At 40.3% G+C, this 72089-nt stretch overlaps 3 protein-coding genes across 3 annotated transcripts; 1 reads left to right on the top strand and 2 right to left on the bottom strand.

The window, feature by feature from the left end:
* The first annotated feature begins 3832 nt into the window (after positions 1–3832).
* LOC139477394 (NACHT, LRR and PYD domains-containing protein 13-like) lies at positions 3833–16129 on the top strand. The gene is made up of 5 exons (XM_071259957.1): positions 3833–3927; positions 8398–9120; positions 9622–9933; positions 11204–11345; positions 12213–16129. Exons 1-5 carry the CDS (start codon positions 3924–3926, stop codon positions 14413–14415), a joined length of 3384 nt encoding a protein of 1127 aa, XP_071116058.1. The 5' UTR covers positions 3833–3923; the 3' UTR covers positions 14416–16129.
* Positions 16130–34376: 18247 nt separating this feature from the next.
* LOC139477340 (sulfotransferase 1A1-like) lies at positions 34377–44121 on the bottom strand. The gene is made up of 6 exons (XM_071259893.1): positions 44113–44121; positions 38644–38806; positions 37966–38286; positions 37058–37161; positions 34794–34941; positions 34377–34489 (listed from the first exon to the last, which is right to left on the bottom strand). Exons 1-6 carry the CDS (start codon positions 44119–44121, stop codon positions 34377–34379), a joined length of 858 nt encoding a protein of 285 aa, XP_071115994.1.
* Positions 44122–60103: 15982 nt separating this feature from the next.
* LOC139477308 (uncharacterized) lies at positions 60104–68080 on the bottom strand. Its single transcript, XM_071259863.1, has 5 exons — positions 68020–68080; positions 63659–63865; positions 62320–62535; positions 60539–60670; positions 60104–60406 (listed from the first exon to the last, which is right to left on the bottom strand). Exons 1-5 carry the CDS (start codon positions 68078–68080, stop codon positions 60135–60137), a joined length of 888 nt encoding a protein of 295 aa, XP_071115964.1. The 3' UTR covers positions 60104–60134.
* Positions 68081–72089: the final 4009 nt, after the last annotated feature.

The raw sequence follows: 72089 nt of genomic DNA, 5'->3' as shown, positions 1-72089 counted from the left end.
ATTAAGTAACGCCGAGCAGGCCATGTCACAAAACCTGACCTTCCGATCCGATTTACCACAAACAAAAGAGACTGGGGACTTATTCTAACTCGCGCCTCCACGGGGACGGCCGTTTGAGGCTTTGGAGGGACAGTATATTATCCATTTCCATCACATCTTATTACCTAATCTGAAGAAAACATTGTATTGGCAGAACTGTACCACCTATCCCGATTGTGTCGCCTCTTGCGACCAGCAGTCGCATGCTGAGGATTTACTATAGATTCAAAATGTCAACGGCCAAAAATAATCAGTCTCGAATTTACTACGCAATACAAGTTATAGAACACCCACGAATGGAGTGAGTGAGTGAGTGAGTATGGTTTTACGCCGCTTTTAGCAATATTCCAGCAATATCACGCCGGGGACACCAGACATGGGCTTCACACATTGTACCCATGTCGGGAATCGAACCCGGGTCTTCGGCGTGACGAGCGAACGCTTTAACCACTAGGCTACCCGACCGCCCCCCCACGAATGGAAGGCTGCGCCTTGCAATGTCCACCAGGCATGACGGATGAACTATAGTTATATGACAAATGGCGCCGAAACAGATGACATGGGTTGTAAAAGGAAACACGGTGATGGCAGTTGTATGAGGTGAGGGTGGGGTGAAATGAGGTTTAACGTCGCGTTCAAGATTATTGCACTTATATAGTGACGTGCATGTACGTGTGTGTGTTTGTGTGGCTGCTTGTACTAGTCCGGACTGATGCCGATTTATAGTGCTAGCTCACTGAGATACCATGCCGCAGTTTAACATGGATACCCCACTGAGACACAGTATACTGACTCCGAGCCGACCAGTCCTTGTTTTAGCCCCTTAATGCCGAGCGCCAGACAACAAGTACCATCTTTTATCGTCTTTTGGTATGACGCGGCGGGGATCGAACCCCGGACCTTCAGCTCTCCGGGCGGACGCTCTACCACTAGACCACGGAGGCGGTCGGCAATTGTATGAATGGATCACTGAAAATAAGTGATGACAAAAGGTGTTCGCAAAAAGGGTAGGCTTGTCCTGCTCTTCCGGTAGCACCCGACACACACACAATTTTCATTAAAATAGTGAATTCAGTTGAGTTAGTGGTTGTGAAAACTCTATGTTAACGACAAAATATGGGTCCAAACAGGGAAGTAACATCTGAGACATGCCTACTCGAGGTGCACATTTGTCAGCACTTTGAACTGATCGATCTTCACTTCGTGCTGATAATGGAATGCTTGGCGTTAAATGCACATGACCCCAATTATAGGTTATCTCTTAAAAGTGAATGCCATTACACCTTGACGCTGACTTTTCTTTTCTTTTGAAGGGGATTGGGTAGCTAGGGGTCCTTTGCCATGTCCCTACACGTTTACAATGTGTGAAACACCTTGTTATGCAATGCATGAGTTAAAGTTGTTGTTGTTTTGCGCCGCGCTAAACTATATTCCAGCTATTCTACAGAAGCCAGAAAATAATCGAATGTTGGCCAGAGAAACCAGTGATTGATATTATGACAACATCCAACGCCGTCGGGGTGCGATGACATGTAATCAGCCAAGTCACAGACCACCCGATTCATTAAGTCGCGGTGGTATAGGTCTTCAGCAACCCATTCTTGAGGTAACAGGCGACTATGCTTGTTGCAAGAAGTGACTAACGGGATCGATCGGTCAGGCTCGCTGACTTGGTTGATGCATGTCATCGATTCCAATTGCCTGGATCGATGCTCATGGCGTCAATCACTGGATTGTCTGGTCCAGACTCGATTATTTACAGACTGCTGTCATATAGCTGGAATATTGCTGAGTGCGGCGTTAAACAACCAACAAACATACAAATGTTAAGTTGCATCGTACGACAAATGGAGGCTGCTGGGAACTATGCTACTCGAAATTCCACGGGGTGGCGAACAGGAGTCAGTCAGGATGGAAAACGGAATAAACTTTTCATTTCATACACAATGAAGCAATTATATAAACATATGGCTAACGATGTTCAGCCACAAAGCAGGTTTTATTAGGTTATGTAGTCAACAAACATACGTATGTTTCACAAGGACGTCAGGCATTACAAGGCAAACATAAGCAGGTGCTTGGTGATACAAACGAGGCCATTGTTGGCTCAGCCATTAACTATATGAGTTGGGTTGGCGACAAGGCTTGTGATGAACGTTGTCCCCTTGAGAGGGTCAACGAGCTGCCATGTCTAGCTACGTATGAGCAAATATATTGAACATAACTTGAGCGATTGTTTGCAGTGGAATTATAGAGGTTGTAAACTCTCCTTGTGCCATTCTGATAAGATCCTTTCGAGGTTTAAAAATCACTTTTCGAATACATGTGAATTATGAAACTACAAGATAACGCTAAGTTAAGTTGAAATTTATATTTCTCTTTTTCAGGGAGTAAATGCGTGCATAGCTTTCCTGAACACGGTAATCCCCCATTTTCAACTTTTTGTCAATCAATTAAATATACATCGTTATACGAACTGGAGTGTGTGCTGCATGCAATCGGGTTAGTTCAAAACTGTTGTTAAATGGGTTTGGATCCCTGTAATCTTGAGGACTCTGCACTGCGTATGAAGAATCTTGATAAGTAGCGTTTCCTTCAAGACGACAATAGTGAAAAATATTTATCTCAACAACTTCGATTTAGTTATTTTTCTCCGCAGTCTCCTACTCGGTTAACTCTTTCGGTTCCAAATGAAATTCGCGGGCATGGAATTCTCACTAACGCCCGAAAAACTGAAAACGAATGATGTTTATTTCCAAAGACAATTTTAGTGTTTAAGTGTTTGGATAGAGCATAGAAGGAATGTTCATTCCAACCCTTCCGTTGGCTTAGTGGCCGTTTCTTTGCCAAGAGCAGAAATCGAAGAATGTTCCAGATGTGGCTTCCCATGGACTTTTCTGTGTAGGGTAATTTGTATAGTGACTGTATTTGTCTAGCATCGTCTCTATAGTGTCAGTATTTTTCTTTCCTAGGATAGTCTGTATCGTGTCTGTATGTAGTCTAGGATAGTCTGCATCCTGTCTGTATGCTGTCTTGGATATTCTGTGTCTATATGTTGTCTAAGATTTATTGTCTCGACTTTATTATGCCAGCGCCCTCTGCAGATTTGATCCACCAGCGAAACAATACCATATGACGTCAGCCTAGAAACAGGCAATAGCAACTCTCCGTGATCTATCATCTGTACACGCAATGTTGTTGAATAAGCCCATAATTGTTACGAGTTTCTCTTCACGGGCGAGTAATACATAACTCAAATACTTTTCAAAACATCTGAAACCAAACTCATCCACTCTGAAGGAAATGATAGTTTGGAGACTGAACCAAGTCTATATTGACGTCGTTAGCGATACGTGTTTGATACCAAAGTTTCCAAGACAAAGGTTCAATCGCTGGAAATCTTTATTCGATTTCCACCCTCGGACAAAAGCACGCGTGCATGAATATAACACTGCTTACAGTCGAGTCTCACTGCAAAGTTATGATTTACACACAGTGTAAATAGTCGTAAATTGGAGACGCCTCCTTTACACCATATTACCTCTGCAAGCACGGATCACGTTCTCTAAACATTAACGCGGCTTTATACGTCTTTTCTTACAAGTGTTATCAAGCTTTTTGAAACTACTTAAACCGCCATTTTATGGTAACGAATTTGTGACCACCATATTTCATAGAGTATTTGCTTTGGACACAAGGCGAGTCCGCTTTTCATATCAGGGAGGTTTTGTTGGGCGGTTAAAGCGAGACACAATCACGTCAATAATACGGGCATTTGAGGCCGCCCCCTCATAGCGTTCAGGTGTGCGGTCGATTGGGGTAGATTACCTCGTCTTCCTTGCGTTAACTCGTCACTGTGAATTGTATCACCGCTATACAGAATCATGGGTGAGTAATTTGTTTTGTAACAAACTGCCGCTAATCACATAATGTTTAATTTAATTCACGCTTAATCGTGTAGTGGATGGAATGACGGTTATAACGAAACATTGATACCATGGATTACCATTAATAATTCAGATTTGTGTGCTACTGTTTTGGTTGAATAAGAGTATGGCTTTATTTCTGTGAACGGGTCTTTAACAGGTATTCATGTTATTACTGTAAATGTCTTTGGTAACATTTAACACAATAACAAACGATTAGTCATGTCTTGATTGTGCCAGTATTGAACCCCCCGGGGTTTATTCGTGAATATTTAAGGGTATAGTAATATATCAAATTTTCAGAAATATGACTGAAACAAAATTGATATGTTTCAGAGAAGAGTTTGTTGGCAAGTTGTATATTAGTACTCAAATGGTAGAAATATTGTGAGAGATCAGCATATGGCTTTTGAATGCAGTTTGATTTTGAATCATATATACAGCCTCTCTGCAACTTTTGATATCTGTTGAGTGTAAGATGAGTTGAGTGTAACGCCGCTTTGAGAGTGTGGGTGGTATGGTTTACCCCGATTTTAGCAATATTCCAGCAATATCACCGTGGAGATACCAGAACAGGGCTAACGCCGCCTTGATCAGTTATCAGTTATCGTTAAAAAGTATATCGTATTCGACGTAATAAGCGCCCCGCTCTAATAAGCGCCACGGCGATATTTGCTAATATATTGGCTAGTGAACAATCCCAATTAGCACCCTTCCGATTGATCAATGTATACAGGACTTAATTACGGGCAGTTAAATTCTAGAAACATATATTTGTCGTGTATAATACGCACAGACTTTTCATTTGTATCATTTCAGGCTGTCAGCATAAACCACGAAATTTACGATCTCTCAACTCTTTCACCAAAATTATATTCCAATAAGAGCCCCCTATTTTTAATTTTGAGAGCGCCCTGGGCGCTTATTACGTCGAATACGGTATCACATTTCATTTAAAAACGTGTTAATGCTACCATTTACTATTCATACATGCAGTAATAGCATAACACTTTCAGTCTCTCCTCGGATGCTTACAATACATGTTAATGTAATACGATATCGAGTTCTGTGAACGTACAGGCTTAATGCACGACGCAGCGCAGCTAACATGGAATTTTGTCTGACCATGCATAAGCATAATAGTATTGTTCGTTGTCCTATGTGTAACTGTTAACGTGTTTATGTATGGAAGTCGGGTTGGGCAACAAATCACGCTGTGGCCGACCCATCACCCCAGTGTTTTCATGTTGCCAGGGCCACACAGTACAGAGCTTAAGCAACTGATATCTGTTTCAAGTGCCGCCCCATAGGGTTGGTGTTCTCCACGTATGTTGTCGTCCATATCTTCACAGCCGTGTGCTTTCTCTGATTCATGTGCACCAATACCGTACAGCCTTCATCGCACATCGCGGTCCCTTTAACATCATTATCTCACCATATCCTCTATAGTGGAACCTAAGTCGTCCACGGAAATGACTGGTAATTAATTTCAAGCACATGTTCAGCAAACCATGCTTGTCGTAAAAGGCGACAATGCTTGTCGTAAGAGGCGACTAACGGGATCGGGTGGTCAGGCTCGTTGACCTGGTTGATGCATGTCATCGTATCCCAATTGCGTAGCTCGATGCTCATCTCATCTCATCTATCTGGAATATTGCTAAGCGCGGCGTGAAACAACAAACAAACAAACAAATCTGAAGACAAGTTTTTAGTCACGATAGTTATACTATCATCGTGTTTTTGTCCCATCTCAACCACAAAATGACACAAAGTAATTTACTGTTAAACATCATTACCTCTTGGGACTATCAAATGTGTGTCGAGATATGGAAATTTCGACATATACTGAGTATCGATATTAGGCCAGTGTGTCGGTTAAGATTCAATAACTCTCTAAAGTTAAAAGATATTTAGAGATAATGGAATTCGATTTGTCATTTTTCTGTATTTTTCATTGTCTGCCCCACCGCCACTATTGACTCCGTGGTAACGACAAAAGAACAACCCAAACTTAACCAAAACATATCTTAAGTTCCCCATGCTGCCATACAGTGGTAATGGGTCATTACCGCATCTGGCTTATTGTTTGACATCACGCACAGCTGTATCGTCGTAAATTATGGACTTGACACAATCATAGTGACACCAATTATTGGATTTGTTTGTAGTAAACCAACAGCACGACTATTTGTTGTTCTGTTTATCGCCGCACTCAGCAATTTTTCTGCTTTATGACGGCGGACTGTAAAAATTCGAGTAAGACCAGACAAACTAATGATCGATATTATGACAATGTCCCACGCCGTCTTGTACGAAGACACCCAATCAACCTAGCCAACGATCATGACCCTCTGATCAAATCCGTCGCTTCTCACGACTATCGTAAGTTATTTGGAAAAGCTACAGTATCCCGAGAACCCTCGGCAACAACTGAATTATCTCTGCCCCTCTCGCCCACAGACACCCTTCACCCCATGTTTCAAGTCCTGCACTAACAATTGATTACCTTACCAGCCAGACCTCCTTCAACCAATACCCCTCCAATCACTTTACAATATAAATGAGTCACAGAGCTCATCCACTACCCTCAACCCTGGAACTCCACTTGTCTGTGTGAAATATGAGACGGGTATCCAGACATCGCCTTAACGTCGACCCTTTCTATAATACCTATGAGTGAAGACTGATCTCCGAGACAAGGTATTTCACAGATACGTCATCCGACGTCCCATACGCGGATTATGTGGCGTTCCGCGTGTTACAATATACTCTGCACAGTCGTGAGCCTGGGACACATGAGCTCGTAGTCTTCATGGCAGCATTACACTGTCCTCTCACTCACGTTATCAGTGTATCTATATATGGAACTCTACTTTATATATAGGAAGGAGGACTTCGTGTTGTTTGTCACTGAAGGGTCATGGTGGCCAAGATAAAGTGTTATGATATTAAGGCTCTATTCACAGTTAAAATAGCCAGAGGTATACCGCATCAATATTCAGTTTGTAATTGAAAACACTATTCTGTAGCCCCTAGGTGTGCAGATGTAAATATGCATTCCACTGAATTATTATCATAATCGAGGAAAGCATAGCCTGCAGACATGAAGTTTTAGTAGTTTCTAGGACATAATGAAATAGCAATTGATAGTTCTGATTATGTTTCGTAATGGTTGGTTGGTTGGTTTGTTGTTTAACGCCGCACTCAGTACTATTCCAGCTATATCACCGCGGTAAATAGACAGACAATCAGTGACAATCCAGTGATTAATACCATGAGCATCGATCCACGCAATCGGGATCGATGACATGCATCAACCAAGTCAGCGTGCATGACCACCCGATCCCGTTAGTCGCCTCTTACGACAAGCATATCATCACAGAGTGATACTGATTCAAAGACAATACTCATGATATAGTCGGAAGCTTACAATGGAATCTGCTTCAAGAAGAAATTTCTGATGATCATGGAAAAGATTTTGTCGCTTTTATTTATACAATTCCCAGCTTCCCTTACCTTAACCCCAACATTCATATGATCGAGTATATGCTCACAGGGTTCTTCTCAAGTTTAGACCTCTGTAGGACAAACATTAATCGTACTGTTGCCCTTGAGGGATGTTCGTAAATGCACACACACACATCATTACATTGTATCGGGATTGCCTCACATATTCCAAGCTGGAAGAATAACATGTTACTTGACATTTACAATCAACATGCATGATTGCCACTCTGTCAGTTCCCACCAGGGTAATACAGTGTAAATAATGAACTTCTGTGGTTTCGTGGAATAAATGATGAAATGACGGCCGATAGTGTATATATCCCCGGGCCATAGAAATGAGATCATTTCTAACCGCGATGTTGCTGAGTAGCTGCGTGTGTTGGTAATAGACATTTTGTTGTTAATTGGATTATACTTCGACAAGTTGATATGAGCTCATAGTACCGTATTCTTCCCAGAATAACTCACTCGTTTAACAATGTAAACGACGCAAACATTATCTATTATTTCGAGAAATCGAGAAATACATTAGCTCAGCTTATTGCAACAATGCGTGAAAAGACAATCGTTGCAAGAACTGAGGAGTTAATAATTAGATACTTTGACAATGATTTGGAAAATTCATCAGAAGTCGTTCCATGACGCCATGACTGACGCTTCATCATGAGCACAGGTATAGTGCTGACAAATCTGGGTTTCGAACATTAGGATTCTGGCATACCCGAGGGACGTAACTCCGCAAATTCAATTAGGCGACCACCCGTGTCAAGTTTTAGAACAACTTTGGACAACCAGCTGGACATGAATATATTTATAATGAAATCTTTCAGTCTCAGGGAAATGCTTCGAATGCTGCAATGCTAACTCACTATGAATTAAAACAAAACACATTAACTCACTCCCAGATGTGTGATTATATCTGCAGCTACAGAGGCCAGTATGGATGCTTCCGCCAAGAGTGCCCACTATCTGCTCACAGCCAATGAGAGGGAATACCTGGCCAAGCTGTGTTGGCTGCTACACGACGCTGGCACACATGCATTGCGTGTGACGTTCGACACCATTCACCCACCGCTCGTCCTCAAGGAACATCTTAGCCAAACCCATGTCAAGACAATGCTTACAAAACTGCACCAACAGAAGGCCCTGACCGACAAACACTGGAAGACACTGTATCCCATAAAGAAGAGAGGCGTTACCTCACAAAGGTATGACAGTCGGCTTCTAGCCATTCTTCTGCAGACAGTATGTCATCTTTGTCCCCCCTACCCCCATGGATGGAACGCTTTACCCCTTGGAACAGACAGCAGTCTGAGTGCAGATGTGGTACGGCTGTCCATCCTGTTCCAGCAGATCGGGAGTCTGGGCGGCGTCAGGGACGAGGAGTATCCAGTGCTGTGGAAACAGATCGGGGAGGTCCTGTTACGACTTGGAGGCCCTCCAGCTAGAATAAAGATCCAGAGAATTGATAACGAGAGTGTTCCTCCAGATCTTCAGAACCATTACATACAGCTGATTAAAGATATATGGACACTGGATGAGAAGGGGATGTTCAGTGCAAACCTGGAGGCTCTTTCACGTCACAGTCAGACATCATCAAAATCTCCTAAGAAAAAAGGTTCGCGGGTGAAGAAAAAGGAAGATGAAGGTAGCGTAAACAGATATGATGTTCCTACTTAAAGTAATATACTAGTTATAGAAAGAAAGTCCACTTCTTGAAACTATGATAACTACAATATTTTAGGCAGTCATTTTCTCGATACATTTGCTATGTCCCTGGAATCGCCTTAAATTGTAAGGGATTAACCATTTCATATTCGCGAATTTTGTATTGCGACGAGAGATTGTTTCAGCTGCATCTTCAGAACCAGATATCTTTTAATCAATCCTAGCCTTAATTTATAAAAAAATAACATCTTGGAACAATATATTTTTTCGAGGGTAAAATTGCTATTGTTTCAACAGTTTAATGCATAATTTAGGTTTTAAAGCATTTTCTGGAAGAATTATTTTTTTCGATAAAATCCCAGGCCCCCGAATATCAAATGTTCCGTCCCTAAGTTGATCGTATAACGAAAAAGGTACTTGTTGTACTTAATGTTTGGAGATACATGTTTGACAACAATCTCTCTCAATCTATCATATGCAGGTATACCCCCTGAAGACAAGCATGTCATTATGAAAGTGTACAAGACTCTTGTCGACAGCATAATTGCCGAGGACATCATGGACCGTCTGCAGCAAGGGCAGATAATAAAGATCAGTGACAGACAAGAGATTATGGCTCTCAGCAAAAACCAGGAGAGAATGCAGCTGATTCTTGACAAGATCCTGGCTTCCAGAGTGAACTATGCCTTTAAACTGCTCTGTGATGCTCTGAAATTCAAATACCCGAAGGAATATGAAATGGTTATGAAGACGAGGAAGGCCACTTATAAACAAGGCATTGTTGAGACTGTCGGTAAGGCTTTACTTTATGGTAATTATGAGTGAGTGAATAGGTTAGGTTTGGTTTTTAACAGTAATCCAGTTATATCACGGTGTGGCAGCTTGATGTGGGGGATAGCCCGAAGTGATGGACGTCATGGGCGTTTAACACTTGTGTGAAACCCATGAACGTGGGTATGGTGCTGACAAGCTTAGAAAAACACAATCAGGGCGAATGTGAGATTCGAATCACGCGATCATATGTGACCCACCAGGAGTAAAGGGACCTTATGGTTGCTAGGATATAAGTGTTCTATGAGGTCATAAGGCTTTTGACGTCAGTGAACATACTCATGCGTGATGTCATGTATCTCTGTAATAAATATGAATTGAAGCTTGTGAATAATATTTTTGTGTTCAGAGGATGCTGTAAAAAATGTGTTTTTTCACCCATCAGGTCCCTTCTCTTATTGTTGGTCACATATGATTCTTGCACGCCTACAGGGTGAAATTACACGGGCCAACCGGGCCAACACTCGGTAACAGTGAATCTGTATAAGCATCCACATACACGTAAAATAGAGTTTTAAAGAGTGAGTGAGTTGTGTTTAAGGCCGCTTTTAACATTATTCCAGTTCTATCACGGCGTGAAAGCTTAATGTGGGATGAAAGCCCGAAGTGATGCAGGTCTCAGGCGTTTACCACTTTGTGAAACCCACGAGCACGGACATGGTGCTGATAAACCTAGAAACATATTCGGGGCAAACCGGGATTCAAACTCACAAACATAGGTGTCGGGCGTGCCCAAAGGGACGTTACTCTGCACATCGAATCGCGGCGCCTTAGACGACTAGGCCACCCGTGCCCCCAGTTTTAAAGAAGCTTAAAGTATATGTATTGCTATTCCAGCTTTTGTTGCACTATGAAATGGCCATGCATTATGAATCACACAACATATGGTGCATCTAACTGATACAATGACATTGAATTGTCTACTCATCTACTGATGTTACTTATACAATACATTATCCAAGTCTGTATCCAACATTACTTCACTCAATCACTATTATTGCAGCAGATATGCGTGATAATAATATCTGTGCTTCTTGCTAGCTACACTGTGGTTATCAACAAGAAACTATTGTGGACCTTTAACACAATGTATTTGTGACATAGGTACATGTATTACGTTTAATATATCATGGTTACAATATTCATATCTAGCTCATCCGAGGCAGTTAACCTTTCTAATACTCCTTTCTAGATGTGAAGCCTAATAAATAATGACAGTATTGATGTTGTAGACCTGGTGAGCGTGTGCCAGGAGGCTCTCTCTGCCATGTACAAACTGGCCTTCTCCCGCTGTACACCATTGCCATGGATGGAGTCACTGCATATGAGTGTCCGGGACTTCTATACTCCGGTTGATATTGTCGACAGTGATGGGTGAGTGTCCTCTCACGTTGAAGAATTCACACTTTCTATTGTTGGTATGACCATGGCTAAATGTTTCTCGAAAACACTTTACGAAATATTAATATACATAAAGCGACAAAACCCTTTCCATAGCCAATAGAAATCTCTGCATAAAGCAGAGTCGATTGTACGATTCCGACTATATCATGAACATGTGTTTATGACTCACTATCAAATAGTAATGATACCAGGTGTTGGGTGTTACCTGCCCAACCGGTGGCACCCGTTAAAAACACATGCAAAGACAATTTAATTGCACACCAGTGACCTAAAAAACAACAACACGTGAACATGGTACAAGTCAAAATAGGGAATTGCATCGGACATATTTTTTTCTCACTGATGCGTCCAATTTGGAACGGCCTACCATAAAAAATCCTTTTGAAAGCTTTACTGGGGCCTTGAATGTTGTAACCTTGATCAAACAAGAAACCCTACAAAATAGAGCCTGGATAAACATCCTAAATTTTACCGTTGGGAAAATTGTTTTCAATGTCCATTGTAGCCCTTTATTCATTAAAGGTTTGTCATGAGTGAATAATTCCTATATGTTCTCAGTAAAAAATGAAGTGTTTATTATTTCAGAAGAATATTTGTTTGTTTGTCTGTTGTATAACGCCACACTCGGCAATATTCTAACTACATGACGGAGTTCTGTAAATAAAGAGCCTGGACCAGGCAATCCAGTGACTGACATCATGAGCAACGATCTACGTAATTTGGATATCACCTTCGTTGATGATAATTAGTTTTGAATGTGGCACTAATACGCTTCCATACCATGTAAGTAAGAATGCTAATTATAGAAGTGACCATAACTGTGTTTTCAATCTACAGGAAGAAACAACACTTGAGTGATATATTTCCCACCCAGAACAAATCGGGAAAGGGAAAAAGAATTGTTCTAGAAGGAGCTCCTGGGATTGGGCAGACAACTCTTGCAACGATGCTTACACACATGTGGGCCAACCAGAAGAACTACTTCAAGGTAAAATACGAATTTCTGGTTCACATTGATGCGCATGCAATTGGGGAAGATTTCCAAGACTCAGTCTACAAACAGGTCCTGCCAGAGAACACAAAACTGTCAGTCCAGGAGTTTTGGTCTTTGCTTGAAGCTAACGCAAGGGATGTTGTGTTCCTGATTGACGGATTTGATGAGGATGTGCCAAGTCCTGATCTTAAACAAATAATTCAAGGGTCAAAGATGAAGCTCTCTTCCGTGGTTCTGTTTGTTCATCCTGAAATCCACGTCCATCGATATGTTACTGCAGATGCCAAACTGTTCAACATTGGCTTGAACTCTGGTAATGTCTCAAGGTGTCTGAAGACGTATGGATACTTAATGGAAATGACTGCGGAGCAATGTGATGAACTACTGGAGATGGCACAAAACAAGGAATGGACATTCAGACATTTGCTATCCTCACCTTTCATTTGCCTAGCCACTATTATGGTGTATAAAATTTGCAAGGAACGCGATATTGTCAGCATATCTACCACAACGGAATTGTTTGAACTCTTTGGTGAGGCTATGGCGAAAGATTTCTGTGGAAGACAAAATATTGATGTTGTTGGAACGGAGTTTCCTGATGAAGTTCTGAAAACCATTGGTCAGTTGCAACAACTTGCCTTTGCTGCTGTTTGTGGCAAAAGGAGGATCTTCACAGATGGCCAGTTGATCCACGAAAGCCAAAACATCCTGATGACCAAATTTGGCGTCCTTGTCAAAAATGGACTCAACAATTGTTGGAAAATGACATGTTCTCTGCTGGCAGATTTCCTCACCGCTCGGTACCTGGCAGACATGCCAATGGGGGATCTAAGCGAGATCATTGCAGAGCAGAAACTACTCAGTCGAGTATCTTATGCCAATATGATCTCTTTCCTGTGTGGCTTGTTCAGGAACGACCATGACACTCCAACTCTAGGGAATATCTTCACAGAATTAAAAACCCACAACATAAAACAAACAAGAGCGTTGAACAGAACAGGGCATGGAAAACCAGTTGATGGGGAAACGTCCACTACAAGTCACCTGACATCTGGTTATGTGACTGACTACTATCATAGTCTTCAAGGTCTTTCGGAGAGCGAGTGTCGAGACGATGTTTTGACACAAGTTGTGGAATCCATGCCAAGCCATTTGATCATCCGGAGAGATGGAACAATCCCTCACACATGTGTACACGGTCTCAGTGCTGTTCTTATTAATGAATCGGTGAACATCACACACATTGAAATCAACCTTCTTCCAGTGTACATGTTGCAACCAGATATCTACTTAACACTTGCAGAAACAATCGGAAACAGTCCTCATGTAAGACGATTAAGGGTATTGTGGTATGGGCTTGAATTGATGGCAAAGTTCCTCTCAATCGCAACTCGTAATGCACAAAGTCTACAGTCGTTGCAGATTGAAGACTGCTCAAAGAAGGTATGTACGCAGGTGACAGCAGAAACGTGGGCTGACCTCCAACAGTTTTGCAGCAAGCTGGAAAACATAAAGAAATTCATTTTCCTGAACTGCAAGATGGCGTCTGTTGTCTGCCATGTTCTTCATCATCTGCCTGAGACACTGGAGGAGATTGACTTTGCCGGGTGCGCCATGAACCCAATCTGTGCCGGCGAGGTTGCCACAAAGATTGAGCACTCCAAAAAGCTTAAGAGGCTGAATCTGAGCAGCACAAGGCTAGAGAGCTCTGACATCAAGGCTCTAACAAAAGGTGTAAAACTGGGCGAATCCTTGGAGGAGCTGAATCTTGGTGGCACGCGTCTCGACAGATCAGGTGTGGTGGCCCTGGCGGAGTCCATCCGTATGTCAAACACTCTCCAGTGTCTGGATCTCAGCAACTCGGAGCTGACAACTGAGCTGTGTAGGATATTAGCAGGAGGTATTGCAGATTCACGAACATTGACCAAACTGGTGGTTTCGTATGCAAGGATGACTTCAGAGGGTCGCCTTTTCATCTCACAGGCCAAGGAATCTGCGTTACAGATTGTCGGGTTGAAAACATTAAAATATATCAGCCCTGTGTAACTTCAACGCTTGACATTTCAATCATTTGCTTGGTTAATGAATGGCTACAGGTTTGGAGATTCCTGAAACCTCATCAAGAACCTTAAGACAGTGTAACGTCATGGTCCTGGAATATCCATTAACAAAACTACTCAGTAATATTGACAATCCACATGTCTCGAACGACTGATTACGTAATGAATTGCCATTATTCCATGTTGTAAATTAAAGCTCAGAAGGCCATGAAGTAAACTCAAACCTCAGAAAACTTTAAAGCCATGTGACAGTATTTGGTATTTTATCAAAATGTCTCCTTTCCATGTAATGTCTTCTGGGTACATGCAAAGATTATCTTTTATATGTTTCATTGTTAATTGTCTATTATGATGCCACTTGGTGCCAGTTTACCATCATTGCCTCATTACAGGGAATCCTCCCTTCCACTGGAAGCAGTTCATAAGTTTGATGTGCCATAAACATCTTACTTCTTACTTTGGGGTCGCTATATGGCCGAAATAATGCCGATACGGCCGTTAAATGTGAAACTCACTCTCTCTAAAGGTTGTGATTGGAGCAGGAGAAGGGCGGGGATATATGTACAAGTTGCCAACTGAAAAAAAAAGAATTTCAGGGAATTTACAGTTTCAGTTTCAGCCAATATAATCCAATATATGTTTATACGAGATCACCACCATAGGCACAGCGAGATGAAACAGAAGAAAGATCGTTGAAAAACCTTTGGTGCGTTGGTATGGCTCTACACCTTGTTGTTATTTACGTTGGTAACGTGTGCATTGGAACACTAAGTTGTATTCTTTCTGTATTAAAATGTCAGCATTTTAACAATTACGTTGTGGAGCGGATGTGGGTATGTCTAAAAATTAAGGAATACATGTAGTTCTTTTATAGAAACATATAACTTTTGAACTGCTTACACACAGCATGACAAAACCATAGTCTATATGTAGCTAGCAACATATTCTTTGTTTCTCTGGCCGCACAGCGGTTTTCTTAATGTGTACGTTAGATTTCAGCAGATCTTATGATTTCAACCGAGAAGAATAATTTCATGTTAACACCAGAATTGAAAAAGAACCATAATCAATATTACGAATTTAATAAGGATGTCAACCCGTCACGTATATTTTTGTTAAAAGTGATGAGAAAAGGGTACTTTAAGGTACTGTGCGAAACTGATCAAAACGGAAACAGGGATACCATGCATAACAAAGAAAACTCTGTTCCTCCATATTAGGAGCGAGTGGTTAAAGCGTTCGCTCGTCACGCCGAAAACCCAGGTTCGATTCCCAACATGGGTACAATGTGTGAAGCCCTTTGCTGGTGTTCCCCGCCGTGATATTGCTGGAATATTGCTAAAAGCGGCTTGAAACCATACTCACTTTCTCATTTCTCCATATTAGCTATTTTGCGATCAAAGGATACACAGTTATGTTATTATAAGCACATTTGGAGTAAAACGATATGATTCTATTTTTGACTTAGACTGAATTTGAACAAAGACCCAATTTGAGACGTTAATAGTCTTTACAATACATGTATAATTCCTGGCAACACAAAATTGAAGAACCTGTTTCAAAGGATGTGCATAATGTACAACGTCCGTCCAATAATGTATTTATTATTATTTACATTAGTTAGTTATATATTTTTTATCAATGTATATGTTTACATCTGTTCTTATGTTAACGGATAAAATCTACTATTATTTTCCTAATTTCGTTTTCTTGTTTCGATGCAATAATTATGAGCCTCGGCGTGTTTTAGATGAATAAGAAAGTTAGAGACATCATTCGAAGTTCATCCATAACCCATGAATACAGTGGCCACTATGAGGCGTAATTGTTATGTTTAACCAACGAATGATGGCCTTGTCCCAGCACAAAGGAAATTGAATGTCTGAATTTCCACTATGGAGAGTTGGATATAGTATGCATTTTCATGTATACCATTGTCTGCAGACGAACAGGCGGCCTATCGTAGATATCCCCCGTGGGTAATTCCAGGTTACAATAGGTCCCAAGGAACCCAGTATGCTGTCGTTGGAGAGACCTGGTGGACTGGATGTTTAGCCTCGATGTCTTAGTTGATGGCGTGTTATCGTGCAACGACGGCTTGGCTCGTTATTCGCAATATTGATCACTGGATTGTCTGGTCCAAACTCGATTATTTACAGACCGTCGTCATATAGCTGGAATATTGCGGAGTGCGGCGTTAAACAACATTCAAACAAACAAAATATAATATATAGTCATGAGTAAAAAACACCCACATCGATTGGGATTTCTTGGAGGTTGAATATTTAATATTACGGAAGTGAAGGATTTCCTAATATTTTTGAAAAAATACACACGTATCCTCACAGTAGATCACCTGGGTTTGTAGTTTGCAATTTAAAATATCAAGACAGATAGACAAGTTGAAACACACACACACGCGCGCACGCACGCACGAACGCACGCACGCACGCACGCACGCACGCACGCACGCACGCACGCACGCACGCACGCACGCACGCACGCACGCACGCACAGTAGAAGGCATAAATAGGTTCCGAACCTCCTGAACAAAGATGGGTGTCATCATTGTAGTTTCAGATTCAGTAGTGAAATGACATTTGGGGAGATAGTGTGTGCAGTGCAAAAAAAGCATTTTGAAAGTGTCTTAGAGCAAACAAGTTCAAAAGGTCCAACTGTAACATATGCAAAATACAACACCACTGAAACACTGGTGTTGAGTCCCGCTACTATCTGAACACACAATCCACAACACACAAACCCACAACACACAAACCCACAACACACAACCCACAAACCCACAACACACAAACCCACAACACACAACCCACAAACCCACAACCCACAAACCCACAACACACAAACCCACAACACACAACCCACAAACCCACAACACACAAACCCACAACCCACAAACCCACAACACACAAACCCACAACCCACAAACCCACAACACACAAACCCACAACCCACAACACACAAACCCACAACACACAACACACAAACCCACAACCCACAACACACAAACCCACAACACACAAACCCACAACACACAAACCCACAACCCACAACACACAAACCCACAACACACAACACACAAACCCACAACCCACAAACCCACAACACACAAACCCACAACCCACAACACACAAACCCACAACACACAACACACAAACCCACAACACACAACCCACAAACCCACAACACACAAACCCACAACCCACAACACACAAACCCACAACACACAACCCACAAACCCACAACACACAAACCCACAACACACAACCCACAAACCCACAACACACAAACCCACAACACACAACACACAAACCCACAACACACAACCCACAAACCCACAACACACAAACCCACAACACACAAACACACAAACCCACAACCCACAACCCACAACCCACAAACCCACAACACACAACCCACAAACCCACAACACACAAACCCACAACCCACAAACCCACAACACACAAACCCACAACCCACAAACCCACAACACACAAACCCACAACCCACAAACCCACAACACACAAACCCACAACCCACAACACACAAACCCACAACACACAACACACAAACCCACAACACACAACACACAAACCCTCAACACACAACACACAAACCCACAACACACAACACACAAACCCACAACACACAACCCACAAACCCACAACACACAAACCCACAACACACAAACACACAAACCCACAACCCACAACCCACAAACCCACAACACACAAACCCACAACCCACAAACCCACAACACACAAACCCACAACCCACAAACCCACAACACACAAACCCACAACCCACAACCCACAAACCCACAACACACAACACACAAACCCACAACACACAACCCACAACCCACAACCCACAAACCCACAACACACAAACCCACAACACACAAACCCACAACACACAACACACAAACACACAACACTCAAACACAATACACATTTCACTACATCTGAACACAAACTATGAATGGCCAAACATAGTTTTTCAATATGCCTTGGTGTCATCCTTGCTCTGAAGTGCAGTTTCAGCTTCACTGGTCCAGAGGTTGCTTTGATGATGTTTACGACGGATGGACAAGCAGGTCACAACATAACCTCGCTTGACTTTCAGTGAGGGGAGCTAAAACGTATAAAGGTCTACCTTATTTTGTGGTACTTATATTTGACAGGAACAAGTGAAGTCAGTGAGTGAATGTTGTTGAACACTCAGTCAGCAATATTTTAACTTAACTGTCGGGCAAAAGGAAACATAAACTTGAAAATTGTCTTTGACCCAACCATTACAAATATTATCAAAACGTTACCAGGCTGACACCCTTTACAGAAACACGTCAAACGTAAGGTCCAAAATACTAAGATGATATCCGTATCATAATCATCACGATAGAATATTCATTTCTTGTTTGTTTTATTTTAGCCACCATCAAACATGGGTGTATACTTCCTTTTGCCCGGCAATGTATTTAACGGCGTCCTGAAATAACAGCCTGCACAAAGCAGACACGTGGTTGATTAAACAAATATGGTGACAATACCAATTCCACAATCATAAGAAATGTCCGTTGTACAAGTCCGACTGCGTCATGTAGGTGTGCTGATGAATCAGTATTAACTAGTGATGTCATGTTTTCAAGAGGTGACTCTCCTGCCCCACCAGAAGCACCCATCATGTTTCCTGCAATCAGCAGTTAAAACCACGCATTCATCAGATGAAGGGGCGAGAGGTACCTCTTGTTTATTTTACAGGGTTGAGTGCCATATGCGTACAGGAATCGTAAGATCGTGGGATCGAATCCGAGATTCTATGTTTGTCAGCACATACCCGTTCCCGTAGTATGGATGAGTGATCGTGTTGGCCAACATGACTCCTGAGATCTTCTAGGGCTTAAGTCCTTCCTCCAACTGAAGAACATGCAAAACACGTGGTGTCGCTTTAGACAGGCGACTTTGTTCATAAAATGCCTCTGTTCACCCAGCAGTGGATGGGTACCCGGTAGGATGTGATAGTAATGTGACTGTTAACGCCTCACAGGTTGAGCTGAGCATGAAAATCGAGTGCACACCGGGAAATTGACCTAGCACCCTGAACAATCACTTGCTGAATGGGATTTAACGCATTATAATAAAAGCAACAAATTCCTTTTCCACATTCATAAGAAATCACTGCCAAAAGGAGAGTTGATTGTACAATTCCGACTAAATCTAAGCATGTGTTAGTGAATCACTATCAAATAGTGATGATCGCAGGTGTTCGCGAAAAGGTGAGTTTAGGACTTCCACGTTTACACGGATCATCGTAACATCCAAGAGAACATCATCACAGACTTCACGTGTCATCAAGTTAGACATGGGGCGGTCGGGTAGTCTAGTGGTTAAAGCTTTCGCTCGTCACGCCGAAGACCCGGATTCGATTCCCGACATTGGCACAATATGTGAAGCCCATTTCTGGTGTCCCCCGCCGCGATTGAATATTGCTAAAAGCGGCGTAAAACTCACTCGCAAGTTATACATATCCTTATATACCCGCTTGTGTTATTCTTTGACGTTTTAAGAACGCTTGCTTCCGTCAGGTTTCCGGGAAGGTATGTTTGTGACCGTCTGGTTAAGCCATTTATTTATTATCTGTGTCAAGATAAGCCTTTTGTTTTAATCTCCCAACCTTATACAATATTTGAAATGACAAAAAAAAAAAATAAACCAGGTATTTACTGTTATGTAGCGGTACAGATTGGTGTGAGTATATTATTAGTGATTGTCAAGGGCAGCGAGTGATTGAAGGGCTAGTAAAATGTCGAGTGCTGCACTTAACAATATTCCAGATATATGACGGCGGTCTGTAAATAATCGAGTATGGATCAGACAATCCAGTGATTGATATCATGAGCATCGATCCACGCAATTGGGATCGATGACATGCATCAACCAAGTCAGCGAGCCTGACCACCCGATCCCGTTAGTCGCCTCTTACGACAAGCTTAGTCGCTTTTTATGGCAAGCATGGGTTCCTGAAGACCTATTTTACCCCGGATCTTCACGGGTTCAAAGCCTGTCGTAAATCCCTCTTGTGGCAGGTGTTCTTCACGATTAATGGCATCCTATCCTGCATAGCAACGCTATGTAAGCTCGCCCGAAATGGACTCACACATGTTAAATGGTCCTCTCGGGATAGCCAAGTGCCAATAATGACTATATATACCTCAAACCTGTTGAAGTTTTAATGATAGTCTCTCACACATCGAAATTCCATCGTAAGATTTCAATCAGATGGCTGCTTCGACAAGAATGGTTACGCCTGATTTGACACAAAAAAATAATAAATATTATTAACAAACAGGAGACATACCCATAAATCACAGGAGAATTAATTTTGACACACTGATCATTTAAGAACACAGTTACTTACAATGCAAAGAAGACGAAATGGTTATAAAAACGACAAAAAACATTGCCATAAATCTCTTCTGAGTCCATTGAACGATTCTGACTATGTCATAAGCATGCGTGTACGAGAAGACTGTATCCCAAAATAGGATGACGTCAACTTTACAATCGTCAACTTTCCCTAATGTCGAGCAATATTCCTGCAGCTCTCGTCTTTGACGTTTATATTTGGCAACTTTTGGGGTACAATTAAGCATGCCATCGAGATTTCAAAGAGCGTCATACGACTCGTGCTCAGAAGTATTTGACCAAGGTTACATCATTCAAATGTTTTATGGTAGACCTGTGGAGGACATTTCCAAATCTGACGCATCAGTGACAAACATGATGTCCGATAAGATTCCATATTTTGAGTTGTACTATATGTTCCTCTTATTTTCTTCGGATGAACAATGGGGCACGGGTAGCCCAGTCGTCTAAGGCGCCGCGATTCGCTGTGCAGAGTTGCGTCCCTTGGGCACGCCAGAAACCTATGATTGTGGGTTCGAATCCCAGTTCGACCCGATTATGTTTCTAGGTTTGTCAGCACCATACCCGTGCTCGTGGGTTTCACCGAAGTGGTAAACGTCTGAGACCTGCATAACTTCGGGCGTTCCTCCCACTTTAAGCTGACACGCCGCGATATAACTGGAATAGTGTTAAAAGCGTCGTTAAACCCAACTCACTCACTCACTCGGATGAACAATGGACTTGCCTTTGCATGTGTTTGTGACGGGTGCCACCGGATTCATTAACGTTCATGTTCTAGTCGGAATGAGACGATGGACTGCTTTAGGAAGATATTTCTTCTGAATATGGAATAGGCTTTGTCGCTTTTAGTTTGTTGTTTCTTTAAACGCTAAAGTGAAGATTCCAGCTATATGACGGCGGACTCTATATGATAGGGTCCCATATTATGATGGACATCACGACTATAGAAAATATACATATTCACCATTACACAGATGGATATTAATTATTGAGATCATACTTATGAACTGACTTGACATGGTTCTAAATTTATGTGTCAGCAAAAACCTCGACAGAAATAAGGCGATTGAGCAATGGTATCCAGACACAGATCAGCTGTCAGCAGTGAAGAAGCAAGGGTGGATTCACCCAGTATCAGTTGTGCATACTTGTTTCCTCCCTGTGTCAGGATGACCTGGCTGTTTTATCTGTGTATAGCGTCACAACGGTATTCGGGCTGATAGTAGTGAACGAAGCAACAATAGAACCCAAGTGCAGATATCCGTGCAGCTACGTTGTCGTGGCAGGTAAGATTTCCACGAATGTGTGTCGTGTGAGTGTCAATCGAGCTGTGTGTAACCTACACGAGTGTGTTCATACAGTGACTTTCTAATGTCCCCGTCAGTGTTGTTGTAAGAGGCGCACGAGTTGTCAGAGCCACTGATTTGGTTGATGCATGTCTATATATCCCAACTGTATAGATCGATTCTCATAATGTCAATCACTGGATTGTCTGATCCAGACTAGATTATTTACAGACCGCCGACATATACCTGGAATATTGGTGATTGCGGCGTTAAACAAACAAACAAACAAACAAACAAACAAACGAAGCCTAGAACAGAAACAAAATTGCAGATGAGGTGCGGGATAGAGCTGACTGACCATACATGTGTCGATATATATATATGTGTATGGGGACTGATCGTGTGACGGCTCCAAGATGCAGTCTGGCCATGTCTGTCCAATTACAATTATGTAGGTGTATATCTATAAGTCACGAATTAAATTGTTGTGGCCCCAAAGATGGCATCCAGATATCCCAGACCAACCATCTCTGGATGCAAGACTCGGCCTGGTTTCATTTGACAAGACTACCATGTCGGCACCGACACTACTTTTCCAGGAGTCACACCTTTACCCTGTTTGCAACTCGAGCATCTATACACAGAAATAGAGGTTATCACGCTTGTGTGTTTGGGGATGGTAAATATCCTGCATTAGGAATAAAGATTGTATTTAGCGAGCCTCGGCGAGCTAAATACATAGTGTTTATTCCTAATCCAGGATATTTACCATCCCCAAACACACAAGCGTGATAACCTTTTTATCATACAATGTCATTCTTTAATTCTGTGCTTTAAAATCGCTTTCCCTCTCTCACAAACATTCCCGAAATATTGCGAGTTTTCCTGGAATGCGCGCATTAATATTTATTACGTCACAGGGTAAGTGACAGTGTGACAGTGACAGTACCCAATATAGTTCCAACTGAAATCTGTTTCTTATACAGTGGCGAAGCAAAATATACGCAAAACAACAGTTGTTTTTAATTGTCTTTCGCGGCAATCCATCAGTCTGTCCAGTAGAGTAACGACCCTTTGTCAAAGGGAAGCTACTCTAACCCTAGTCTATGAGACGTCACGGCCACGGCCAGAAGTTGTTGACAGTCGGTCTGTCCTGTCATAACGTTAAGAAGTGTAGTCAGAAATACACACAGCGACAAAACGAAACAAAGGTAACGATTCAAACATATTTCGGCCAAATCCAACTATTTTTATTTGTGGAGAAGGTTTTAAGCCGCAGAGGTCTACAAGCCCAGATATGGCTACTGATCCCGCTTGGCTAGGCCTCGTGCCCTGGCAAAATTGTTTCGAAATTTATATCTCCAAAGTTGCCCAAACTTATAAAATGCCTTAGCAACGTCACAGTTAGACACTGATTTTCAGTATATTAGACTGTTCTTTTGATAATGATAGCAATTATCCCTGTAGTTTATCCAGATTCCCGATGGTTAATTCTGACTCGATCGCCGAATGACGAGGGTGACGCCATGTTTGTTTATAAACAGTGAAAGTAGTCCTACTTGACCTTTGATATTTGCATCTCTATCCGCATATGACCCCAACGGATATCGTTTTTATCCGTTGGCTTTATCCTGCCGAGAAACCTATCCATTATATGATAAATCTTATTATTATTATTTTAATTGAATGGGTAGAATAATATTGCCAATGACAAATGTCTGCCTTGACAATAATAGTTATAAAAACGACAAAACCCTTTCCATATTAATAAGGCGACACTGTTTTTATTTCATGGTTACCGGATTTCAAACTCATTTCAAAAGTGAGGTAAGCCAATTTTTAAAAAAAAGGCCCCTCAGATTTTTTATACTTGAATTTTGTCCTTAAAAGCTCGGTAGGTATATAAAAAAAACCATTCTGGAGTAACAAAAGTAAAATACTCAATCTTTCAAGAACATTTTATTCCCTGGCAATCAGCTTGTGCACAAATGGCAACATAACAATATGGATGACGATTAACTCTTTCAACACCAGTCAACCAGGAGATGATTACTGCTGTGACACCGAGTTCCCAGGGACTGGTTGTAAATTTTAACATCTTTCAACTGCCTCTAGATCTACATGTTTGGCAATACAATATTTGAAAGGTCTAATTAATCCTATTGTTTATGAATATGAAAGTTATGTGTATCACATTTAAAAAATTCATTTAAAACTTAATTAAGTTCGTTCTAAAAGAAAATAATGTAAGCTAACACATTCATAACGTCCATATTAAGGACCAAGGAAGCGAAAATTTAACGATTTTCGGCAAATATAAGATTTTATAAAATCCACTTGCCTATTTCTTTTTTAGTTTCATTGTTTACGTAATCGGAAAATTACAACTAACATCTGTCATCACCCATACCCCGATAATAGTACCGCTCAGTAACATGAGGAAATAACTCCGTTTTCGGAGCTTCGTATGAATAACACGTACGTCGAAGGCTGCTATGTCGCTATCTTTAAAAAAAGTTATATTGTTTCACCGACATAATGATAACACGGAAGTAACACGCACTGGAGTCTTTTCGTAGCTGTGACATGTAAAACTTGGTGTCTAGAGACGCTTTCCTGCTCAAATATAATACAAGGTTTGTGATTGGTCAAATTTAAGCATGTGACCTAAGGCAGCCAATCAAATTACAGCAACGGTACCATCCTCGTGTATGATAAGTTTTAGATTTTGACGAAGGGTTTTGGTTAAATCATGTTATTCTGAACGTTTTAAGCAGGAAATCGCGATTTATATTAAACATATGGAACTTCATGGATGTATAGTGCAAGGTTACGAGCTGTGACAAAGATTTCTTATGCACATGTTTTGGCATTAAACATCGTGTGCGAGCCGAGAAATAGAGGCGACGAAAGCCGTAAGACAAGTATGACCTTAATAACTTTAACATACCTGCCATGAACCTCCAAGAAGCCAGCTCTCATGTTTTCCTTCTTCCTTTACAAAATGCAGTTATATATGTGAAACATGAATGAATCCAGGCGCTGAACTGACACATAACGAAATGCTGATCACCATCATACAGAATATTAAGCAAATTTTATTGTGGAATTTGAGTCGAATTGTCAAATACAATAAAATGATAATAATGTTTTGACTTTCGCCTAGTGGCTAAAGCGTTCGCCCTTCACGACAAAGACCCGGGTTCGATTCCCGACATGATCAATGTACATGGTACAATGTGTGAAGCCCATTTGTGGTGTCCCCTGTCGTGATATTGCTGGAATATTGCTAAAAGCGGTGTAAAACCTCACTCACTCACTCACTTTTGCCAAAGTCCGTCCTCTAGCACTGTACTTAACTCTACCGATCTTGTCAATATCCTATCAACAAAAAATCATGTTCTACGTGTCCCAAGCTAAAATTGATGTCGTCTTAATAAAAACAGAACTGCACAACTCAGTGAAGGATACACAACCTCCGCGCCAAGTCTTGGACATGTTGATCAGAACATCTGTACAAGTTCGCGGATTTTTGCTCAGTAAAAGGCCTCAAAGCCTTAAAGTTGTCAGTGATCCGTTAATTCAATTCGTTACCCAAGCTAGCATTCCATATACTTTGTAATTGCATACATAATTTGATCTTCCATACAATACAGAGGTGTTCAGGTGATGGAAATATCCCAATAGCGTGTATCGATGCTTATGATGTCAATCCCTGGATTGTCTGCTCCAGACTCTGTGGAGTGAAATAAGTCCAAGCTGTTGTGACGTAACATGTGTTCATAAATGTGATCGTTGTCTGCTTGGTTGTGTTCATCTGGGCAAGGTCACCCGCTACTGTCAATATTGGCCCACGTCTGTCTGCTGAATTGTGTTCATCTGGCCAAGGTCACCCGCTACTGTCAATATTGGCCCACGTCTGTCTACTGAATTGTGATCATCTGGGCATGGTCACCCGCTACTGTCGATATTGGCCCACGTCTGTCAGTCACCCGCTACTGTCAATATTGGCCCACGTCTGTCTGCTGAATTGTGTTCATCTGGCCAAGGTCACCCGTTACTGTCAATATTGGCCCACGTCTGTCTGCTGAAGTGTGTTCATCTGGCCAAGGTCACCCGTTACTGTCAATATTGGCCCACGTCTGTCTGCTGAATTGTGTTCATCTGGCCAAGGTCACCCGCTACTGTCAATATTGGCCCACGTCTGTCTGCTGAATTGTGTTCATCTGGCCAAGGTCACCCGCTACTGTCAATATTGGCCCACGTCTGTCTGCTGAATTGTGTTCATCTGGGCAAAGTCACCCGCTACTGTCAATATTGGCCCACGTCTGTCTGCTGAATTGTGTTCATCTGGCCAAGGTCACCCGCTACTGTCAATATTGGCCCACGTCTGTCTGCTGAATTGTGTTCATCTGGCCAAGGTCACCCGCTACTGTCAATATTGGCCCACGTCTGTCTGCTGAATTGTGTTCATCTGGGCAAAGTCACCCGCTACTGTCAATATTGGCCCACGTCTGTCTGCTGAATTGTGTTCATCTGGGCAAGGTCACCCGCTACTGTTAATATTGGCCCACGTCTGTCTGCTGAATTGTGTTCATCTGGGCAAAGTCACCCGCTTCTGTATATATATATATATATATATATATATATATATATATATATATATATATATAGAGAGAGAGAGAGAGAGAGAGAGAGAGAGAGAGACAAAAATGAGGTAAATGTTCACTCGGTGTACATGTAATATATAATATGTACATCATTCAGAAAGAAAGGCGGGTGGGTGTATATCTTAGATATATTATACACATCATTCAGAAAGAAAGGCGGGTGTGTGTATAACTCAGGCAAATTATATACATAATTCAGAAAGAAAGGCGGTTTAGTGTATATCTTAGATATATTATACACATTATTCAGAAAGAAAGGCGGCCGTGTGTATATCTCAGATATATTGTGTACACCATTCAGAAAGAAAGGCGGGTGTGAAAAGACCCATTGCATTCAGATTCTGTTGACAAGTTTGAAATGTTATTTACTATTATCTACCAATAGGTAATATTATGATAGTATATTACTTTTAAAACTTATGAGCAGAATCTGAATGCAATGGGTCAATACTGCTGATTTTAAGATGTTTGTGACTATGTTATTACTCATGGTAACCCCTCGACCAGAAGTGGGATAACGCCTTTAAAATCTACAATTAATGGAATGTTAAGATTTTCGTCTGGCTTTTATAGTAAATAGCATTTCCAACTTGTGAGCAGAACGTGAATGCAATGAGTCAATACTGCTAAGTTTAAGATATATTTAACGATATTATTGCTCACTGGGCCAGAAATAGCATTTAAGTAATGCTTTCAAGAATTAATTGAATCTTGTGAGTTTTTGTTTGCTTGTGATTGTCATTCACATTTCACACCTGTGAGAAACATGTACTTTGATAATTAGCTTGGTACATAAAACTGCATAGTTTAAAAAAAGCTTCGCCCCCTTCACAACTGTAATAATTTATCATCATAAGAAACCACAGAAAAATATATATCACTTACCTTGAGAGTTTCATCTTTTAAAAACAAATCTTATCTCAGAACCTTCAGCCACTTGGCCTCCAACTGCAAGGATCAGACGGTCACTATGATCAAGTGGTGAATGGAGGATAACTCTTACTGATGCTTTGTCCCACAAATATCAATGTCAACGATGACAGGGCATGGAATAACAATTTCAATTCTCTATTAGTAATGGGGTTTATAATTATATGTTTTTGTCTTATCTAGGTAATGTTGAAGCCTCCTAAACTTGACAATCATATTAAATATTAATATTTAGATCCCATGTATACTGAAGACACTTTGCTGACAAAAGGGTAGACATTGAATAATTGTTTCCACTAAAGTCTAACATGAAAGTGACAATAATATTTAAGAAATGTGCATTTGGAATAACATTTTCTTAGTAAAGTACAGATTCTAATACGTTTTTGGGTTGAATCCCATCCGGGATTCGAACCCACAATGGGATTCAACCCCACACTGCCAGAGTGAGGCACCTAATCGCCAGCAGACAAAGTCAGCGAACTAACGCACTCAGAAACCGAGGCTTCCAAAAAAAGGGAAAGTACTTGAATCTATACTTTACTTCATGAATACATAGATGCATGTGACACATAATTTTCTATGGTGTTTATCCCAGTCCTGGTCGCTACGCGCGTTCTCCCTCTCATTATTTCTGAGTCAAAGGGACAAAATAGATTTCCATATTGAAAAGAATTCGAAGCATCCGCTGAAACAGAGTCCATTGTTCGACTCTGACTACATTATGAGCATGTGATTATGAATCACCATCAAACAGTTAGGAAAAGGTGAGCGTATCCCGCCTAACAGGTGGCTCCCGTCCCAGGAGGTAGCGTCGACATTTATACTTGGACGTTAATGCTTGTGAAATGCATAAAGTAGCTGATTATTGTAAATTAAAAATATTTAAATAAATTAAAAGGCAAATACATGTATGACATTAACAACCTTTCCTTGCCTAGCCTGGACCACCAGCTGTCATTTTTTCCTTTATCAAGATTCCTTTTCAAACGTGCAGTTGTTAAAGTATATGCCGAAGGTGAATGGATAGGAGCCGTTGAAATAAATACACACACGCACGCACGCACGCACGCACGCACGCACGCACACACATACATACATACATACATACATACATACATACATACATACATACATACACAAACGCAAAAAGTGTAAGCACCCCCTCCCCTACCCCTGCCACTCACATAATGTACATAAGAAAGTATCACTCTCTTACCCAGAGTTCCATGCGGCCGGGGGCACGGGTGGCCCAGTCGTCTAAGGCGCCGCGATTCGCTGTGCAGAGTTGCGACCCTTGGTCACGCCAGTTACCAATGATTGTGGCTTCGAATCCCGGTTCGCCCCAATTATGTTTCTAGGTTTGTCAGCACCATACCCGGGCTCGTGGGTTTCACCGAAGTGGTAAACGTCAGAGACCTGCATCACTTCGGACTTTCCTCCCAAAATTAAGCTGACACGCCGTGATATAACTGGAATACTGTTAAAAGCGGCGTTAAACCCAACTCACTCACTCACCCACTCCATGCGGCCGGTAGCCAGCCAGCATAGCACATCTGCCACAGGCCAACGCCAAGTGACGATTCTTCACATCTTTCACAGTCCATTCAAGATATTGCATATGCTTTTCATCCGTTTCATGTTTGACAAGTCCACACATTTTCATAAACAAATGTCAACGAATGGTTACGCTTCATTCAGAAAGTATCCTAATACGTGAAAATCTACTTGCTTTTGTGTAGTTATCCTTTGTTTACATTGGTTGTGCGGCTCCACGTGCTGTCATCGCAGCCCAACGGAGAGCTAGCGATACGGTCACTTTGATGTGTAAATATATATTGTCATTCAACTCGCTATATCTATATAATTATGCAAATAAATATGTAAAGCGCCCCCAAATACATGCATTAGTCCGTTCTGTTCTGATTTTGAAAAAGCGCATTTGTTTACAAACAAGGGAAAAGTCCGGTCACGTGATATGCAACTTCGCCTGTGGCAGAGGTGTTATGCTGAGTCACCACTGCGCCATCTCGATTATCTGCCGAAACAAATTCCATTGGGCGTAAAAGGCAAAACAAATGTGAAAATTATGTATATGAAAAAGAAAATCAGTGGTGGCATGGTTTTCGCGAAAAGGGTATGCAGATTCTGCTGCTTGTAAGTAAAGTGTGTGCAGCGTCAGGTTGCACACAATACTATGCTGATTCACTATGACACATATATCAAGATCATACTGAGGAACGTACTTGAGACATGGTTGAAAATAACATATAGATCTACGGCATATCCAGCAATACAGTCCAGTAGACAACAATATCCAGGGATGGAGCTGGCTACCAGGCTTGCTGATGGCGGTGAACGAGCCAACAGTAGAATCACAGGCACGAATACCAAGATAGATACCTGGTAAGCTCTCTGTCGTGAAGGAGGTCACAGCTGTGACGAAACATGAGTACATAATTGTGTTTGTTGTGTGGGACGATCCAGCGGTGTTTGACCCACGTGTGTGCATGCGGGAGCTTTTCAGTGCTGTTGATGTGCAATGTGGGTGTTTTTTTCTACTTTAGTGTTGCACTCAACCAAACATTTTCCCAGATACTTCTACTGTGACATGCAACCAAACATTTACCCACATATTTCTTGTCAGACGCAACCAAACATTTTCCCAGATACTTCAACTGTGACATGCAACCAAACATTTACCCACATATTTCTTGTCAGACGCAACCAAACATTTTCCCAGATACTTCAACTGTGACATGCAACCAAACATTTTCCCACATACTTCTAAGGTGGCGTGCAACCAAACATTTTCCCACATACCTCTACAGTGACGTGCGACCAAACATTTTCCCAGTTACTTCAAGTGTGACATGCAAAAAACATTTTCCCACAAACGTCTACAGTAACATGCAACCTAACTTACTTCTACAGTGACATGCATCCAAACGTTTCCCATATACTACTACAATGACATGCAACAAAACATGGCCCCAAATACTTCTACAGTGACGTGCAGCCAACTATTTTTCAATATTTTTTCTACAGTGACGCGCAACCAACATTTTCCCAGATACTTCTACAGTGACGTGCAACCAAACATTTTCCCAGATACTTCTACAATGACATGCAACCAAACATTTTCTCACATACCTCTATGGTGACGCGCAACCAAACATTTTCCCACATACTTCAGCCAAACATGGCCCCATATACTTCTACAATGACATGCAGCCAAACATGGCCCCATATACTTCTACAATGACATGCAGCCAAACATGGCCCCATATACTTCTACAATGACATGCAGCCAAACATGGCCCCATATACTTCTACTGTGACATGCATCAAAACATTATTCCATATACTTCTACAGTGACGTGCAGCCAAACATGGCCCCATATACTTCTACAATGACATGCAGCCAAACATTATTCCATATACTTCTACAGTGACGTGCAACCAAACATTATTCCATATACTTCTACAGTGATGTGCAACCAAACATTTACCCATATTCTTCTACAGTGACATTTTATCAAACATTTCCCAACATACTTCTATAGTGACTTGCAACCAAACATGTTCCCATATACCTCTACAGTGACGTGCAACCAAACATTTACCAATATTCTTTTACAGTGACATGTTACAAAACATTTGCCGATATTCCTCTACAGTGACATGTTACCAAACTTATGCCCACATACTTCTACAGTGATTTGCAACCAAACACGTTCCTTTTTACCTCTACAGTGACGTGCAACCAAACATTTACCCATATTCTTCTAAAGTGACATGTTACCAAACATTTGCCCATATACATGTACTTCTACAGTGATGTGCAACCAACAATTACCCAAAATACTTCTACAGCGTCATGAACCAAACATTATTCCATATACGTCTACACTGACATTATAACTTAAAAAATATAATCAGGTAATAAACTGCCATTCCACGAACACGTATGCCTAGTCACGTTCAGCAGTATCTAGAGATACTGTTAAAAATAAAGGACTAAATATTGAAACATGTTCAGTTTTAATCACTGGGTGGATGTAAACAAAAACATAAAAATCAAAAACAATATCATCCAGTCACATCTTGTGGTTTCTTCATTCATGCCCCGTGTTCTTAGTTTGATTTCGCGTATCCAGATACGAGAACAAGCAAGTGATATTCCGAAATGTATATGAGTAGATGTTATACTATCTATTTTAACAGTTCATGTACCAATGAATGGAAACTCGTACTAGTATGCATTGCTATCATGGAACAGCTTGTGAAATATACCAAGGAAAAGGGTAACACATAATGTGGTGTATATGTTATTAAAAAAACAAACATCATATTTTGTCATTCGTCTGATCAATGTTTAATGATAAATGATCGAGAAAACTCACACCTGGTAACAGGAGAAAGAGAGACACGCCCTAAAAGAGGGGTGGTGTAACAGCTCAATTAACAATATCAATATCGGACGTGACCACCATTTGCGTTGATACAGGCGAGGCAACGGCGGCCCATTGAAGACACCAGATGATCGAAAACAGCCTGGTTTTGTTGCTCAAATGTCAACCAAAGATTCGTCCATTTGAGCTAGCGTTATTGACTGGTTCTGGTCCTGTCATAGGCGTCGGACTATCCCATCCCAGCCATATTCTCGAGAAACATGGCAGTACGGTAATGTTATTGTGCCTAAAACAGTTGCTTGCAACACATGCAACATTTGGTTGGGCATGCCCAGCCTGCTGCAAGGTGACGTTACGTCCTTGCATTTGCAAAAAGGGTTGAACATGACTTCAACGATGAGTCCTGGATGTGTATGCCATTCAAATTGCCATTAACAGTCATGAGTTCTGTTTTTACCATGAGTGGTGATGCAACCTTATACCATTACACTTCCGACTGTTTGACGCTCTGCAGCATTTCTGCCTGCTTTTGCCTCATATTCTCTGATACATTATATCTAGTTTTTTTCTGTCTGCTCAAACATTTGATTACCATTCCCACAACTTATGGCACCTCAGTAACAACACCAGAGATGCCTTCAGTTGTTTTAATCAGGATTTATCCGTGACATGAATTTATTTTGTAGAATTGGGCCGAGGCCAGCTGGTAATCTATTACCCGAATTGGATCATAGTAATAAAAGGCTAGTTACCGATTGTAAAATGTTATTTTGATTATTCATAATGTCAAGATCAAAGGTAGTTTCACACATTCAACAATGCATGCAACGTTGTTACTTTTGTAGTATTAAAATAAATATCAGAAACAGAATATGTATAACGGCTATGAATCACAAGATAGATTTACGTGGTATAAACATACAGCCAGTGAAAACCGTTGTCACCGCTGCGCCGGTAGCTTTAGGCCACGACTCAAAACAGGTTTGTTTTTGAAGCCGATTATTGAACATTTGATTTCAACACTATCAAAATGCTTTCTATGAACATTATCAGTTTTTCTCTTACGGAAAAATGTATTTGGGAAAATTGACATTTGCAACAAAAACACAATCAGTTTTTTCACTTAACATGCCATTTAAAATCATCGTAGAATGTTTAGAGCAAGTTTATATCAAACAGAATAAAAATGACACGTAATGTATTTATACATAAAAAAACCCCAAAGATATATCAACAAAAACAAAAGACTTATGTGAGATCGTGTCTGAAACAAATTAAAACAAATATGCCTGGTCTTCTATTACTTGCAGACTCAAAAACATCTTGTGATACAGTTTCAAATAAATAAAAAGACAAAACCCTTTCCATATCCAATAGAAATCTCCTCATAAAGCAGAGTCGATTCACAATTCCGACTATATCATGAGCGTGTGTTTATGAATCATTATCAAATAGTAATGATACCAAAACAATATACCATTTTGACACATAAGATACGAGAAGTTAAAAAACATGCGGGATATGTGTATTTTAGCCGAATAGATAAAATTGAATACATAAATAATGCTTCATCTTGTGTCATACAAATTGGACACACATCCACTTTATTCTATAAAGAAAGAACATGCAAACACAGAGACCCACTTTCACTTTATTTGTTCCTGCTAGTTGCGGACAAGTTAGGAATGACGATTTGCGATAATAATGTAAAAAGGGTATCAAACTGAAAAATGAACATATAATAGATTAGTACTTAGATGATATGATCAGATTATAAGAAATATTTCTAAATAGGACAGATGGAAGTGTAAGTGAAGATATTGACTCCCTCAATGACTTTTGTAAAATGTCTGGATTAAAAATGAATATTGATAAGAGAAAGGCAATGTGAAAAGGCTCAAAGACAGCTCAAAGGCTGTAACATAAAATTGTGTCGGGATCTGAAACTGAACTGGCACTGTGGGGACTTCGAAATATTGGGAATAACTCTTAATTCTAACTTAAATAATCTGTGGGCAATCAATACCAAAAAAAGAGATTTGAAATAATAAAATATTGGTGAATTGAACTAAATGAAATTTAACATTGATAGTTAAAATTACTGTTGAGAAAACCTTGGTCCTGTCAACCTTATATATAGATATATGTTCTTCTCTTCCAAACCCTCCAACGAGAGGCTACTGAACTGAATAAAGAACAGAAGTCACAGTGTGTATTTGAACTGAAGGTGACAGTCGGTCATCTTCTCCTGGTAGAGCTGATCAAACCACTCGTTCTGGGCAACAGTGAACCAGTTCTTCCAGTCACCAACTCCGCCTGAAACAGACATAAGTGTGTACGTTGTCATACTTACAAGCAAAAATTGAATCCATACCAGCCGTGCCACTTGGATCAGTACGAAGGGAATCCCTCCTGGTTGCTTTTTAACATTTTATGCAGAACAGAAAATGTTATGTGGATTTTTAATGAGCATCAGAAATAAACGCAAATGTGATCGACTTCGTCTCAAATTAGAGTAACAAACTCTTATCACAAGTATTGTCGGATAAAGTCCAACTTCTAGCCTAAAAGGTACCGCGAGACGATACATCTATTTGACATCTATAAAACCCATCCTTACCCTTTCTAAACACGGCGATTTGTCTTGCCGTGTTCTTAAGAGTTCTCATGGCTGTCATTGTTGTGTTGTCGCAGACTCTGGAAAGGAAGGCATCCGTTCTCTCTACACCCAGGAACTCACATATCCTCCTCATTTCTCGCGTCTGATCCTGAAGTAACTTAAAGTTCAATAAACCAACCTCCAATATCTTCTCATTACACATACGACATTACAACAGACTTATCACTTACCTCACCCTAAACTTGGCTTGCTCGTTTAGTGCATCAACTTGTTTCCCTTTCTGACAAACCTGAATAAATGTGTCCACGTGTTGCCCCGACATACCTGCTTAGGGTTTGTATGTGTTGTCCGCTCATACCATGGTTAAATGTGTTCACGTATTGCCTCGACAAACCTGGTTAAATGCGTCCAGGTGTTATCCCGACATGCCTTCTTAATGTATCCACGTGTTGACCCTACATAACGGCTTCGTGTATGAGTGTTAACCGTGTCCACCTCTTGCCCCGACATACTTTCCTAATTAATTCCTAGTTTTTTCTACGACAAACCTACAATTATGTGTTGCCCTGACACACCTGCTTAGTGTTTGTATGTGCTGCCCCGACATACCTGCTTAATGTGTCCACGTGTTGCCCCGACATACTTGCTTAATGTGTCCACGTGTTGCCCCGCCATACCTGCTTAATGCATCCACGTGTTGCCCCACCATATCTGCTTAATGTGTCCACGTGTTGCCCCACCATATCTGCTTAATGTGTCCACGTGTTGCCCTACCATACCTGCTTAATGTGTCCACGTGTTGCCCCACCATACCTGCTTAATGTGTCCACGTGTTGCCCCACCATATCTGCTTAATGTGTCCACGTGTTGCCCTACCATACCTGCTTAATGTGTCCACGTGTTGCCCTACCATACCTGCTTAATGTGTCCACGTGTTGCCCCACCATACCTGCTTAATGTGTCCACGTGTTGCCCCACCATATCTGCTTAATGTGTCCACGTGTTGCCCTACCATACCTGCTTAATGTGTCCACATGTTGCCCCACCATACCTGCCTAATGTATCCACGTGTTGCCCGCTATACCTGCCTAGTGTATCCACGTGTTGCCCCACCATACCTGCCTAATGTGTCCACGTGTTGCCCGCTATACCTGCCTAATGTGTCCACGTGTTACCCCACCATATCTGCTTAATGTGTCCACGTGTTGCCCTCCCATACCTGCTTAATGTGTCCACGTCTTGCCCCTCCATACCTGCTTAATGTGTCCACGTGTTGCCCCACCATATCTGCTTAATGTATCCACGTGTTGCCCTACCATACCTGCTTAATGTGTCCACGTGTTGCCCCACCATACCTGCTTAATGTGTCCACATGTTGCCCCACCATACCTGCCTAATGTATCCACGTGTTGCCCGCTATACCTGCCTAATGTATCCACGTGTTGCCCCACCATACCTGCCTAATGTGTCCACGTGTTGCCCGCTATACCTGCCTAATGTGTCCACGTGTTACCCCACCATATCTGCTTAATGTGTCCACGTGTTGCCCTCCCATACCTGCTTAATGTGTCCACGTGTTGCCCCTCCATACCTGCTTAATGTGTCCACATGTTGCCCCACCATATCTGCTTAATGTATCCACGTGTTGCCCTACCATACCTGCTAAATGTGTCCACGTGTTGCCCCACCATACCTGCTTAATGTGTCCACGTGTTGCCCTACCATACCTGCCTAATGTATCCACGTGTTGCCCGCTATACCTGCCTTATGTGTCCACGTGCTGCCCTACCATACCTGCCTAATGTATCCACGTGTTGCCCGCTATACCTGCCTAATGTGTCCACGTGTTGCCCCACCATACCTGCCTAATGTGTCCACGTGTTGCCCGCTATACCTGCTTAATGTATCCACGTGTTGTCCCGCCATCCCTCCCATTTTTTTGCTGCAGCAATAATGCGCCCTGGGTTGATCTTTTACTTGTTCAATGCGAACTGCTGAGTATCTCAATGACGTTCTGGTTAGAATTGATCCACAGGACCTATGCATGTCGCAAAACGCGACCTAAATGAATCGGACAGCCACGCTCGGTGAATTGGTTGACTGCATAGCGGCGTTGAGCGTTGCTAATATTTTTTTACGACTGTCTTTTAAGGTCCAGACTTTATTTACAGGACGCCATCATATAGTTGGATTACTGATGAAAGTGGTATTCTAAAATTAAGCAACTAACAAACAAATGTTTATCCAAGTGATGCCCTTCTCACCTGTTTAACGTCTTCGTAGAAGAGAGTCAGAACAGGCAGATCAGGATTGGTCTTCTTCACCTGCTCCCAGTCAATAACATAGTCCATCCATGATCCGTACATAACTGTAACAGAAGGGTATATGTTGGTACAGGCTTGGGTCAAACATGACGGTGACAGTTAAGGTACCAAGATAACTTTAAAGTTACTACTACTACTACTTTAAAGTTCAATCAGACATAATAATGAAAACATGCTTACAGTTACGTGTTAAAAGAAGTACGTCCTTAAAGAATGTTCTTTATGGTATCATATACAATAAAGTATAAAAGTCAGTAAGTGAGTTGCGTTTAACAGTATTCTAGTTATATCGCGGCTTGTCAGCTTATTGTGGGAGGAAATCCGGAAGTGATGCAGGTCTCAGACGTTACCACTTCGGTGAAACCCACGAGCACGGGTATGGTGCTGACAAACCTAGAAACATAATCGGGGCGAACCTGGATTCGAACCCACAATTATAGGTTTCTGGCGTGTCAATTTTGGGTAAGATGGAAGAAGATTAAGATTAAGAAACAGATTACAAGAAGAAGGATTGTAAGAGGAATGGTCAACAGAAGAAGATCTACAAGCATGTTTGTAATTATTAAGGATTATTGGAAGTACTCGTATGTACTATTAGGAGTACAAGACGAAGGGTTATAAGAAAGAAGGGCGATGTTGTTATGACATATCACAGGAAGGAGTATGCTTGTAGGATCGATCATAGGAAGAAGACATTCAAGCATAGACACTAGTATCAAATTCTGGAGGATTGAACAAACCTGTTTTCTCATAAAAAGGACGACGAAGAATGATCACAGGAAAAGGGATGTTATTGAAGTATGCGTTTTGTTTCTACATGGATGATAACAGACAGAACGAGTGCTTACACTTTCCCTGGAAAAGAGGATTCAAGAAGTTCTTCCACTGCCCTTTGTATCTTACAAGTGGAAGCTTTTTCAAGAAATTATAGAAGGAAACTGCTACATCCTTTGGATTTCGTAGAACAGTAATGACTTTTATTTTCTTGTTGAGAACGTCTTCTGGCAGATGCTTCATCAGCAAATGGGAGCAGAGGATCCTGGGAGACTGGAGGTCGGCATAACCCTCCTCTGGACAAAATTCCATGAAGGTCTGGCTCATCGTGACGTCATCTTCAATTATCTCCCCTGTGAGGAGTTCCCGTGTTATTTCAAACAGCCAGTGGGTTCCTATGAAGAGGAATCCCACATGAAAAAATGCATGAAAACACTCACATGAATGATAAGGACCCTTTTTAAAACATTAGAGAAACCAGCACAACGTTTACAAATAGGTATATGAGAGAATGAATGATGAACGTTCACATATATACGATTTTTAACAAATACATGCTGACAAGTTTCCAAGAATGTTTGTTCTGGCCATTGAACATGAGTAAGTGTTTTACCCAAGCTGAGCGTCTAGTGAGATGCAGGAAATGACATGATAGAAAACACATTATGGGTCAGGCTCGTAGTTAGATTTTCTTTAAAGTTTCGAAAAGTGTCAATCATCGACATACTGTGCATGGTGTGTTATAATGTTACCTGATTTAGAATACGTGCAGAGCATGATGTCATCGTTGCGTATTTTAACAGATCGTACACCCTGGATGCCTGGTCCGTCGGGGAAGTTGGGCATGAGGACGCCGTTGTCGTTTAACGACGTGAGGGTGTCACCGCCGTCGTCCGGAACGTCCACTACGTGTGCCTGAAGTGACAGAGAGGCTGTTGAAGTGTAAAGTGTGTCTGGTGTACATTGTGCACGCATCGAAAGACATCAGACAACATAAAGTGCCATTTAGTGCAAAAGCGCAAAGTGTTACCCCTGACTGACAGAATGCGCTGCTGTTTTCTGACGGAGGAAATGCTATGGAAATATATAGTTTTCCTTGACGTTTTCACTCGTAAACATCTGTCATGTTTTATTTGAAGACTGAGCAAATGATGCTATTCTAAACTAAAAATCTCATCAAAACGTACCATTTAAAAATATTCAGTAGTAAATACCCGTTCTGTAATGAAGGTAACAGGGTAACGTTTGAGCTTGGCTCCGTCTTTACTTGTCCCCCGTTGTCACAGCGTATATTAAACCGGGAACCAGACGACAGCGAGAAGTTGGACGGTCGCATATATCATTTATATCATATCAAAGGAGAGTTATAGCCCTTTGGAACAAAACCATCGCCCATTATAAAACAACAACAACAACAACAACAATCTATAATGTCATAGTGCAAAGCACTTCAATGTTATAGTGCAAAGTACTTTAATACTTTTATTTAAAACTTTTAAAATACCTAATTGTTTCAATGTTTCCAAAGTACACCGAAATTCTATCCCCTTGCTATAAAGCAAACATTCGGCATATCGCATCTCATCATAAGCACCCTCCGGGCAGGACCCTTAATCCCCGGCGCTCTCTATAAATGTCTATTAACACCTCCAAGGCCGTCGACGATGAACAATCCCCATCCGACTTCCTGCCAAGAGGCAAGCGACAGAGCGGGTCTCCACACCAGGAACATAATATCCCCTCGGTCCCGGTATGCGTTCTGTCAGGTGATTACCATTACTTGTAACATTTCCACCTATTTCAACCCATCAACAATAAACATGGCTGCTGTCATCTTTAACTTCACCCCTGAGTTTTGTCTTCAGCCATTACCCTGAGCTACGATCCAAGTGCAAAAACATTGCTCTTGGACTATAATAACAAGTAGAGATTGCTGCAGTGCATCAACTGTTCCCCGCCATATACTGTTTTATGCGGAGGAAGGAAGTGTAATCAATGGGAGGAGAGGATTGGTGTAAAGTTCAAATTGGTTGTTGTTAATGTAGTTGTCTTTGGAAAGCACAATAAAAGAAACAGTGTCGTTAAATGGTCCGCACAAGGCAAATCAAGGCAAGAAAACACAAAACTGGCCTGTCAGGCAGAACTTTGTACATACCTTCTATTAGTACCAATAATATAAAAAATAATTGATTACAAGTCATATATAGATAACACAACAAATGTCATTCTTAACCATGCTTTGGCAAGCAAATATCAATCTTTCTGGTACAAAACGTTGGCTGGGTTAAATAAACTAAACTTTTGAAATAGTAAACTCAATTAAATTTAATTAGTCCACTGTAAATAAACTTTAGTCCAGATAAGTTCACGCATTCATTAAGGGATTCCCATTTGTCCAACAGCAAGATAAGAACATACAGGTTGGTCATCTATAAATATTGAGAATTATTTTACATTATTTTACAAAGCTCATAGATCACATTTCTCAAAACTTCGTTTAAGTAATCACAAACTAAAAATTGAAACTGGTTTATATAGAACAACGTGGTTGTCGAACATGTGATGTCTTAGAAGATGAGCAACATTATGTATAACAATTAACCAAGAAAGAGAATCACAAAAAGTCCTCAATCATGATAAAGAATTTGGTACACATTGTTAAAAGGAACAATTCTCAATAAATTTTAACAACAGTTATCAAGAAACAATTTTCAAGATCTGTTATCATGTCTACAATTATAAACAAATTCCTTGTATGTACAACATTACCATAGCTTTGCTCCATCTCATATTGTTTCCATATAATATTAACACACTTGTTTTAAAATAGAATTGTTATAATGTACCTCCTTTGTATGTTAAATGTACCTGTGTGTTTATCGCTTAATGTGCATATATTTTGAAATTTGTGATAGAGTAATATTGCCACTGTTTCTTCATGGAATGTTACGCAATACATATCTCATTTAAAACATCTTTGTTGTATGATAGTTTGTTACAGTTGTGTACGGAGGCACATGTGCCCAATCGCCTAAGGCGCTAGAATTTGCTCTGCAGAGTTGTGCTCCTTGGGCACGCCAGAATCCTATGACAAAGTGTTCGAATCCTGGTTCGCCCCAATTACGCTGTCAGCACAATACCCGTGCTCGTAGGTTTCGCCAAAGTGGTGAAACGTCTAAAACCTGCATCCCTTCAGGCTTTCAAGCTGACACGCCGTGATATGTGTTTTGTTTGTTTGTTGTTTAACGCCGCACTCAGCAATATCCCAGCTATATGACGGTGGTCTGTAAGTAATCGAGAGGCTGGATCAGACATCCAGTGACTGACAACATGAGCATCGATCCACGCAATTGGGATCGATGACATGCATCAGCCTTTTATGGCAAGCATGAGTTGCTGAAGACATATTCTACCCTGGATCTCACGATCCATGCGGACATTGTGTGGGAATAATGCTCCTGCCTTTGTCACTATCAATAAATACCGAGGAAAGCTTCTAACACCAAAATATATTGATTTGAACAAGATATTATCATGAAATTGTCATCATCAGGAGAAAAATACATCCAACAGTCTGGCTATTTCAGAGAAATTGTTTACAGAGCGAAATGAGATGTCCTCTGATCTTTGTTTAGCTGTTGCGAGAACTACGAACTGCGAACTGCTTTCCAACATATCTCGGTGTCATCATTAGTGATGCATGTGACGTTTCACCTTAATTATTATTCAAGTGATTTTGGTGGGATATCGTGTTTACAGTGCCAGACAAGCGTTGTGAGAAAATCTAGGAGCAAGGTTAAATTTCAAAGGTGAAAAAAGGGTAAACATTCAAAATATATTGGAAATATATATTGAACACCCACTGCTACTAACTACCCACTACCAAACTTTAAATTACACTTTTTAACAAAAGTGATTGAGTAATGGCCTTAAAAAACCTCGTTTAATATATCTGCCATGTCGAAAAATAAGATTCGAACCTCTTGAACAAATATAGTGTCATCTTTGCAGGGAACAAGCAAGTTGCAGGTTCAAGTAGGATGCAAAAGGGTGCCATCTAAACTACTACGTTTTTGGCATCGGGCTCTTCTATTTGTGGAGAAGATGTGATGCAAATGAGATTTAGATACCTTGCTCAAACCAGAATCAACTACAGGAAGAAAGGTTCAGCTGAATCTCTCAAGCCAATTCAGAGAAATCTAAAATGTAAAATGTCTCTGGTAGGTGACCATGCCGACGGAGTGGCCAGATGAGATAAAAAGCGATGCAGGTTACGTAAAATCCTCGATAATCATGTGCCATGGCAAGACTTTCGACGAATCAGAGGAACAAGGCTTTAGGACGAATGCATGCTGACCAGACTGCAAGAATGGTAGCCAATGCTTTTAATGTCCACATGAGAATCATCTTCAGAATACAACAATGATACCAGGTCACCAACAGCATGCAGTCTTCCGAAAAAATGGTTTGTTTGTTAAACGCTAAAACGCAATATTCCAGCTATATCACGCAGCCTGTATATAACTGAGCCGTATATTAAGCTGGAACCATGGCATGGTTGGTGTCAGGTTGCAAACAACAGTATGATGGCACACCTTAACACAGAATGAATAAGCAAGTGATATTCAAAAATGTGTATGAGTCGAGTTGTCAATAACCAAAAAATGATTTCAGTTTTCAGTCAGTGTGTGACGTCCGTTTCTTAGCACAGAACTAAAAACTTCTCTGATCCCGTCCATATCAATATCTCATTCACAAAACGTGTTCTACATGCCCCTGGGTAACACTGATGGAGACCACATAACAAAAGAGCTGCAGATCTCAGGGATCTTGGACATATTGATTCAAATGATCAGAACATGTTTGCTTTGTAAGCATTTGCTGACAAAACAGCCTCAGTGACAGTTGTCAGTGATGTGGTGTTATGAATTTATTCGATACCCGTTAGAATACCACATACCAAATAGTCAAACAGCAATACTCAAAGTGTAAAGATCAACTTTTATTGTTAAAATGGCAGTTGTGTTTGTTTGTTGTATAACGCCGTACTCAACAATATTCCACCTACATGACGGCGGTCTGTAAAAATCGTGTCTGGACCAGACAATCTAGTTATTAACATAATGAACATCGATCTACGCGATTCGGATACGATGACATGCATCAAACAAGTCAGCGATCCTGACAACCCAATCACCCCCTTAGTCGCCTCTTACGACAAGCATAGTCGCTTTTACGCCAAGCATGGGTTGCTGAAGACCTATTCTAACCCGGATCTTCATGGGATCCATGGCAGTTTTTGGTTATATGGTGTGTGACATTAATCCGATACCCAAGTTAGCATACCATAAACTTTGTAATGCCCTTACATAAATGAAATATTCATACCATAATAATTCGCCGTGTTATATAATACGTTGATAGAAATATTAAGATATAAAACGTCAATGGGAGAGACAAGATAGACACAATTTTATGGATAACAACTTCTTTAATACTGTGAAAAGCGACGTTTCGGTATAGATCCTTATACCGTTGTCAAGCAAGACTCTATACCGAAACGTCGCTTTTCACAGTATTAAAGAAGTTGTTATCCATAAAATTGTGTCTATCTTGTCATCCGTCAACTTCTAAGTAATGCCTATCAAACAAGTCAATGGGAGAAAAATCAGTCTCGGTCGGTTATTTGCCGAAGCATATTCCATTGGGAGTGAAAGGCAAAACAGCGGTGAAATGATATGGATGGATCACTGAAAATCAGCGAAAAGGGTAAGCTTGTCCTGCCTTATCAGTAGCACCTACAATACGCACAATGTGAGGGGGCACGGGTGGCCCAGTCGTCTAAGGCGACGCGATTCGCTGTGCAGAGTTGCGCCAGAATCCTATGATTGTGGGTTCGAATCCCGGTTCACGCCGATTATGTTTCTAGGTTTGTCTGCACCATACCCGTGCTCATGGGTTTCACCGAAGTGGTAAACGTCTGAGACCTGCATCACTTCGGGCGTTCCTCCCACATTAAGCTGACACGCCGCGATATAATTGGAATACTGTTAAAAGCGGCTTTAAACTAAACTCACTCACTCACGCACAATGTGCATAAAAAGGTGCATTCAGCAACACTCCATGTAAACCACAGCCTGTGTCTTGCGTCAGCTTTCACACATCAATATTCCGATTTACCATTAAGCAGACACGTGTGGAGATCATACTGAAGGACTTACTTGAGACATGGTTCAATGTGTCAGCATATATATCTACATCATTTCCAGTAATGCAGGAAGAAGACAACAGTATCCAGAGATGGAGGGAGCTACCAGGCTTCCTGGTGGCGTAGTAAGAGATACCAGTGGAAGCTAGCTGCAAGGCATGTTGACGAAGTCATTGTTGCCGTAACATATTAACATAAATGTGTTGTTTTTGTATGGGGAACGATCCAGCTGTTACGCACATGTGTGTGCACACAGGGGCTTTCTAATGATGATGGTCTGTAACGAGTGTAAAGCCTATAATTTGTCACGCTGAGCCAAATATTTTCCCACATACTTCCACAGTGACACGTAAGCACATATTTTCCATTATTATGCCTCAATGTTAGATTGACCAATCAGAGAGCAGAAATACTAGCCCTACATGAGCCCGTATACCGTCAGTAAAGATCCAATATGGTAATTACTGACCTCATATGAGACCTCATACTGTCACTGACAGCCATTTTAAGTTTTCCAACACCTCGCATTTTTCACATGAAAATTCTGGTTCAGACTTTCACTCTTCAACACTGTTTTATGTTTTAATATCGTAATTGTGATGTGACTTTATATTTTTAAAATTATCGAGTAGCCGACGAAGGAGGACAGTTGAACAAACCACAGGCTTCTGCAAATGATAATGCCCTGAAAATAACGTTACCTTTATGTTTTATAACTAAAATGGGGCACGGGTGGCCCAGTCGTCTAAGGCGCCGCGATTCGCTGTGCAGAGTTGCGTCCCTTGCACGCCAGAAACCTATGATTGTGGGTTCGAATCCCGGTTTGCCCCGATTATGTTTCTAGGTTTGTCAGCACCATACCCGTGCACGTGGGTTTCACCGAACTGGTAAACGTCTGAGACCTGCATCACTTCGGGCTTACCTCCCACATTAAGCTGACACGCCGTGATATGACTGGAATACTGTTAAAAGTGGCGTTAAACCCAACTCACTCACTCACTCACTCGCTATAACTAAAATGGATAGAACGTGTAGATACTCCACAAAAGAACAAAACAATAAACAGCCGAATACGTTTAGTTGCTGCATGAAAAAGATTTAATCTGAGGTCATAACTTACAAGTAGAAGACCGCCTCCGTGGTCTTGTGGTAGAGCGTCCGCCCGGAGAGCGGAAGGTCCAGGGTTCGATCCCCGGGCCGCGTCATACAAAAATACGTTACCCTGTCTGGCGCTCGGCATTAAGGGGCTAAAACAAGGACTGGTCGGCTCGGAGGCAGTATACTGTGTCTGAGTGGGGTATTCATGTTAAACTGCGGCATGGTATCTCAGTGAGCTAGCACTATAAATCGGCATCAGTCCGGACTAGTACAAGCAGCCACACACACACATACACGTGCATGCACGTCGCTATATAAGTGCAATAACCTTGGACGCGACGTTAAACCCAATTTCACCTCACCTCACCTTACAAGTAGAAACGTCAAAGAACATAATAATAATAGGATGAAACAGAAACTTGACGCCAGTCATGTGACATAATAATAGAATAGATAGCAGTCCGTCGTTAGTTATAAGCGGGCTGCTATCACGAATAGTGGCCTGTGAGCCTTTTTAATGATAATTCTATCCATTTTCGCTATAGTACTTGTTTAAACATTTTGTGAATTATATATTCCTTTGTTAACGTTTGTGTTTACATTAGCATTGTATCGGAAACAAATGTACTGGTCCTGTCATTAATACCGATTTTTAATTTGTTTTATTCAATACTTATATACCACAGGCCTTTGTGTAGAGAATATGATAATACAGACAGGCTGTTAGATATTGGATTATATGTTCCTTCATCATGAACATCATAAATGTATTTAGATAAATTAACTACAGTGTTAGGATTTTGCGATGGTAAAAGGATAGTTTGGTTGGACATAGAACTATAGAAATATAAGTTTGTCTTAAGTTATCAAACTCGGGGCAGACAAATATAAAATGGTACTCTGTTTCAACACAGTTTAAGCTGCATAAGTTACATTTGCGTAGATTTCGTGGAATAATATATATCAAGTCAACGTTCGATTTCTAGATTATGACAGATTAAGCAAAACCTAGAAAGAGCAGCTTTTAGTGTAACTGACTACATGCGTTTCAAATAGGTTTCACAATTCAAAAAAAATAATTAAAAAATGAATTGTGCATTATGCTTCACTGTGTCATGTTTGCTGAAAGTTGTCTCCCAAACGTTGTTGTAACGTTTTATTAGAAATATTGCTTTGTTTCCATTCACACACATCGCCAATCCTAGTTCACACATACAATTTCTTAGCTTTGTAAACCCAATTTATCCTACCTTATTCATAGATACACATCATGTTATAACATGTTCTCTGTATGCGACATTCAGACATTGTGATAATATTTAACCAATGTTTAACATGTATATAAATGGCAGGAACATGAATTGGTTATCTACGACATTCCCCCGAAACTCCATTGTTTGATGCTGACATGTTTACACCAAGATCACTAACGCCTGTCTCAATGACCCAATATGCTTCTGCTAACCTAATATGACACCGAATAGGCAACCAATGAGACCATAACTAATGATATAGTTCTATAGTGACGTTATATCGTTTAATAAAATAATTATGTTTTCAGCTGCTTTTTCATTTACAGTTACGTGTAGCCTGGCCTTAGAGCTGTAAAACCCCAAAATATGACCTTAATGGTACAAATAGATGACCACTGAGCTATACATACTATAAAATGATTCAAGGTTTATATTCTTTTTGCTGCCGTCCGTTCCTTAGCACTGACCTTTAAACGACGGATCATATCAATATATTATTCACAAAATATGGTCTACTAGACGCTGATGTACACTTAATAACAACAAGTTCAAAGGGTCACAGCTGCAGAACACAGTGAAGAGTACATCCTTTGCGCCAACATCTTGGTCAAATTGATTTAAATGATAGGAAAATCTTCAGAAGTTACCATAGACAGACACACAGCTGGCTTGGTATCCCGTCGTCAGCATATCGAGGTACGTCTGCCTACCAAAGTCACTATCAGCATATATAGACCTGGAGGTAGATCTGCCTACCCAAGTCACCATCAGCATATATAGACCTGGAGGTAGGTCTGCCTACCCAAGTCACTATCAGCATATATAGACCCGGAGGTAGGTCTGTCTACCCAAGTCACTATCAGCATATATAGACCTGGAGGTAGATCTGCCTACTCAAGGTACCATCAGCATTATAGACCAAGAGGTAGGTCTGCCTACCCAAGTCACTATCAGCATCACATATAGACCTGGAGGTAGGTCTGCCTACCCAAGTCACATCAGCATATTTAGACTTAGAGGTAGGTCTGCCTACTCAAGGTACCAACCGCATAAATGAACCTCGAGGTAGGTCTGCCTACACAAGGTAAAATCAGGATATCTTAACCTAGAGGTAGGTCTGCCTACCCAAGGTACCACTAGCATAGCATATATAGACCTGGAGGTAGGGCTGCCTACCCAAGTCACCATCAGCATATATGGACCTGGAGGTAGGTCTGCCTACCCAAGTCACTATCAGCATATATAGACCTAGAGGTAGGTCTGCCTACCCAAGGTACCACTAGCATAGCATATATAGACCTGGAGGTAGGTCTGCCTACCCAAGTCACTATCAGCATATATAGACCTTGAGGTAGGTCTGCCTACCCAAGGTACCACTAGCATAGCATATATAGACCTGGAGGTAGGTCTGCCTATCCAAGTCACCATCAGCATATATAGACCTGGAGGTATATCTGCCTACCCAAGTCACTATCAGCATATATAGACCTGGAGGTTTGCCTAGCCCAGGTACCATCAGCTATGGACCTGGATGTACGTCTGCCTTTCTAAGGTTCCGTCAGCATATCTAGACCTAGATGTAGGTATCCAGTTATCATCACATATAGACATACAAGTGGGTAGGTAACCGTCATCAGCGTGTAGAGCCCTGCATGTGGGTAGGTACCCTGTAATCAACATATAGTGACCATCAGGTACAGCATATAGAGACCATCAGGTACTTTGTATACGGATCCGTGAAGATCCGGGGTAGAAAAGGTCTTCAGCAACACATGCTTCTCGTATATTATGACTACGCTTGTCGTAAGACCGACTATTTGATATTCTGGTGGAAGGGGTGGTGGAGGCTAGACGGGGGCAAGATGATACTAAAATCTTTTTGTAGAAAAACACTTTGCAACAATGTAATGTGTGTGGTAGTTGCAGAAAAAAAAACACCTTTATTTTCTTCACGAACTTTCGGGGACAATTCATTTTTTTCAATAACACCACTCCCCCCTCCCTCCCGAATGGTCGGTCCCTAACCACTAATTACAGTACACAGATCACTAGATCCACAAACATGCTTGCACACAGTCGCAGATATCATGTATGTTAGTGTTCCCACTGTTTGTATTGTGATCGACGTGTTTATCTATGCGTTCCTGACCATTGGTTCATAGCTCATGTTGTGAGAACAATGTTAATACAAGTGTTGAGGACATTGTGTTTTTGCAGCTGCTTTTAGAAGAGCAGGAGTCTGGGTGCTGGATGAGAGTTCCTACTTTTCCGCTGTGGCACGTGACGCTACGAAAGAGGTTTCGGGTGCATACCATATTCTTATCCATCGACTCGATGCAGGAGGAATAGAAATTCGAAATAAACGGACCCATTCAGTGTGTGAGATCGCAGGGATCAAAGTGAACAGAAACTATAATTATTCTCATGTGATTACTATGCAGTGACTTCATACTTGAAAACGCGTTGGGGCACTACTCACATTCTGTAAACAATAGGCTTTCTGTAATGAAATGGTCAGAATTAAAATTTATTTGATTAATAACTATATTTTTAAGGACATCCTTGCAAATGCGAAAGAGCAACCTTACACAAACCCAGTGGTTTAATTATTGCTAAAAACATGGAATGAAAATTATTTATATTGAAAAATGAACATAGTTTCTTAGTTTGATTTAAAATTTGATATTGTATGTTGTTCACAGTACTATACATTCTCACAACGGTTTATATTGAGTACATTCTGACAACGGTTTATATTGAGTTGTGCTGATGTCATGCCTTGGCGAACATTCAAGTACATTCTTGTCTGTAATTGTGTGGGACGAATCTGCAGATAGGCGACGAACTCCGGTCTAATACTTGATATGAAAGGTAATACACCTCAGTAATATATTTCACTAATTTGTTTTAAACAACGGAAGCTGTTTTACTAGTCCGAACTAATGCCGGTTTTGTAGTGCTAGCCCGCTTGTATACTATGCCGCAGTTTATTACGTGTACCCCAGCAGATGCTCCTTACACGAATATTGTCTGGGGTAATACATATAGGAGATCTAACTGCACCTGAATTAAAGAAGACAAGACTGGGACAGTATACTGTTCACATATGAGTCCGGGTTTCATCTGGACAACGCTGATGGTCGTTCAAGGGTCTACGGGCGACAAGGAGAACGTTACAGCGACGCTTGCGTTACTCAACGTCGTCGGTTATGGGGTGGAAGTGTAACGGTATAGGAGTGGCATCACAACTCATGGAGGGCGGTCGGGTAGCCTAGTGGTTAAAGCGTTCGCTCGTCACGCCGAAGACCCGGGTTCGATTCCCGACATAGGTACAATGTGTCCCCCGCCGTGATATTGCTGGAATTTTGCTAAAAGCGGCGTAAAACCAAACTCACTCACTCACTCACTCACTCACTCACAACTCATGGAGGAACGCAACTCATCATTGTTATATTAATAGCATTTGAATGTCGTACGCGACAGGGATCATCATTCGGGATCATGTTCTACCCTTTGTGCTTACGGAGGAACGGACGAGGACTGGCTGAAAAGTTCTAAGCCTAACTGTGAAAGACCCGTACGAAGTCCATGGTTTTTATTTATTTCTCCACAGAGTCCCCTTCCAGGTTTACACACTTTTGCCAGCGATGCTGCAAGGCCTGGATGCTGGTCAAGAAGAATTTTTATGCTTCAGCCACCCCAAAAAAGTCATTCACAGCGGAAATGACGTCATCATTACTAGGAAAATGGCGACCGGCTAGTTCCTTTTCATTTGGGGAAACAGGTGGCAGTATGGCGGGGCCAAATCGGGTGAATAAGGGGGATGGTCAACGAGTTCGAAGCCACAATCATGGTTCGCTGACATGGCAACCACCGATTTGTGAACAGGAGCATTATCTTGGTGGAACAGGACTCCTTTAGTGAGCATTCCCCGTCGCTTAGCTTTGATAGCTTCACGCAACTGTCTCAGTAGGTCAGCATAATATCTTTCATTGATAGTCTGGCCTTTTTCAAGATAGTCAATCAGCAGAATACCCTTGGAATCCCAAAAGACTGAAGCCACCACCTTTCCAGCAGCAGGAACCGATTGGCTTTTTCGGGGGCTGGTGATTCCGGATGCTTCCATTGTTTAGACTGAATTTTGGTTTCTGGTTGAAAGTGATGAATACAGATCTCATCCACGGTTACAAATCCGCTTCAAAACGGCATAAATTGTCATGGGACGTCAGGAATCTGACACGTTTCTGATCCGCTGTCAAGAGCTTTGGCACCCATCTTGCAGAAACTTTTGTCATTCCCAACTCGTTGGTGATAATGTGCTCAACCCTCTCATGAGAGATGCCCATAACACTGGCAATATGTCGAGTGGTCAATCGTCGATCAGCCATCACCATGTCATGTTTTCAGATTTGCATCATATTGGCACTTGCATGTAGAATTGGTCTTCCACACCCATGTTTGTGAGAGGCAAATAACGCGATCGGGTGGTCAGATTCGTAGATACAACGCAAGTCAGCTCGTAAAAGGCCTCTAGAAAGTGTCCTTTCCCTGAAATACTCAACAATACACAAAGATTCTAAATTACTCATTGCTGCCGCTGCAACCACAACATCACTCATTTTACTAGCCCTTCAACCATTGCTGCCATTGACAATCACAATAACTACATTTACAACAATATTTACTGCCACATAGCTCAGTATGGACCGAAATATAGCTTTAATTTTACATGATTTTATTGGTGTTATTCTTTTTAACATGTGGTTTTATGGGTCCTGCATTAGGTTTTATACCATCTCATGGAGGCGTGTGGTATAAAACCTAACCAATATAGGTTCCAGATGTAGGAATACATACTGTGGCGTGACATGAATGAGGTGATTGTTTACCTTATGCACATAACTTGACACGCCTACAAAGTTAGAAGCCAACCAATGGAGAGTAAGATCAAAACAATGTTCAAATGACCTATCACTCAAGGCAAGTGGGGAGAAGAACTGCAACAGTCAGACTGTAACGAGCTAGAATAAATATGTCTTGGAGAAGAAGGCTGTTTCAAATGGCATGGTCAGTTACCGCCAGATTCAAACATTAGGTCCCTGAGAACGGGAAGATACAGTTGGAAATATGCTAGTTAGAAATGAAACCCGAAGACATGAAAGTTGTAGAACCGCGGCGAGCGGGGGAAAAAAGGCGAGCGAGCTTGCACGTTTGCTGTTTCATTCCTTCTCGGCCTTCAGTCTCCATATGTTGTTTGGACAATGAATATGGATGAATTTCGCTAAATGTCCTGTGCATGACTATACCCGTGAAGAGAAAGGGAAGTCCCTCGACTGTAATATTTGGATTCCCCGACATTCCGTCGTAATAATAGTAGTCCGCTTCAGTGGGCGTGGCTTAATGTTTTACATTCTTTGGGAAATGGATGCAATAACACGTAACCAATTCAGCCAATTAGAATTCAGGAATTTCAATGAACACAACGAAAATTTAACTGTTAGAGTTTTATGGAAGACATTTCCAAATTTGACGCATCAGTAACAATAATTATGTCCGATGCAATTCCCCTTTTTGACAGGAACCTTGTGTTCCCGTTTTTTTCAGGTGATTAATTAAATTGCCTTTGCATGTGTTTGTGACAGGTGCCAACCGTAGAGCAGGATACGCGCACCTATTCGCGAGCACCTGACATCATTACTATTTGTAGTGGTCCAGAAACACATGCTTATGATATAGGCGGAACGGTACAGACTTGGACACCAGTTACCACGGTGAACACCACTCACTGACATTTCGACGATGTCGGTCGCCAGCCTGTTCTCGACTCCTTTTCGGTGATACTTTAACTTTAGAAGACACCAAATGGACGGATTAAGTCGGTTCGACCAGGTACATTCCGAACAAATGGTTGAACGCATGAATTAAATCTGACAACTGTTTTAGAGTAAGATTGTTCAACACATCAGCGTGCTTAAGCCTAGGGCTAGCCTTCGCACCCAACTCATCAACCCTCACATACTAACTCGGTACACATTCAACTGCAGAAACATACGCAATAATGTTTGGTGTTACACTTTCAGACATGTCATGACATTCTTTGATCATTTTCATTTACCGTTAGTGTTTCCGACGGCCTGTACATTTTAATCAACTGATGTTCTTGTCTGTAAGTTAAGGACCTTGGTATCTGCTTAAATTGATTGAACCCTAAAGAGTCCTGAATTGACTCATAAACCTGAAACTTGTAGTGAATGACTCCATCCCACCCCTCGGTTTCAAAGGAGTAAAAGAATATTTGAAGAGTCTGATGAACTGCCCATAAACTCCCAATTTGTATGGCCTGCTGAAACAACCCTTACATGAAATGCGACCCTTGATCACACTAATCTACTTTAGGTAAGACAACTACACAAGAACAACTTCACCAAAGGCTCAACAACTGGCACATGTACAGATACCTACCTTCCTTAATGGAATGGCATCTGGTAAACTGTTTGAAGCACACATAATTGTCAGCAAATAAGATTGTCAGCTGAAAATGAGATGTATTGCCCGAAACAAAACCACTACAATTTGACGACAAGAGTCATCCTGAGATCATATATCCCCCGGGTCTGTTGCAATTCAGAATTGAAGTAAGGCTACTTATACCCCACGTTTGGTTCATTGCCATTGGATACCTTCAGTTCAGTGAAGACAAAAGTAATGTGTTCAGTATTTTTCAAAATACCAAATCATCAAAAGGCACCAGTTCACCACTGGACTGACGTGTAGTTTCAGCAAGAAATAGTCAACAGTTTTTGAGTTTTGCTCCGGAAATTGCCTTGAAATTGTTTTGAAGGATCAACTTGTCGTTATGGAAATACCTAAATAACACACCGCTAAAATTGGCAAGACACCCTTTAAAAATAAAGCCGGTTGTGCGCCTGTGCCAAGTAGAATGTGGATTTATTAATGTCATCACTAATAGGCTTGGACTTGACATTCACAAAAGCATGTCCAGAGGTTTGTGACAGATATTTAGCCTTGAGAATACGACGCGCAGAAATCAAATTACCTGGCTTGCGACAATATCAACATCTTACATCTGACGACAAACTTGAATCCAAGGAGTGTTTGTTGGGTAACTTCACACTCTTCAATATTTCAGCTATATGACGACGGTCTGTAAATAACTCAGTGTTTGACATTATGAGCGTCGAGTTGGAATAATCGGATACGATGACATGCATCAACCAAGTCACCGAGCCTGACCACCCGATCCCGTTAGACGCCTGTTACGATTGCGTTGGTACCAAATATAAGCTAATACTACGAGTCGTAACGCTGACGTGGGAACACCGAACAGTGAGACACTGGCAGAACAGAAACTTGCAAAGAGTCATGTTCACAGCCGAGAGCAGATTCAAGCTTTTCAAAGCATATGTCCGAAGTGGGTATACACGATAATGACTAGGAAGTGTGACATTCTGAAGGTTTCAGGGGAGTTTCATGTGGTAATTTTAGTCTTGATGGACGATTACTGTACAACTGACGTCATCCTCCAAAGTGTGTTTGTTTGTTGTTTAACGCCAAAATCAGCAATATTCCAGCTGTATGACGGCGGTCTGTAATTAATCCAGTCTGAAATAGACAATCCAGTGATTGAAACCATGAGCATCGATCACCGCATGTGGGATACGAAGACATGCATCAGCCAAGTAAGCGAACTTGACCACCCGACCCCGTTATTTGCCTCTTACGACAAGCACAGTTGACTTTTACGGCAAGCATGGGTGGCTAAAGGTTATACACAACCAAATGTTTTCCAAAAGACTTCTATAGTAACGTTATATTTTTTTAAAACTTAACTAAGCATTCAACAGCTGTAACCTGAACGTATGTGCACAGTTTGGCTTTAGAGCAGCAATAAAAACAAAAAAACGACTAGCTCAGTCAGCTCCTTTTCCGAGTACAGGAAGCTAAACACACCAATCCCAGTTGCGCATAAAATGTAACCTACTTGAAAATATCTGTGGTCATCATGTTGAAAAAGACAGTACTAAATATAGAAAAACATGGTCAGTTTCAATAACTGGATGGATCTACATTGAAAATACATATTTTCTTTACACAATATCTTCAAATCACAGCCTGCAGATGTCTCTCCATCTGCACTGAAGGCACTCGCACTGTCCCAACTGGTTGTGATTTGGTGTAGTTGAACCTAAAAATCTATTCTACCTCTGATCTTTACGGGTATCAAAACTTTGGAAAAAAACACCTGCATTTCTGTTCTCATTGCCGGTGTGACATTGAAAATGGACCCGCGTTGAAAAGTGACCCGGGAGTCAGTATTCAACGTTGAAAACATACCCGGCCTCAGTTTTCAACAGACCCGGGTCACTTTTCAACGGTTGAAAAGTGACCCTGTCAGCTTACCAAGTCGTTAAATAGTGACCCGGGCCTCGCGTTGAAAAGTGACTCCGTTGAATTATGACTTGTGGTTTATTCTGCTTTCCAGAAGACTTTGGCAACATGTCTAAATTGGTGCAAATATTTATCAGTGTGTTCGGGATGAGGGTTGGAGGTGACACGCATTTATAGGCATGTGTTAACGTATACATATACAAATTGCCATGGTTCCTGGCTTTAGAAATGGTCGTCACGAGAGAGGGAGAAGTACACCGAAAACGTCCCCAACTAAAAACGTTCCCACGCATAAAATGTTCATGGTTGTGTTAGGAATAGCGTTTAATGATTATTTTTTCGAAGTGTTAACATGATGTTAGCAGCTAACAAAAGGACGTGCCCACAACGTTGTAAGAACGTTACTTTGTTTAAGCAACGTGACGTTGTCGTAATATTGCTACAACGTATTAAAGCAGCCAATAAGTCGAACGTTGCACAGACGTTGCATGGTTCCACAGGAACGTTCTCGAAACATTACTGGGAGCCTACATAGTAACCAAATAGTAACCAGCGAATGCAACATTGCCTGGACCCCCTGTGTTAACTGGGTTATTAGCATCTCTGTTGGAAGGGTGGATCACATCATCATCATCGAATTAGGAATACCAACGGTTTATACAACGGGTGAAGCAAATCAGAAATGCATAGTTTTGAATTATAAACTACAACTACCATCATTTGCAACGTGAAACAAAAGTTCAGGCAGAGCGATGTACTGACTGACTGACTGAGTATGGTTTTACGCCGCTTTTAGCAATATTCCAGCAATATCACGACGGGGGACACCAGAAAATGGCGTCACACAGTGTACCCATGTGGGTATCGAACCCGGGTCTTCGGCGTGACGAGCGAACGCTTTAACCACTAGGCTACCCGACCGCCCCGCAGAGCGATGGACGTTACCAGACTCGCCAACAGCAAAATACCAAGTTTGTTTTCAAAAGATTAATTTTTTTACTATACTGAACAACAAAAGTTCCTGTGACATTGAATAAGACTTAATGCAAAGTTATGTTTTTTACCGAATCTGAAACAATCTCGGTTCGCAGCACATAAAAGACTCCTGTAAGTGTTCAAATGGTTTAATTTGCCATACTGACTTCAGAAAATGAACATGCCAAAATGTCAATTTACAAATCAATAGCGTGTGTGTCCACCTCTGGTTGCGATGCAAGCAACACATCTTCGTCTCATGAAATGGACCAGGCGTTCTGTGGGATATCTGTCCATATCTGCTGGAGCAGGTTTCGAAGTTCCTGGAGTGTCTATGGAACACGTGGTTGACGTCGAATGCGCCGATCCATTTCATCCCACATGTGCTCGACTAGTGAGAGATCAGGGGAGCCAGCCGGCCAGGGGATGACATTCACGTTGTTTTGTTGAAGAGAGACCTGAACAAGTCGAGCCATATGAGGCCTGGCGTTGTCATGTTGAAAGGTAATGCCTGGGCCATGACGACGCAAAAACGGTAGAACAACAGGGCCGATGATCTCGTCGCGGTAGCGCTGTCCATTGAGATTACCGTCTACCACAAACAAACGGGTCCTCTGTCTTGCTGTAATCCAACCCCATACCATAACCATAACACCAAATGGTGTTTCTGTGGACGTTAAATTGTCTTGCAACATCACGTTGACTCGATCCTGCTTCAAGCATACCAATGGCTCGCAGACGCTCATTTTCAGACAGGCGTGGTATTTCGTAATGTTGAATAATTGCGTAATTTTGTTGTTTTTCTGAGTGGTTGTTGTCAGCACGATGCTAAACAATGCATATGGAATCCCATTAACGCACACGTTTTTATACCCATTCTTGGGTAGTGAAATTCATTGGGCTTGCATAAAAGTCAACTTTTTCATGGAATGCATGCTTTTCTGTAGCAGTTGCGTTTTTGTGACTTGATTCCATACATGTACTACAATAATGAAAACCAAACTTTACTTGTTTGAAAAATACACCAAAATATTGGTGTCACAGGAACTTTTGTAGTTGAGTATAGTTTTAAAAATGTCAAACACGCAAAAGATCACACAAATGCAAAACTCAAAGACATATCTGCATACAATGGATATTTCAAGATAAGAAAGCTGAAAACCTATCCAAGGGGGCAATGTTCTATTACGTCAGTGAACTGCTTCCGTAACGGTGTGGCAATGAAGACAACTCATCGAAAAAACACAAAACAAAGAGAATGAACTCGTTTAAAAAATTGACAATGATGTTACACTTTACACAATTCCTATAGAAGCCTGTTTTAATTGTGAAAAGTGCTTTGCACGATTAAATGAAAAGAAACCAAACCAGCACTATTTCAAAAACTTCAGTAAACTGTAGTAACATGTGTGAAATTTGCCGAATTTCAAAAATGCCCAGCGAATTTTGGAAATGTGGACGTTATCAAAAGCTTTGAGCCTAAAGCACTTGTTGTAAGTAGATAACGACGAGAATTCTCAACCACATTAAGCTATTCTATACAATACGATGGAGAATACCCACATACTTGTACCTGTTGTAGATTATCTAACAAGACCACGCACCAGTACGCGCCAGCTGGGTTGAGATGGATACTGTTCGAGAATGTGGGTTCGACCTGTGACCTACAGAACTAGCCCCCGGTGATTTCCACTTGTCCCCTAAATTGAAAAAGCTCCAGCGGGGTTGAAGATTTGAGGACGACAACAATTGACGGCTGGACTTTATATCGGGCATTAATGATTGAAAATCCAGATGAAGCAAGTGTGTGAAACTGGAATGGGACTATGTTGAAAAATAATTGTAACTTTAACCAGAATTTCAACTTTAAGTTTGTGAGGCTCAAAACGTTTTGATACCCGCCCGTAAAAGTACTTTGTTTATTAATTAAGTCTTAACAAAAATAAAGATTGAAAGGTAGCTGGATTTTTGGTTGTATAGATCTATAGGTTTGGCCAGTAAATCTTGAATCTGGATTTTTCCCGTTTTAATATATCATGAAACGCCCCCATCCTTCTCCCTACCGCACACAAAAAGACATACTTGTACGTAAAACAGCTGATGCAAGCTGACAGATACGCAGTCAGAAACACCCGGATAAAGATACTAAAAAGATTTAATCGATTATAACATTCAATCTTTCTATTTACACTAGAAGTCATAATTCAAAGGAGTCACTTTTCAACGCGAGGCCCGGGTCACTATTTAACGACTTGGTAAGCTGACAGGGTCACTTTTCAACTGTTGAAAAGTGACCCGGGTCTGTTGAAAATTGAGACCGGGTATGTTTTCAACGTTGAATACTGACTCCCAGGTCACTTTTCAACGCGGGTCCATTTTCAATGTCACACCGGCATAATTTGTAATGTTGTTTATTCATGCCTTTTCACAACACGCAATCTTTCTTGATATTGATCCTGTTCTTAGTGTTAGTATATTGTTTGGTAACGTTTTCTTTGCACGTCAGCTGATAAGTGCGCACTGATCTTACGAAATTAGGATACGAGGCAAAATAACTAAACTTTCTAGGAAAGGTATGAACCTAACTGACAATGGCATAGAACATGGCATAAATCTTAATGTTGTGTCATATTGATGTTTAGGACCTAAAAGAGTGGATCAAGGACGTGAACAACACTTTAAAACATTTGAATTGAATTGCATTCTAAGTCGTGGATCACTGGCTCGCAGTAAACCAAACAATCAAGCGAGCATCTATTATTTCAAAATGTCAAACTGTCAATGTGAAATAGCTATTGCTATGCACCTATACTCACAGAAAATTCAATTGTAAACGTTACGTTAAAGTCAAGTTACGTATTTCAGCACAAGGCATATTGTCGATCATAGGCTTAAATAAAAGAACAACGCACCCAGATTGAGTACAGACGTCTGTGTTGTCCGATGTCACCTTCAGTTAAACTCGGCATGCAACCATTAAGAATACGCAAATCATAAATTTCTAACGTGAGTGTTTCTTGTCACACATTGTTGCAAAAGAAATACGATTGGGTTTTCCGTTGCACCCTATAGCACTCAAAGTGCCTTTTAAAAGCATTCCGTGAATAATTAATATTGTGAGTGTTCCATGTGTTCCATTGTTCCGAGTACTGGAGAAACATGTGAAACGTCAACCACACAACCGTCTGTTCGTCCCAAATGTTACACAGATGTTATCAGTGAGCATGCCGATCATGTCACATTTAGTTTTCTCAGTAAACTTCAGAAGACATTTGCTTTCATTTTTGACAAAATGTCCTGAACTTCTGAAGATGGATATGTAGCTATATGAATAGGCACTACGTTTTGTATCAAATGCCCCATGGATCAAGGAAAGAAGCTTTTACGCTCACCTTTTCACCAAGACCTGTTATCATCACTATTTGATAGTGATTCAACCTATGATTGAGGGTTCGAATCCCGGTTCGCCCTGATTATGTTTCAAGGTTTGTCAGCACCATACCCGTGCTTGCGGGTTTCATCAAATTGGTAAACGTCTGAGACCTGCATCACTTTGGGCTTTCCTCACACATTAAGCTGACACGCCGTGATATAACTGGAATAATGTAAAGCGGCGTTAAACCCAACTCACTCACACTTGAGGGTGATTCATAGTCGGAATCGTACAATCGATTGAATCTGATGAAAGTTGCTTTTATTTCCTTAGGTTTGTACCAATATGTGAAATTTCAACATCTGGCACATGGCCTATAACGGTTTAACGAGGTTCCATTGCCAAATGCATTCCGGGTTAAACCTCACTCACACACTCACAATCATATCACTGATATCACAACAATAAGAACATGCTGGAGTCAGTAAACTCTTTTTATGTAAAATATTTCGCACCGCTTACAATAAAGTTCAAATAGCACAAGATTACCATATATATCCGTACAGAATTGGTATATTAACTGATTAACAAGATCAGCAGGACACTAACATGTGGTTGAGAGGAATTGTGAAACAGAGACAATAAATGCAAAGTTCTATTCTCTATGATTATAGAATAAGAAGATTTAAAGAGTTATCAAACTACATCATCTTGAAAGGTACACAAACTGTATAATGTGCAGTGTTTCAAAATTAAAACAAATGTAGTATCTGCAGTGCTTTAAACCAACAATGTTGTGTTATGTGTATATATTTCACATATTAGTACTGGTATTTACAGTGCTTTAAACCAATTTGTAAACCAGTTTTATTCGGAGTCCTTATAGCTGAGGCAAAGGTTTCATTCTGTGTGATCTCACATGAACTTTCAGTTCTCCTTCTTCCACAGTTCTCGTGTTTCCACATCAACACCAACAGCGGACCACGACCTCCACAGGGAACAGTTGCCAATGTCATAACCAAAATATGTGCACAGAGTCAGTGCATCACAGGCATGCATGCAGTCCATTCTCGATAAGAGGAGCACTACCTCCATTTCCCTCAAGGTCACCATAGCAACGGTGGTTTTTTGAAAAGTTGTCTTGATTGGACATGAGGAAATGTACTTTGTGTACACGCTGGCGTCTTTAGCCTTCTCCACTGCAACGACATTATTACTGATATTTTATTCTAATCTACATGTATATTCTGCATTAAACATCTTCTTGGAGGGAACATTACTTTATTGAAAACCAGATTTGTAAGGCAATTCGCAAAGATACGATAACTTACGTTGGCCGCACGACACTGTTGTCCACCCCGCCTGGCATCCTGAAGGACACTCTCCTGTCACAGGATCACAAGTCGTGCTATTACAGTGACAGTCTATGTCACATCCAGACCCGTACGTCATAGCAGAACATCCTACGCACACAGAAACATATACTCAAAGGCAAACATTTGTCTGACCTGAATTCTGTTACATACACTTATTTATGTGACCAGCATATATGTTCACGAAAAATGCTGAAAAAGGAAAAAAACAACCAAATGTCGCTAAGTTTGTATTTTTTGCGAATATTTAAAAGGCCTTATATCCAACCCAATTACACTTCGGAGGTTGAGGGTTCAGAATTAAAACCACTTTTGATTGATTTGATTAGACTTCACCATGCTACACCTACATTGTCATCAGCCCTTGACTGATCAAGGAATGAAGAGACTCCTTCTAGGAACCATGACTGGTAAACTCCTGCCAGGAATTATGACTCAACAACTGCTGCTCGGGATCATGACTGATCGTCTCCTGCCAGGAATCACGGGACTTATCGACATCAGCCAGGAATCATCGATTAATCAATTCCTGTCAGGAATCAAGGGACTGACCCACCTCTGCCAGGAATCATGACTTGTTAACTCATAGTAAGAATCACTGACTGATAAACACTCCAGAAAGGATTTATGGCCTGATCAACTGCGAGGAATCATCAATTGATCAACTTTTGCCAGGAATCAAGGGACTGATTAACTGCTGCCAGGAATCATGGTTTGATCACCTCCTGCCAGAAGCACGATGATTAACACCAGTCAGGAATCACGACTTGTCAAATCCAACTAAATATCATAGATTGATCGACTCTTCCCATTGATCATTCATCTGTTGGCTTCCTTTGTTAGCTTTACCCTTGCTATTTTCCACCTATTGTTATCTTATTAATTTTGTTGTCCTTACATCACGTACATATATATATGCTCTCTGCCGCATGTCATTCATTCATCTGATGAAGGAGTAAGCATATACTCCGAAACGGTGTGTTCCTCATAATAAGGAGTTGACATCCATATATTCTCTTCCTTGTGTGTATCACTTCTAAATGCCTTTCAAAGACCAGGTATAAGCTCTCCAATCATTATCTGGTGGATGTACCCCTTACTTCGGTTATATGTTATGAGTTAGACAGGGCCGCCAGTTGCTTTTTTCATTTGCTATTATTGGCATTTTTCCTTAGTGCAGATGTCAGCGATGTAGTAATATGAATTTTTTGGAAAGTTTTATACATAAAATGTTTCTAACATTATACCATTTGACATCACTCTTTATGGTTTACTGAGTTTCTCCGAACTAAGACTTATTCAAATTTTTGAAACACTGTGATATATGGCAACTGAAAATCAATGCAGAAAAAACTCATAATATTCAGAATGTCGGGAAGCTCAGAAAATATGAGATTTATATTTATTTCAGATATTCCTTTGGATTTTGTGGATACACAATTATTATGTTTCAATGAATTTCGTCAGAGATGTATTGAAAAAGTTACACAAACCCAGCAATAACCTGATGATTGCTGAAGGATGAAAGGTAAACGTATCTAGATCAGAAAGACTGATGTGTTTTATCACTCACAGGAAGCAACATATGCAATGATAAATAGCATATCTTTCATATTTACTTTTGATTGACCTCTTCCTGACGAATCAGTATGGCTTCCTGGCATCGCGAGATAATATATCAGATGGGCAGACTTGGTTACAGCCAATGAAAACAACATTATATTGTTATTATATCCTACCATGAACCTTGACCTCGCCAAAGTCGAGGACTATACCATCTCCATTGTCAGTGTGGGTTGACAAAGTCAAGTAGCGCCCCCTATCGTAACAGCGGATGGTGTAGACAGTTGGGATGTCAGATCCATCAGCCTTCCCCGTTACAGTGTGGCATGCAGCAGCGCTTGTCGAATCAGATGGTGAAAGTGATATCTTCACTCCATTACGGCGAAGAGTATCTGTCGGATTCAAGGAGACATTAGATCCAGGAGTTGTGTATCATGAGCCAAAGTAATATGCATAATTGGTAGAAAGCAGCATAACATACAATAGACATTGACATTAATTCAAGATGGCGATTTCTGAATTTCTACGCTCAATACAAATCCAGTTTAGAATAGGTAGAGAACGATGAATACACAAAAGTGCTTACGAGGGCCACCACTTAGCTACTGCATTTAAATCAGCAATGTAACACTGATCATTGAATATGTACATATCTAGGTTTGCTGCATGTCTGTGTTTAGTTGAGATAAGGCACCATGTTGAGTGAGTGAGTTTGATTTAACGCTGCTTTGAACAGAATGTCTGTATATCATATCAGCTAACTGTGTGAGAAAAGCCCGAAGTGATGCAGTATAGCACATAATACTAACCATTCAACATATTTGATCAATGAATGGTACTTATATCACCACACATGATAACATAAAAACATAAAGGTTGATTATACCTTTTCATACTCTCTGCAACAGTCTCATAAATACTATTACCCAGAAAATGTCAAATAAAGGCCACAAAACCCTTTCCATGTTCAATTGTAAGCAACTGTAATTGATATTTCATTACATATGTCAAAAGAAAAAGAAAAAGACCATCTCGCCTTTGATATGAACTCTAACACTTGGTGTAGAAACCTGACCGAATAACATTATTACATGTATTTTTTGTTTCGGTATGACAATTCCGTTTTCCCGGCGTATGTGAAGGATTCATGACACAGACAGATTACTAACTAAAAGAGTAAAGATATACTGCGCATCCTCCGTGGCAGAAAAACACAGTATGTTCCTGACAAGAATACATGGACTGCTCATATATGAGGATACAGGAATAGTAATATTTAATCAACCAAAGCCTGATATAAAAATAATCACCTTTAGTATGTGTTTTGCAATGATAATGTTTATCAGAATATACAATTGATATCACACCCGAATGACTATGTAAACTTCGTAGAGAAAAGAACCCAGTTCTGTCAGAACTGCTTTCAGTCTGCCTCAAAGACACTACCGTTTTCATTTTTGATACGAATGGGAAAATACAGATTAAACATAATATTTATGACGTCTTGTCACTCACAGTCAGAGCGAAAGTAGACCGTCACTAAAGGTGAGAATACTTCCTCAGCCAAGTCAACCTGCCAAAAAGGAGACTGATCACTTTCAAGTGTGTGAAACAGATTTGGCCAGACGGCGTTGGTGTTCCCATCAACAGCCATCTCTGGCCTCTTGTCAGGATAGAAGGTGCTGGCACGAGCTTGCTTTCCAGTCGATCCAACTATATATCCTGAACAGAAAAGGTAACACAAAAACATACATGGTTATGTACATGTTACTTTTCTGTTGTTGGCATCTTCTTGTAAAAAGCGTCATATGATCATATGTGATATTAATAAAGCGGCAATGGAATAAAGAATGTTACGTAAGTCCATATATGAGTAATGCTAGGGGAACTGCTATATTGTTAAACAATAACTTTGAATGTAAAGTAAAACAATTTATTAGAGATGAAAATGAAGGCAACTTTGGGGTTTTAAACATAGAAATTCAAGAACATATGTATACAGTAGTAAATATATATGGCCCATATAGATAACCCTGACTTTTTTAATAAAATAAAATAAATTATATTAAAATTAGATAGTGGAAGGATTATTTTATTTGGTGACTGGAATTTGATAATGGATATGGATCTAGATACATTTAGTTATAAGCATATCAATAATCCTGAGGGACGAAAGGAAGTATTTGAAATAATTGATTTATTAGATTTGAAGGATCCTTGGAGAGAGTCTAATCCATACAAAAGGCATTTCACTTGGCGACAACCTAATCCAATCAAACAGGCAAGATTAGATTACTTTTTGATTTCACAAAACCTCATGTACTCAGTGAATAAAAGTGAAATCCATCCAAGTATAAATTCAGATCATTCTTTGATTTCAATGACAATACACTTATCAGATATGGAAAGAGGAAGAGGGTTTTGGAAATTTAATAGTTTTTTGTTACTAGATAAGAATTATGTGGAACAAATAAAAGAAACAATACAAAACACATTACATCAATATGAGGATAAGTCTAGTGAAGAAAAGAAATATTTGATTGATGATCAATTATTATGGGAAATATTATTATTAGTTATATATAAGAGGACAATCCATTTATTATTCATCAACTAAGAAAAAGAAAAATAAGACGAAGGAAAAAACTTTATTTTCAGATCTCAATGAGCTTGAAAGAAATCAGATTCAACAAACATTGAAGAAGAAAAGAAAGAAATTATAGGTAATATTGATGAGATTAAAATGAATTGGAAGAATTGAATAAGTTAAGGACTAAAGGGGCTTTTATTAGACCAAAGGCGAAATGGATAGAACACGGCGAAAAACCTAGTAGTTACCTCTTAAAATTAGAATATCAAATCTTTTTTTAAATAAGTATATTAAAGAATTACATAGAAATGATGGAACCATAATAAATAAACAGGATGAATTACTAGTAGAAACTAAACAGTTTTATCAAAAATTGTATTGTGAGGAAGATTGTGAATTAATAAATTTTGAAGAGCTCTTTTCCGAAAGAGACATTCCAAGACTATGTAACCTAATGTCATTGGACTTAGAAGGGAAAATAACTGCAAAAGAAACCTAAGATGCTCTAAAGAAAATAAAAAATCGAAAAAGCCCAGGACCAGATGGATTAACTACAGTATTTTTGAAATTCTTTCGGAATGACCTTGGAAAATGTTTAATAAATTCATTAAATTATGGATACAGAAATGATTCATTATCTATCACACAGAAACAGGGGCTTATTACTTGCTAACCAAAAGAAGATAAACCATCATATTTCTTAAAAAAAACTGGCGCCCAATCTCATTGTTAAATACATCTTATAAACTTGCATCAGCAGTGATAGCGAATAAAATTATAACTGCATTACCTATTATAATAAATGAGGACCAAAGGGGATTTGTTCCTTGGAGATATATTGGAGAGGTGACGAGACTTATATATATCATCTAATGGATTATACCGAAGTTATCAAATTTTGGCAAATATGATAAGAAATAATCCTACAATAAAAGGAATCAAGATAGGAAAATTGAACACTTGCTGTCTCAATTTGCAGATGACACATCATTAAGTTTGGATGGCCTTTATGCTGTATTGCACACATTGCAGGTTTTTGCTAGATTTTCTGGATTTAAGGTTTATGCAGAGAAAACTAAACTAATTTGGATTGGTTCCAAAAAAGAGATCAAAATTTAATAAACTATGTAAGGATTGGCATCTAGACTTGGCTAATACAAAGTTTAAACTATTAGGAATAAACTTTGATGTTGATTTAGATAATATTGTGGAGGATAATTATAAAATAAAGCTTGAAAAAATTGAGAGAGAAATGAACCTATGGACAGTAAGAAATGTGACTCCAATAGGTAAAAATATAGTCCTAAAAAGCCTCTTATTGTCAAAATTGAATCATGTTTTTTTCTGCCATACCCAACCCTCCAAAGGATGTGATTGATACTTTTTCAGTATCAGATGTTTTTAATTTGTATGGAAGGGAAAACCGGATTAAGTGAAAAGACAAATAATGTCTCAACCCATTAAGCATGGCGGAATTAACATGCCAATTATAAAGGATTAGGTTGCAGCACAAAAACTTTCATGGATCAGAAGATTACATTGTTATCACTCAAAATGGACTGAGTTAGTTGCTTGCTGTATTCCAAATAGAGAGAGATTATGGTTGGCAGATGCCTCCTATGTTGATGTATTTATTGCTCCAAATACCATGAATGTAGTTTGGAAGGATGTTTTAGAAGCTTGGGCAACATACCTGTCCAAATGGAAACTAAAATCTGGTCAAGATATTATTAGACAGTCCATGTTGTTTAATAATGCAATACAAATAGGAAATAGTCCAATCTTTTATAAACATTGGTCAAACAGAGGTGTAACCTTCATTGGGGATTTAGTGGATGACAAAGGTATATTTTTATGTATTTGATGCTTTTGTGTATATGTATGGAACCCAAACCATTTATAAAAAATATTATGGAGTTGTAAATGCAGTCAAACAATTTTGTAAGGCAAAGAAATACAATATTTTCAATTCTATATCTCCTCGACCAACCATGCAACTCAACGTATCACATCTTCTAAACCAAAATATGAGTAATAAAGAATTTTAGAAGACTTCATCAGCACAGGAGTTTGTTAAATTCCATTGCATTGAAAAATGGGAAAGTATACTAAATAAGACATTTCGTGAAACAAATTGGCAAAAACATATATTGATTGCAAAAAGGTGCACTCAAAGTGAGGATATTAGATGGTTTCAGTTTAAGATGATTCACTACATTCTTACAACTAACAAGTATTCCATGTGTACTTTCTGTACAAATCAACCTGAAACTATAATCCATATGTTGTATGATTGTGAACACGTAAGAAATATTTGGGAGAGACAGTATATCTAGTTAAAATCTGTTGTGGAAGGAACCATTGACTTAAACAGAAAAAATGTTTTGTTTGGATTTCAAGGCAAACACAAGAACCCATTGAATATTGTACTTTTAATAACAAAACAAGTAATATATAGATAATGTAGGAAAAGATTAAGGCCACATTTTGAACACATACAGCATGAGATAAAAAGTTATTACAATGCTACAAAGGTAATGTCATTCACAAATTGTAACTATGCAAACTTTTTTAGTTTTTGGTCTTCCTTCCACACGTTGTTAAACAACTGAACAGTGATACACTGATACAGTACGTGGACTCTACAGGCAAGAATTTATGGAAAGATGTACATCTTTTTGAAAACCATGTACCACAATTATATTGACATGACATGTATATATAAATGCTGGACCTGCTGAGATGAATAAAGAAAAAAATCCTTTTTGACATTTAGTGGTAACATTTTTTTTATATATACGCCATCGTTTGGAAGATGTAGCATTATAAATACACATGGTCAGTACATCTTCGGATACTTTCCTATCGTTGATGCTATTCTTATTACGAATACCACCCCGGTAGTTTCTACGCACATGCACCCTCCGTTTACCTTTTACCTGTCAACCTACCACCCATTTATTTTGACTAAAAGGCACGGGTGGCCAAGGTGGCAAACTGATTAAGTAAGTTGTGTTCAATGATGTTTTGAACGACATTTAAGTTATGTAACCGCGTGACAGCTGATGTGGGAAAAAAGATGAAACAGGTGGTAGACTCTTATCCTTCTACTGAAACCAACAACCATGGGTTATGTCACTAATAAATGACAGGATCCGTGGATCCTTATTCGTCCCATGTATCAACTATGGTTTGTGTGCACCATGCCGTTATACGCGAGTGTAACTACGGTGCTTAATGAATATATAGACTCATCATTGAATGTCGTTCCTGTTATTCAACTCACCTTCTGCAAACTCCCGATACACAATCCAAGACATAATTGTGATGACTTCCTGTAACAACATTCCTGTCAGCAATCAACCAGTATTTGACGTATATTATTATCGGATCTGTGCACTAATGTACAGACGAAAGAATGAGATATCTTTCAGTCTTGAACAGTAGTCAGAAGTCCCCTACGCCGGACGCCAAGCAGAATGAACGTGTATGACAAACTCCAGCCTTGTCCTCTTGCTGTTAAAAAAATAAATCACATTCTGCAACCATCAGGTAAAGGTTAAATGGCGGGCATATTTATTGGTCCTCTGTTGTACAAAACGTATGGAACACATTTTCTAAAAGACTAAGAACTGACAGTTTCTTATCGCTTTGTCCGACCAGAACAACATTATAAAGTCCTTATTTCCTAACAGTGCAGCACAATCTCCTTCTGTACCAGATCCGTGAAAAGACATACTCCTTATGTTTTACAATTAAGCCTCAATCAAAGTCAAAGTGGAGCATAGGCTACCATTTGTGTTTGAATAAACTAGGACCCCAAGTCAGAGCAAGAGTTTGGCAATGAAATACTAATATTTACATATAAATTCATAAGTAGCCTTCATCCAAGCAGTGACGTAAAGACAGATACAGGTAGATAGATTGAAGATTTTTGTACTGCGTACAAGACCTCATACATATTTCACACACATGGGGCAGGACCAGGTCCCAGCATCAGTAGCTTCCTGCTGCACCCTGTGCTTGCTAATTAAGAGTTAACAGACGCAAAAGTAAGAAAAGATTCCATCCGAAGATGCTGGTCCAGTCAGCCTTGGCAGTTTGATATGTTCACTCTGTAACCCGACCCCTGAAGTGAGTTAATTTACCCTGAACCTGAACATGCTTAGTTTCACAGCAGTGATGTCACAAAAGTGTCCTAATTGTGCTTTGACATTCACCCTTTTCCATCTGTAAGTGACAGTAGGATGCTCCAGAGAAGTCTTGGTTTTGCAAATTTAGCTTCTCTACGACACTTACAATTGTATTTGAACCTGTGATTATTCAAATGGCACTATCCAGTCAAATGTTATTACAAACATTTTATTTTCTTCTAAAATGTCTTGGAAATGGCCACCGCTTTAACAAGCGGCTTACAGACTTGCTCGAAAAAGTTGTCCAACAGGAGTACCTATGCCACTTTTGATGCTTGTATCGTCCCTTGAATGATTAACCTGAAATGTGACATAATCTGCTTGGCCCAAAACATAAATATACAGCGAAGAATCATGACATACCTGTTACTGGGCTGACGCTTGTAGGTTGGCAGTCATAATTTAAATTGGTTTGGCAGACAGCAATCCAATCTCTGGAGACATCTGATGCAGAGTATCAAGTGGAATATACCATTCTCTGGAACATCATTTATTTACAAACACAAGTCACTCATTTGTTTTTATTGATTTTATTGATCAATTCGTGTACTCTGTGTTCCTAGTTGTCATTGGTGATATGCATTAACCAGCTGACCAAAAATGGTTGCACACTCAACAATTCATGGTGGATAAATGCTAATGAGCAACGTCGACTTAGTACAGATGTATCCTGTTCCTGATAGTTTACTGAACAAAAGCAGTCAATTATAAAAACATCGTTGGTGCTCACTTGAAATGAATTTGTGGATGACTGCAGGTTATGTCAAAGTTCGTTTGCTCTATTTCCATTCCATTCCTGCGAATTGTACACTATGTCGCTGGGTCATGCGTCTAGTTGTTCAAGACAAGTATTTGAAGACAGAGCTTCAGGCTAACAGGTGACAATTGAATGTCCATATATATATCACCTGTTAGCCTGAAGCTCCGGGTATATATATAATGACGTCATACTTATGATGGCGTCATAAATTACAACTGTGACGTCATAAGGTATTAACACACTCCAGCGACGACACCAAGTAATTTAACAATTGTAGGGAGACATCTGAATTAAATATACAGTATTTGTAAAGTAACAGTGCAACATTTACGATTGAAGTGACAAATATATTATTACATTCTAGAGTTCAATTTGGGTTTCATCAATTGGATAAACATTTGTTCTTTTTCCAGTCTCAGCTGCTTGTTATTTGTATACAATTTATAAAACGGAAAAATAGTAAATTTCCCGCTTCCACAATCATCAATGTGTTTGCTGATACCTAAGCATCGTACTACATCGATGAAACCGTCATTGAATTAAAAGATAGAGCCACTGTACACAAACAGCAGATTAGAGACGCTGATGTTCGATGCTTAGGTGTCATATATATATGTGGACATTCAATTGTCACCTGTTAGCCTGAAGCTCCGTCTAAATAAATATGTATAGGTGTGTGTGATATATATATATATATGTATATGTGTGTGTGTGTGTGTGTGTGTGTGTGTGTGTGTGTGTGTGTGTGTGTGTGTGTGTGATATATATCACACTGTGCTATTTATTGTTTATCAACGAGTGTTGATATATTTGATATAAAAAGACACGAGGGTTAGATTTTATTTATCATCCAACATCATTCTTCCAACTTTTTCAATTTGTAGACAGTAATTAGCAGTGTCTTCAGTGTAAAAAGTACTGCTAACAGCTTTAGTAGCAGAGCCATTAGTCGTGTCATTTGATTGTGACGTCATGGTTACCAGTAACGTCACAATGGTCTGCAAAGCTCAATGGTCTGGTCATCTACAGTGTAGATATCGCTTGATCTAATCCAAGCGATGTCTTTTGTCGGAGCCAGTATTGGATGATAAATATGTATATCACACTGTGCTATTCAAGTACAGTGCTAATGTTGGTGAGTGATTAGTACGATGTTGACATCATACGTGATCGATTCTTTACTAACTCGAATTTACATTACTTGATTGGTTATAAAGTAATATATTCGATGTAATTTATACATTAGCAATTAGATATTGATGTAGAATGAATATGTAAGGGAAGTTCTTTACGGTAACATGAAACGTCAACATCAAAAAGGTGTTGATTAATGCTAGCCATCCTCCCAGGTGACAATTGAATGTATATTCAAATTGTCATGTCGTCACAGACAGAAGCCCGTGAATTGTTGTTGAGGCAAATATACGTAGCACCTACAACTTGTGATATTTACACAGTGGAGAAGCAGTCTTAAGGTGGATAAAACTTAGAAGAAGACTTCTGGATGAACCAAAGATAAGAAGTCATTGGGAAAAGGGTTGTTGAGTAATGATCCAAAGAGAAGTAGTCACCGGATGCTCACTAACTCACACAAAGCACAACATAGGTTTCAATGATGCTGATATCATTCAAAGAAAACACATGCATACAAGAACTTCAACAACACATGCAAACTGAAACTTGATAATACAAATAATGTTATACAAAGACTTCGTCCGTGGTGGCAGGCTTGTTCACTGTAATAACAAAGTTATTCATTGTCTGAGTTTGGGAGGTGGAAGATGCTTGTTCCATAGGAAAAAAGTACACCACCCAGATAACTAAAGCTATGTTACCTTTAGGTTCAGCTCTCCTGCGCTGGCATATTCTGTCGAATCAGGAGCAGGTATCTAACTGATACTACATCTAACTAGACACAGGTTAAACGAATGGGCCCCGTTAAATAGCCTTTTGAAAATTTATTAAACTACACTATGTACAGTGATTATTTAGCTAAACCCCATGCTGAGTTTCACGGCAATGATGTCACCAATGTGCCTGGTTGTGCATCGACATTCACTCTTTTTCTTCTCTAAATGACAGAAGGAAATGAAATTTGAAGTGTCTTTAACGAGTGGCTTTCAGGCTTGTTCGAAAAAGTAGTACCTATGCCACTTGTGATGCTTGTATCATCACTTGAATGGTTATCCTGAAATGTGACATAATCTGCTTGGCCCAAAACATAAATATATAGCGAAGAATCATGACATACCTGTTACTGGGCTGACGCTTGTAGGTTGGCAGTCATAATTTAAATTGGTTTGGCAGACAGCAATCCAATCTCTGGAGACATCTGATGCAGAGTATCAAGTGGAATATACCATTCTCTGGAACATCATTTATATACAAACACAAGTCACTCAT

The sequence above is a fragment of the Haliotis cracherodii genome, unplaced genomic scaffold (genome assembly GCF_022045235.1).
Source record: "Haliotis cracherodii isolate W230 unplaced genomic scaffold, xgHalCrac1.p SCAF_33, whole genome shotgun sequence".
In the NCBI taxonomy this organism is placed as follows: Eukaryota; Metazoa; Mollusca; class Gastropoda; order Lepetellida; family Haliotidae; genus Haliotis; species Haliotis cracherodii.
This window is presented reverse-complemented; position numbering and strand designations above follow the sequence as displayed.

Coding starts and splice junctions, on each gene's coding strand:
- LOC139477394 (XM_071259957.1), top strand. Junction 9,934..11,203: donor AGGCATTGTTGAGACTGTCG/GTAAGGCTTTAC, acceptor TTGATGTTGTAG/ACCTGGTGAGCGTGTGCCAG. Junction 11,346..12,212: donor GATATTGTCGACAGTGATGG/GTGAGTGTCCTC, acceptor TTCAATCTACAG/GAAGAAACAACACTTGAGTG.
- LOC139477340 (XM_071259893.1), bottom strand. Junction 38,287..38,643: donor CTGCACGTATTCTAAATCAG/GTAACATTATAA, acceptor TCCTCTTCATAG/GAACCCACTGGCTGTTTGAA. Junction 34,942..37,057: donor TCTACGAAGACGTTAAACAG/GTGAGAAGGGCA, acceptor AAGTTACTTCAG/GATCAGACGCGAGAAATGAG.
- LOC139477308 (XM_071259863.1), bottom strand. CDS start 68,080: ATGTTGTTACAGGAAGTCATCACAATTATGTCTTGGATTGTGTATCGG. Junction 63,866..68,019: donor GTATCGGGAGTTTGCAGAAG/GTGAGTTGAATA, acceptor TTTTCTGTTCAG/GATATATAGTTGGATCGACT. Junction 60,407..60,538: donor AACAGTGTCGTGCGGCCAAC/GTAAGTTATCGT, acceptor ATGTCGTTGCAG/TGGAGAAGGCTAAAGACGCC.